This window comes from Phyllostomus discolor, chromosome X (assembly GCF_004126475.2).
Source record: "Phyllostomus discolor isolate MPI-MPIP mPhyDis1 chromosome X, mPhyDis1.pri.v3, whole genome shotgun sequence".
In the NCBI taxonomy this organism is placed as follows: domain Eukaryota; kingdom Metazoa; phylum Chordata; class Mammalia; order Chiroptera; family Phyllostomidae; genus Phyllostomus; species Phyllostomus discolor.
This window is the reverse complement of record NC_050198.1, coordinates 26,651,178-26,723,266: the sequence shown is the minus strand read 5'-3', so window position 1 is coordinate 26,723,266 and position 72,089 is coordinate 26,651,178. Positions and strand designations below refer to the sequence as shown.

General features: G+C 37.6%; 2 long non-coding RNA genes across 2 annotated transcripts in view; both read right to left on the bottom strand.

The window, feature by feature from the left end:
- Window positions 1–39,858: 39,858 nt before the first annotated feature.
- LOC118498459 lies at window positions 39,859–54,932 on the bottom strand. The gene is made up of 3 exons (XR_004900949.1): window positions 54,779–54,932; window positions 45,353–45,356; window positions 39,859–40,133 (listed from the first exon to the last, which is right to left on the bottom strand). It is a non-coding gene; the product is annotated as an uncharacterized LOC118498459 (long non-coding RNA).
- A 16,196-nt stretch (window positions 54,933–71,128) lies between these two features.
- Window positions 71,129–72,089, bottom strand: part of LOC118498514 — a 21,398-nt gene continuing 20,437 nt past the window's right edge. Inside the window, exon 3 of the long non-coding RNA XR_004900995.1 lies at window positions 71,129–71,140. This is a non-coding gene — a long non-coding RNA (uncharacterized LOC118498514). The remainder of the gene's footprint in view (window positions 71,141–72,089) is intronic.

Below are 72,089 nucleotides of genomic sequence, written 5' to 3'. Positions count from 1 at the left end.
ATGGGCACAAGAAGCAGTTAGTGACACAAGACATTCAATGTTTCAAGAGCACATTAAGTTCATGAAAAAATAAGCCCGCCATGTTATATATTATCTTTTTTTCTGAATTAATCCCTGTGGATTGATTAAGTGAAAATAGAATATTTTTAAAGGTACAATAAGTGTGAAAAAACTGCACAAAGCTGCTTATCTGTAGGATATCTCCAGTATATAGTTACATAGGAATAAAAATGTAAAAGTTTAACATGTAATAAATTCAGAAATGCTTCTCATAACAAACTTATTAGTGGACACAGGTGTCAAGGAATGGCTGTCAGCTTAAGAATCTCTTTTATAAGATGCAAAATCTTATATGATGAATTCATTTACCCTCTTCCACTGGGTCATGAAGGAAGAAGTGTGTTAACAGCAGTGCAAGCACCTTCAAGCCCCATCCACTCCAGGAATTCTGACTAGTAAGAGATAAGGACAAATTGATTCTCAGATTTCCAACAACACAAATGGCAGCCAATGAATCCTATTTTCTGACACCCCCACACACACCATGTTGTTTGTTTCAGCAACCAAATTAAGTTTTCAAAAGGAAACACCAATTCAAAAGAACCTATGCACCCCAATGTTCAGAGCAGCACAATTTACAATAGCCAAGTACTGGAAGCAACCTAAATGTCAATCAGTAAGTGAGCGAACCAAAAAACTGTGGTACATTTACACAATGGAATACTGTGCAGCAGAAAGAAAGAAGGAGCTCCTACCTTTCATGCAGCATGGATGGAGCTGGAGAGCATTATGCTATGTAAAATAAGCCAGGCAGTGAAAGACAAATACCATACAATCTCACCTATAAGTGGAACCTAATCAACAAAACAAACAAGCAAGCAAAATATAACCAGAGACATTGAAATAAAAAACAAATTGACAGTAAACTGAGGGGATAATGAGGGGAGGAGAAGGGTTGTCAAGGAACACGTATAAAGGACACATGGCCAAAGCCAAAAGGGGGTAGGATTGAGGTTGGGAGGTAGGAGTGGGTGGGGCAAGGGAAAGTGGTAGTGGAAAAATGGATACAATTGTACTTGAACAACAATAAAAAAGTTCCAAAAAAATGATGCATTCAAAATCTCAAAGTATTTCTTTCCTGAAATAGTCTTTACTCTGAATGAAGGTTCTCATATTTATTAGTCAGTTTTTTCAGTTTTTCATTTTCTCTCTCTCCCTTAACATACAACACCCACAAGGCAAACATCAGAGACTCATAAACTCCCAAACCAAGAATGGAGTTCTCAAAGGTCAAAAATAAAACATGATTTTAAAAGCCTTTGCTAGCTTAATCTAAAATAATACAAAATGATTGTAAGCCATGGAAACTCACATCCATGTCTTTATTTTGGTGTGCCTTGTTCTGTTTATGCTTGTATGTATGTCCATGTGGGTTTATGTGAATGTACCTTTCTCTTCTGTTACTATATGCAAAGTCTGCCCCAACCCATTTCTCTACCTCCCATTTCCTTGCTCCCTCTCTCTTTTAATCCTCTTTCTAATTCATATAACTATGAATAAGAGCAAATGAAAGTGCATGTGTATTTTATTTGCTCTATTTATTGAATTTTATGTTCTCTATTCCTTTCATATAACTCAGAAGAGTCTAATGTTTTACATCTATCTTTTTTGAAAAACAAAATCTCAAATTATCTTTTTTGTATTGATTATCAGTGGTTGTTGCCTCCTTTGAGCCACTAATTCTAAAAGGGAACAAGCCTCACCTTCATTCTTAACTTATTTTTATGAAGAATTCATTTTCAGAAAAAAAGGGGGTTGCTAATTTTATCTTGCAGTCAGAATTTTGGTTATCAGTACTTCTAGACTTCAACCTTTGACTTTCTATGTTAAAAATGAGAATTATTTTTCTGTCTTTCTATAGTTATATGCATACAACTTTGTATATGTCTGCCTTAATTTCCATTCTGCTTTTCCCACACTTTACCTCATCATTTAAAATTAAGGATTCTGTTTAGTAGAAATTATTTTCTCTCTTCTTAACATTCTCATCTAGCCAAACTTTTTTGTGCTTTAGAATATCATTGACTTCCTGATTTAGACAAAAACAACAGCATATTCTAAAACATATAGCATCTTGGGGTTAGCAGTGATTAGTTGATACCTCTAACTTAGTTGTCCCACAGTTGTAGTCTCTTTGGCTTAAGGGATAGCACAAGAAATAGGTATCATGACTTACTCAACTTTCCTAATATTTATAAAGCCAGGCACTGGAAACAGCAGGGATTCAGGATTGAATAATATGTGGTTCTTGTGAAGCTCATAATCTAGTGGGTAGAGATGATAAGTGAACAATTACCAAAATGGAAGTTGTTTTCATGAAAGAAAGATAATTTGGGAGCAGATAATGCAGGCTGTGGGGCATTCTCCTGAACAGGATGCCTGACCTGGGCCTTGAAGGATGAAGCCTCAGAAATCTTCATTCTCTGGAAAAAGTCTCTGTGTGAGGAGAACATGATGTTCAGAATGCAGTTGCAGTTGGAGAAGTTACCATAGGAATAACTGTAAAAATGTCACCTTTATACTCAAGATAGCACGGCATGGTGTCTGTGTGGTTTATTGGCAATGGCAAGCTTATTACTTTTAATGTTGTAATTCCCAGGTTTACTGTTCTACTTTCCCTGTTATATGTGTTAATAAAACTGTACTTCTTTGCCTCTACTGAATAAAGCAAAAATGCCAAGAGAGGAAGTTGCTTTTGATAATAGTATATTTTCAATGGAGAAAATTAAACCCTCACACATTCACTTCACTATGCTCTGCATGCTCCCTCATGGCTGTCATTCCAACACCATCTCCTTTCCTTCTCCCCAACAGTCCCTCCTTTTGTCCTATCGGTATGGTGATCTTAGTAGGATTAGGAGGACTTATCTGTGTTCTTGTTAAAGTTATTATGACCCAATATAGATAGGTAGTTTTCTACTTACCTTTCACTAATGAATATTTCAGTCCAAATAAATTTGTCTTCATCTAAGGCCCTAAGAAGTACCTGGAAAGCTAGGCTGCTTCTCACATCATCATAGAAAGCAGGGACTGCCCAGCTCTGATTACACATATGCTGTACTGGAATGTAAAGAAATATGAATCCCTTCCACAGGCTACACAAAAGAGATGAATAGAAAGATGGGGCAGGGAAATGAGTCATGGGAACAGGAGTTGAGTAGTGGAATAGTAACTAGAAAATTGAACTCGATTAACAAAGCTATAGTGTTTGCTGCAATGTAGATAAGGAACAAAGAAATTGACCAAGGTAAGGGATCAGAACCAGGCACTAGGGGTGCTCACCAACAGGAAGCAGCTCTCTGGCACAACTCAGATGCTTGTGCTGGCTGCAAAAGCCAACTTGCCCCAAACAGCACCAGTTTTACAGCCTTACACCCTCCTTCCTGGCAGGGCCATGCCTTGGCCCCCATTCAAGCATAATGAGGTTTCTATAATTATTGTCCCAGCATTGGCATTTGCACACAGCTGCATTATCACACACATATCTACCTAGTCCCTGACAAGAGGGACTAGGGTTCCAAAACAAGAGGACAACTGTGGCTTACTGATGCCTCTGCCTTCAGAGAAAAGCATGGTAAAGTGTATTTACAAAAATGTGAGCAGGGTTAAGTACATCTTAAGAGCACCCCAGAGCTAGCAAGAGTGAGATCTTAAGCCTGAAGGGTCAAGGGGAAGTAAAAGTTACCTGAGGCCAGAGAAAGTAGCTGAAGCTTTAAAAGCCACCCAGAAAGCCAGCAGGAAGGCAGCCAAGGGAACAATATCCACCTTACTCTTCCCTCTATCCTCCAATATACCCTTGGTGCCTCCCACTAGCAGATAAATGACAGGGAGCCTCCTAGGATACAAAACACAACAGAAACAGATAGAGAATTAATTACTAGGAAGAGATAAATGAAAAAAATTATCGACTACAATCATCCACTCTCAACAGCCACCTTAGTTCTAGTCTTGCCAGGCTAAACAGCTTGAGTTCTTTTTACTATTGCTCAAAAGTGGTGTCTGCTGGACTTCTTATTATCAAGGGCAATGCCATCTGGATAGGTTCTGGATTGCCATTCATTCCTGAAGCATGCTGCCAGAAGTATCTTAATTTTTTAGAAACTAAGGAAATAGATACCAATCTCTGCTACTCTGAACCCTACTCTTGTATTAGTGCAGCTATAAAATTGCAGTTCCTTGCTTATTAGAAACATTTCAATCATTTTTGTTGGGTTCATGATCAATTAAAACTTCCAGACTTCCTCACACAAACTACATGAAATCAAGCCTCCTCCTAAATTGTTCTCATGCCATTGATTTTTATTTTAACCTAACTGCAAGATTTCATATTTATCCTGGTCATATTTTATCTTATTTACTTCTGTCCATCATTCCAGATTATTAAATCTTTACTTTGTTATCTAGTGCAGCAGCTCTTCTTTGTCACTTTGACTCACTAGCTAATTTGATTTGGTTGTTCTCTTTTTTTTTTCATCTGTATTAATGGTGAGTGACCAAAATCTCAGACAACTAGGTACTGAAGACCTCATCCGATTAAGAGACTGACAGTATAGTATGGCATTTTACCAGCTGTATGAAAAAAAAAACAACAATATTTCTACAATCGATTAATGGTATAATGGGAAATAAAAGATCCATGATTAAACAATTTGGGGGAAATCCTGTGTTACATGATTTGAACAACTATCTTTTCTAAAGTGTCCCTTAGAGTTTTTCAATTTATGTTTTTAAATTTTTATTATATTTTTTCCATTTCTATGCTAATATCTATGGACTATCTCTGTAATCAGATATTCAAGACTCTACCAGATTGATTTGACTGTGGAATACACACATATGTTTGAGTGTGTGTGCATATTTATGCTAGTGTATACATGTAGTATTTTGGAATACTGTTTCACAGAGCACACCTTGGGAAGTGCTGCCTATAGTATCTAACAGATCCTAGTTTCAGTCCCATCGCCAACACTTACCAGCTTGGAGCAAGTCATTTAATTTCTCTAATTCTCAGTTTTCTTATCTATTAAATGAGCATTAAAGGTTTTTGATGAGAGTTAAATAAGAAAATACATAAATTAATATAATGCCTTTTACCATGTTAGGTAGTAAATACACAGTAGACGTTAGCCAACATTAAATAACATTTTAATCATCATAATCACCATCATTAATGATATTTTGACTTTGATCTACTAATTAGGTTCCTCACCATAAGTATATAAAAATATGATAATCTAACCTAATTTAAACTAAAAAATATACAAAAAATTAGAAACATGTTTCTAATTTATGTGACTTATATGACCTATAAATGATATTCTAAGTGTATAAAAACATTCTGTACAAACTAACAAGAAAATAACATCCTAATAAAAATAGGAAAAAGACATGAGCATGTAATTGCCAAAAGAAGAAATATAAGTGGTCTTAAATTGTTAATTTTTATTTTTAATGAAAATTTCCATGAGTGGCCCTGGCCAGTGTGGCTCAGTTGGTTGGAGTGTCATCCCATAACTGAAGGGTTGTAGGTTCAATTCCCAGTTAGGACATATACCTAGGTTGCAGGTGCAATACCCAGTCCAGGTGTATATGAGAAACAATTTAGGCTCCTCTTTTGCATCAATGTTTCTTTTTCTTCATTCCTCTCTCTCTTCTTTCCTTTCTATAAAGTAATGGGAAAAAAATGTCTTCAGCCCAGGCAAATCCTCCTAAGTGGCTATCATGCTGAGTAATAAACACTTTTATATAGTGTTGGTGCCAGTCCAAACTGACAACAACAATGGTAGCCAACAAGAATTTTTTATAGCCCTGGATGAGTGGTTCATTTGGTTGGAGCATTGCCCCATACACCAAAGGTTGTGGGTTCAATTCCAGATCAGGGCATATACCTAGATTGCTGGTTCAATCCTGGGTTGGGGCACATATGGGAGTCAACTGATCGATGTTTCTCTCACATCAATGTCTCTCTCTCTCTCCCCCTTCTTCTCTGTAAAACCAATAAGCAGGTCCTTGGGTGAAAATTAAAAAAATGAATTTAGTATAAACCAAACACACTTCTCAGCATTATTATAAATATTTACTGATTTAATTCACACATGAAAACTCAGTGAGATCGCTGTTTTTATTATTTCTTTTTTTTCTATTGTTGTTCAAGTGGAGTTGTCTCTATTTCCCCCCACCACTCCCCCATGCCCCTCCTCCCACTCTTGATCCTGCCTCCTTTGGCTTTGTCCATGGGTCCTTTATACATGTGTGTTGACAATCCTTTCCCCTTTCCCCCCCATTATCCTCTCCCACCTACCTGTAGTTGTCAGTTTGTTGTTTATTTAACTGTCTCTGGTTATATTTTGCTTGCGTGTTTGTTTTGTTGATTAGGTTCCACTTGTAGATGAGATCATATGGTATTTGTCTTTCACCTTCTGGTTCATTTCACTTAGCATAATGCTCTCCAGCTCCATCCATGCTGTCATGAAAAGTAGGATCTTTCTTTCTTTCTTTCTTTCTTTCTTTCTTTCTTTCTTTCTTTCTTTCTTTCTTTCTTTCTGCTGCACAGTATTCCATTGTGTAAATGTACCACCACTTTTTGATCCACTCATTTACTGATGGGCCCTTAGGTTGCTTACAATACTTGGCTATTATCAGTTGTGCTGCTATGAAAATTGGGGTGCATAGGTTCTTCTGAATTGGTGTTTCAGGAGTCTTAGGGTACAATTCCAGCAGTGGAATTGCCAGATCAAAAAGAAGTTCCATTTTTAGTTTTCTGAGGAAATTCTATACTGTTTTCCACAGTGGCTGCACCAGTCTGCATTCCCACCAACAGTGTACTAGGGTTCCCTTTTCTCCACAACCTCTCTAGCACTTATTGTTTGTTGATTTGGTTATGATGGCCATTCTGACTGGTGAGAAGTGATATCTCAGTGTGATTCTCTTGTACGTGAGTTTTCTCATCTGTAAAGTAGAAATAATAAAAACACAAAACAAACCTCAACAATGTTTTTATTATTTCTATTTTACAGATGAGAAAACCATGTACAAGAGATTAAGTATACCTTTTCTGAAGGCATAGGAAAGGAATTTCCAGGGACTCATGCATAGGAGGATTTAAGCAATAGTGGAAACACTATATATTTAACTATTTAATGGAAGAGTGTGCAGGGCATAGACACCCCTGAATAGGCTGCTGCACTGTCTCACCCATGACCAGGTGACTTAGCTCTGTCTCACTGTGGAAGAAGTCCAACCTCGGGGGCCAAAAACCTCAGCTTTTCCTTACCAAACCCAGGAGGAGGGCCAGGATGCAGAGAATTCTTGCCATTAGCCTGGCATATCAGGCTCTAGCAGTCCAACACAGTTTTTGTTCCCATCCAGCCTGCTGTCAAGGGTGCACTATGATCCGTGCAGCTGCCACACCCAGGCCCATGCAGTTGTTACAGAGAGTGCTCAAACAAACCTCAGGCCTGTGTTAAGCTTTGATAATATTTCCTCAGGCTTGGGAGACAGCAGACTTTCTTTCAAACTAACCAGTCTTCTGCCTAATTCTTTACAGGTTTGTGTTGCCCCACCCCCTGCCCATGCAATCCCTTTTCTGGATCTTCTAGGGTTTCATCCCCTTATCCTATTGATCCTTTCCCCAGATTTTCCCAGGCTAGACTCCTCCCCTGTATAGTCCCTAGATTTTGGCTTCTACTGAGTATACCTCATAGTTTTGCTTCCTCACCTGGCTTCTACTGTGCATACTTCAGCAGAGGAATTTCCCCCTTACTGTTTTATCCCTCTGCTGAACAAGCCAGTTGTTCCCTGGGGAAATTGGAAAGCAGTCTTCCCTGTGAACTCAGATGCCTAGAGTAATTGTGAAGCTGCCCCTTCCTAGTTAATCCAGCTTAATTAGATGTCTGGCTCCCTTCTCTTTTGATAATATCTAACTGCCTACAGTAACCATCAAAACTGAACTTCCTCTACCCAATCCCACATCTTCCCCTTCCCTGACAAAGGTTTTGATCCTGAGTTCTTTCTAACAAACTTCTGCAAGTTAATATCCATCTTAGAGCCTGCTTCCTGGAGAACACACACTGAAACACCCAGCATTTCAACGTCTAAAAATATATCCTAAGTAAAAGCCATGTCTGAACATAAACAACTATATATGAACCCTAGTGGACGGTACAACCACAAGATGAAGAAGTCTAAGTCTGAGAATCATGCATGAAAAATTGTATCCACCAGTTTCAGTTTGGATATATAAAGAGCTGGAGAAATCATTTCTCTCATACTTTCAACAACAATAAAAAAGTAAACAAACTTGAAAATAATGACTTTTTATTAAACACATGAGAGAATTGAGGTCACAAGGCAAACAGTTCACCTGAAATCTAGAGAAAAATTGGTGACTGCAGGGAAAAACAAGATGTTAGTATTTACTTACATATTGCAGAGAGACTGCTGAAAGCCATGTAAGCCAAAAAGAGAATTTAGCTTGAAACCTTTTCTTAATTACATGCTAAAGGCTGATTTGGGGCTAGTGTGAAAGTATAAAGCCCCTGGTGGCTGCAGACATAAAAAAAGTTCACACCTCCTTGCAGGATATTCCTATTGAAACACCACAGATGCTCACAGGGGTCATGGGAAGAATCCTAAGAAAGCTTTCCCTCCCTCTTTGGTACTGACTGATGGAGAGGAACAATAGCAACAACTGAAACTCCACCTAGACTCCACCTCTATCTCCCATAAAAACAAAAATAATATGCAGGAACAGCGTCAACAAAAAACTATAGTATGATGGTCCTGGTGGAAATGAGAGTTCAACTAGGAGAAGGGAACAGGAAAAAAAAAAAAACAAACTTCTGCTACTGCTATGCGAGAGGAATACTTGGTTCAGCATTTTGTTTGGAGGAATGGCAGAAATACTTCTTCAGGTCTCACCTCCCTATCCAGGTTCTTAGCATTTGCCTAAGCCTGAGGCTTAATCAGAACACCAGAGAATTACCCCCACCATATCCCTGTACCACCACAACCATGCTAACAGGTATCAAGTGAAAAACAACAGTGGAAAAAACTGGAGAGCTTCATAAGAAATTCTCTTTGGGGAGCATGACAAGGAGAAGACCCAAATCTAAGTGGAAAACAAGCTTCAAACTCAGCCCATCTTTTGATTAGGTTACTCCAAACTTTCACACTAAAGGCATCGAAGAAAGAATAGCAGGCTTATCTCCAAGCATTAAAAAATACATACCTTAGTTTCTACTGTCCTATATAGCATATTTAGATTTCAAGAAATAAATTTAGAGGCATATAAAAAGTCAAGGAAAAACACAATCTGAACAACAAAATAAAGAAACAATCCACTTATGACAGAGATACTGAAACTAATAGGAAATTCCTATCATTAATATATTAAAGGTTCTATTTAAAAGGTAGAAAACATGCAAGAAAATATAGTTAATTTCAGCAGAGAGATGGAAACAATAATACAAAACAAAATGAAAAACACAGTAACAGAAATAAAGAACGTCTTCAAAAGGTTTATCAGTAAACTGAACATAGCCAAGGATATAATCAGTGATCTTAATAATAAATCAGTAAAAATCAGCCCAACTGAAATACAAATTTAAAAAATAGTGAAAAGAAAAATATAAGACCTTAAAGCTATGGGACTATATTAGATGATCTAACAAACTTTTTCAATATTATTTGTGTTAGTTTCAGGTGTACGACATAGTGGTTAGACAATCATATAGTTTACAAAGTGTTTCTCTTGATATTTCCAGTACCCACCTGGCACAATTTATAATGACATTTCAGAAAAAAAAAGAGAAAGAGAAAATAGGGCAGAAGAAATATTTGAAAAAAACAAGGAAATAATGGCTGAGAATTTTCCAAAATTGGTGACAGAAACCAAATCACAGATCCAAGAGGTTCAGAGAACACTAAGAAAAAATAATAATAACCCAGTTTTATTAGCTTCTAGTGGCTGTTGTAAGAAATTACCACAAACTTGCTGGCTTTAAACAACACAGACTTAGTCTTTAGTTCTGGAAAAAAGAAGTCTAAAATCAGTATTATGGGCCAAAATCAAATCAGGACCACAGTCTCTCCTGATGCTATAAAGAAGAATCCATCCCTTGCTTCTTTCAGCCTCTGGTGGCCACCAACAATTTTTGGCTTGGGACTGAATCACTCCAGTCTTCAAATTTCTCTTTTCTGTCTTCACATAACTTTCTTCTCTGTATATGGGTCAAAAGCACAGAGATGGGGGGATGAATTGGTAATATACTGTTCTGTGGTTCTGACATTACACATGATGCAGTATAATAGTATTTGAAGGTACTCAGGTTGTAAACCAATAAACAATTTTTTAAAAGCATAAATAATAATTCAATATAAAAGATAAAATTAGAAAGCAAAAATGAGGAAATAAAAAAACAATTGAAACAAATTTTAAAAAGCTAGCAGTATACAGAGTTTAATCTAACCATATAGAATCCTATTCAATGTGAATAATCTAAACACATCAGCTGAAAGAGATTTTCATATTAACATTAAAAAAATCAAGATTCAGTTACATACTATTTTAAATTCTTTTATTTTATTTTTAATATATTTTATTGATTATGCTATTACAATTGTCACAATTTTTCCCCTTTGCCCCCTCCAACCAGTATCCTCCATTCCCTCTTAGTTCATGTCCATGGGTCATGCATATAGGTTCTTTGGCTTCTCCATTTCTTATACTATTCTTAACCTCCCCCTGTCTATTTTGTACCTACCATTTATGATTCTTATTCCCTCTACCTTTTTCCCCATTCCCCTCCTCTACCTCCCTGCTGATAACCCTTCATGTGATCTCAATATCTATGACTCTGTTTCTGTCCTACTTGTTTGCTTAGTTTGATTTTTAGATTCAACTGGATAGATATGTATTTGTATTTGCCATTTTATTGTTCGTAGGTTTTATCTTCTTTTTCTTATATAGATGCATCTAACATTGTATATAATAATGATTTGGTGATGGTGAACTCCTTCAGCTTTTTCTTGTCTAGAAAGCTCCTTATCTGCCCTTTGATTCTAAATGATAGCTTCACTGGGTAAACCAATCTTGTCTATAGGTCCATGCTTTTCATGGCTTTGAATATTTCTTGCCAATACTTTCTTGCTTGCAAAGTTTCTTTTGAAAAATCAGCTGATATTCTTATGGGAACTCGCCTGTAGATAACTTCTTTCTCTTTCTGCTTTTAAGACTCTACCTTTGGCATTTTAATTATGATGTGTCTTGGTGTAGTCCTCTTTGCATCCATCTTGTTTGGGGCTCTCTGGGCTTCCTGGACTTGTATGTCTATTTCCTTCACCTAATTAGGGATGTTTTCTTTCATTACTTATTCAAATAGATTTCTAATTTCTTGCTCTTTCTTTTATGTCACCCCTATGATATGAGTGTTGGAAGTTTAAAGTTGTCCCAGAGGTTCTTGAGCCTCTCCTCATTTTTTTGAATTCTTGTTCCTTCATTCTGTTCTGTTGAATGTTTACTTCTTCCTTCTATTCCAAATCATTGATTTGAGACCTGGTTTCCTTCTCTTCACTGTTGATTCTTGTATATTTTTCTTTATTTAACTTTGTATAGCCTTCACTTCTTCCTCTATTTTGTGTCCATACTCAACCAATTCTGCGAGCATGTTGATTACCAGTGTTTTTTAAAGGTTTTATTTATTCATTTTTAGAGAGAGGGGAAGAGAAGGAGAAAGAGAGGGAGAGAAACATCAATGTGTGGTTGCCTCTCACGTGCCCCCTACTGGGGATCTGGCCTGCAACCCAGGCATGTGCCCTGAACTGGGAATCAAACTGGCGACCCTTTGGTTCATAGCCCAATCTACTGAACTATACCAGCCAGGGCTGATTACCAGTGTTTTGAACTCTGCATCTGATAGGTTGGCTATCTCCTTGTTGCTTAGTTCTTTTTCTGGAGTTTTGACCTGTTCTTTCATTTGGGACATATTCCTTTGTCTGGGTGCACCTGTTACATTGTAAGGGGTGGAGCCTTAGGTATTCACCAGGGTAGGGCAACCCACATTGCTGCCTTGTGGTGCTGTGTGTGGGGGAGTGCTCAGAGAGGGAACAATGCCCACTTGCTTGGCTCTCACACACTTTTAGTCACTTCCCCTGCTACCCACAGCAAATTGGCCCCTTCTGATGCTGATTCCTGGGTGGGTTGGATTGCATACATTCTAGGACCCCATGGGTCTCTCCAGAGAACTCTCTTGTGAGGCTTGGAGTTTCTCCCACCCCTGAAACCTCTGTAGGGTTTTAAAGCCAGAGGTTTTATGCCTTTATCCCCCCTCTCCCAGAACCCTGGTTTGCACCATCTGTGTCACTCCCTAGTTGTTTCTTCTGGTTTATCTACTGGGGAATGTGGAACCACCCAGTCCACCAGCTGCCACTTCACCCACCTGGTCCTCCAGCCACTGATTTGCCACAAGTCCTCTGTGCCCTGGCCCATCTCCACTCCTCCTAACAATCTGGGTGGATGTTTCTTCTTTAACTTTTTGGTTGTTGGACTTCTATACAGTTCAATTTTCTGTCAGTTCTAGTTGTTTTTTGTTTTTAAATTGGTTGTTGTCCTTCTTTTGGTTGTGTGAGGAAGCAAAGTGTATCTACCTATGCCTCTGTCTTGGCCAGAAGTCTTCTTGCTCTTCTGATTGAATGTTTTTTTTCTTCCTTATGCTCCAAATCATTGATTTTATTCTTGGTTTCATTTACTCCACTGTTGGTTCCCTGTAAATTTTTCTTTATTTCACTTAGTGTAATTGCATGGGCAGGGCAACCCATGTGAACCAGGTTGATGGCCTCTCTGATATGGTGTCTCCACTCTGTGGCTCTGTGTGGTGGAAGGCTCAGAAAGTGGGCAATGCCACTGTCTGGTCTCTGGAGTTTTGTCCAAGAAGAAAATGTCCTCCAGCTTACACCCTGATGCCATACCCTTCAGTTTTTACCTGTATATCACAGGTGCCCTTCCAGGTGCTGCCCCAGTGCTTGAGCCCAGAGGGTGTGAATCTGCATAAGTCCTAAGTCCATTGTGGGCCCTTTAAGAAGAGACTCTTGAGAATCTTTAGTTTCCTCATCTGCCTCAACCCTTACTGGTTTTATAGCCAGAAGTTATAAGGACTTATCTTCCTGGCACTGGAACTCTGGGTGGGTGGTCTGGTGTGGGGCTGGGATCCCTCACTCTAAAGATATCCCTCCCTATTTTTATCCACCATACATAAGTATGGATTGCCTGCATCTCCAGGCCTCTCCACATGTCTCTGCATCTCCACTCTTCCTACCTCTCTGGAGAAATGTGACTTCTTTAAATTCTTGGTTGTTGGACTTCCATACAGCTTAATTTTCTGACATTTTTGGGTGATAGTTGTTTTGTAGTCTAGATGTAATTTTTTGTTGTGGTTGTGCAAGGTGAGCCATGTTTACCTATGCCTCCATCTTGACTGGAAGTCAATTACATATACTTTATAAGAAACACACTTTCAGTATAAAATCATGGGTAGGTTAAAAATAAAAGTATGGAGAAATATATACCATGCAAACACTAAACAAAAGAGAGTTGACATACTGTATTAATTATAGCAAAGGTAAATTTTAGAATAAGAAATATCAAAATCAAAAGAGACATTACTTAATAAATAGGTCAGTTCTCCAAATAATCCTAAATGTGCGTGTGCCTAATAAAAGAACTTCAAAATACAGGGTGGAGAAAAATGAACTTTATGGTTTTGTGAATGAAAAATAATACAATATTTAATAAGTAATAATACAAGAACAAACTGTTTTGCATACTGACAACTGTAAACATACTTTTGCCCCACCCTGTACATGAGGAGAAAAATATAGATCTGAAAGGGTAAATAGACAAATACACAATTCTAGTTGAAATATATTGATTGATATTTTACCTGGAAAATATCAGTGAAGGTATAGATGATCTTTACAAGACTATTAACCACCTTCACCTAGTTAACATTTTCAGAATGCTCCAAACAGCAACAGTAGAATTCAGTTATGAGCTGCTTAACTAAGGGGGTAGGTTCTGCAAAATGCATCCTTAGGTGCTTTTGTCTTTGTGAAAACATCTAAGAGTGCACTTATGAAAACTTAGATGGCACAGTCTATTATACATCTAGACTATATGATACAGCCTATTGTTCTGCAGGGGAGAAAAAATAATTTTCCCTCAAGTCTTCTGAGTTCTTGGCTAAGACATTACTGTTATAAAATACATTTTAACATGAGAGAAACAAACAAAAGTTTAATGACATATTTACCTCCTGTATACATGGGAGAGACCCAGAAAAACTGAGTAACTTGCCAAAGTGGTTGAAGCCACTACCTTAAATATCATCTTCAGCTAAAGAAAATAAGATGATGGACATTGGGGAGTCAATTATGAGAAGTTAACAGAGAAAAAAACATAATTAAAACGTGTAAGGTTGTTATGTAGATTTAAGTCTAGTTTTCTGCATTGATGAGTCTGTAGAAATAAGGTAATCCCCCTAGCCCTGGTACAGCCAGGGAGACAGACACCCTTACAAATGGAGATTTCCTTTATAGATGTAAATGTATTTCACAAAATATAACTTATACTTGGTGTCAGAGCTTCTCCCATGTCTGCTATTTCTTAAAGTTAACAAGGATAAAATAATGCTTATACCAAATAAACATATTTGGGGATGACTATTTCAGTTTTTCTACAGCTCCTAAGCTACAAAACCATACCATATGTCACTGCACTGGTTACTATAGGCAATTGTAACACAGTAGTAACTATTTGTGTAATGTATTGCACTACAATGTTAGGACAGCTAAGATATTCCCAAACAATAATCTATGGGACCACCTTCATCTACGTGGTCTGTTCTTGACCAAAATGTCATTATGTTATGACTAACAGTATACATTCTTTCTAAGTGTACATGGAACATTTACTAAGATAGACAACAGTCTGGTCTATAATGCAAACTTTATGAAATTTAATGTAGAAGTCATAAAAAAGTATGTTCTTGCATCATACCAAAATTAAACTGGAAATCAATAACAGAAAACCATTTATAACATCCTCAAATATTTGGAAATACAACAACACACTTTTAAAACAAGTTATGGGTCACACAAGAAATTTCAGTGGAAGTTAAGTACATTTTGACATAAATGAAAATGAAAATACAACATATCAAAGTTTGGCTGATTCTAGGGCTCAGGCAAAAAATGACTTTGGAGCATCTTGTAACAGAAAGTAAGGAAGTCCTCAAGAATAAATTAATTAATAAGAGTAAATAGAAAATAAATTTTAAGAAGGGGAAATAATGTCAAAAGACACAGGAGCCAATTTGAAAAAGTGTCAAATGACCAAAGTTAGAACAATTTAAGCAATAAAATAAATAACTTTAATTTTGTATTATAAACCCAAAGAACACATAAATATCTATGAATTTATGCTGATACAAATAATTAAATTTATAAATAAATGGGAGAAAGGAAAAATTTGTTATAATTCCAAATAATATATATAAAAAGAATGACAGAAATAGAAAAACAGGATTAAAACACCATGCTAATAATTACTGCAGGCAGACCTCTGATGAACACAAAAATTACTGGGAAAACTTTAAAGAGAAATAAAATTTTTAAATAGCCTCAAAGTGTCTTTCATTAAATATTTACTAGTTATTGTGGTAGTTTTAGCATATGTCCACTGAGTCCTTGCCACTCTTTTGTCCAGAAAGTGGAATTTAATTTTCCTCCCCTTGAATGTTATTGGACTTGAGTTACTTTAAAAAAATAAAGTATGCAATGGGAAAAATTAACAAATCAACAGTGACAAAACCTGGCAGACACTGCCTTAACCAAGGAGATGGAGGCTAACATGATCACTGATAAATTATGTAAATAACCTGTACCCCCTAACATAATGTGATGAAGAAAAAGTATTCCCCATAATCTATATCCCCAATCTAATAAAAAAATTGTACAAACCTAAATTGCTGGACATTCTCCAAACCACCGGTCTTCAAAAGTGACAAACTTATGAAAAGCAAGACTGAAAAATTGTCACAGTTTGGAAGAGACTAAAGAAACATGACAACTGAATGCAATGTGGTATTCTGGGTAGACACTGGAAAAGGAAAAGGGTATTAGTATAAAAACTGGGAAATATGATTAAAGTATGTAATTAAGTTAATAGGGTTGTATCAATGTTAATTCCATAGTATTAATAAATGCACATGATTATATAAGATTTTAACATTAGAAAAAGCTGAGGAAAAAGTCTCTGAAAACCCTGTACTAGCTTTACAATTATTCTGTAGACCTAAAATTATTTTAAAATAAAAGATTTTGTAAAGTTATCCATATTCTAAGTATAACCACATTAGACTTGTATGTAAAAAATTAAATTCTATCAAGTTAAGCTTTGAAATTTTGAGAATTTTTATTAATTAAAATTAGCGTTATCTTAATACACTGATGGCCATGATTATTAAACAGAATCTTTTCAAATTAATTGTTTCATGAATACATATTTGACCATTCAATCAGCAAGAGAGTACATGATTGTTATACACTGTCATAACAGAACCAGAAGATGTTTACCAGCTGCTCTCTTTTTGTAATTAGTTCTCCAAAATTAATAAATCTAACTTATTCTCTACTTTGTTCCATTTTTATTTTTATTTTTACAATTACTATATTGTAAATACAACAAGACCATTGAGATTAGAGCAACTAGAGGAGTCTGAAAGCTAGATTTGTGCAGGACCTCCAATGACAGGGAAGACCTGGCATCATAAATCCATATGCCACCCTGGCTAGTGTGGCTCAGTGAATTGAGCACTAGCCTGCAAATCAAAGGGTCACTGATTCAATTCCCAGTCAGGGCACATGCCTGGGTTGCAGGCCAGGTCCCTAGTAGGGGATGCATGAGAGGCAACCACACATTGATGTTTCTCTCCCTTTCTTTCTCCCTCCCTTCCCTTCTGTCTAAAAACAAGTAAATAAATATTTTAAAATAAATAAATAAATAAATAAATAAATAAATAAATCCAGATACCTTTAGGGTCTAAGCAGGTAATATACATGTTTGACTTGGATAAGTGCAAGTAGTAGGAAGTAGTAGGGCTTACTAGGAACTGGAGAATGAATGTTCTGTTTACACACACACACACACACACACACACACAGCAGAAGTAAGGTCTGCTTGAGTGTGACTGGTAATAATATGGGTGTAATAATTTATAGTTTTAATTTTAACATTTCATCTAAAATGGCATATGATGTACTTGAGTGTGATATTGTTATGTTACAGAACCCCATGCTTATGATTTTGTAATAAAAAATTTTGTATAAAAAGGTGCATTATTTGTGCAGGATCCTGTATGGAACATTACATATACAATGTTAAAAGTCAACCATTTCAAATACCATAAGGGTGAAAGACTATAACTATTGTTGTAGATCCTATGAAGAGTAGAAACCAGAATTCCTTTCAAGTATGAGGAATCTCAAGATGAAAGATAAGAATAAGTAGAGCAGGTTTGGAGGATGATAGAAATCTAGCTTAAGAAGTTAATATAACAATCTTAAAAGCAGCAAGAGAAAAGGAAACAGTTACCTACAAAGGAGTTCCCATAAGACTATCAGCTGATTTCTCAAAAGAAATCTTACAGGCAAGAAGGAGCTGAAAAGAAGTATTCAAAGTCATGAAAGGCAAGGGCCTACATGCAAGATTGCTCTATCCATTTAGAATGGAAGGGCAGATAAAGTGCTTTTCGGATAAGGTCAAGTTAAAGGAGTTCATCATCACCAAGTCCTTATTATACGAAATGTTAAAGGGAATTATCTAAGGAAAAGAAGATCAAAACTATGGGACTTATCTATGAAAAAGAAGATCAAAGTTATGAACACTAAAATGAAAACAAATTCATAACTATCAACAACCAAATCTAAAAAAACAAAACCTTGGGAGTGATCGGGAGTAAAAGGGAGAAAACTGTACTTGAACAATGATTAAAATAAAATTAAAAACAAAAACAAAAACAAAAACAAACTAAGCAAACAACTAGAACAGGAACAAAATCACAGAACTGGAGATTATATGGAGGGTTATTAGAGGGGAGAGGGAGGGGGAAGAATGGGTGGAAGGTATAGGAAATATGAAGAAGAAATGGTAGGTACAAAATGGACAGGGGACAGTTAAGAATAATATGGAAAATGTAGAAGCCAAAGAACTTATATATATATATATGACCCATGGACATGAACTAAGGTGAGGAAATGCTAGTGGGAGGGCAGGTGCAGGGCAGAGAGGAATAAAGGGGAGAAAAAAATGGACAATTGTAATAGTATAATCAATAAAATATATCAGAAAAGAAGTTAACATGCTTAGGGCATTAGACACAGAAGAGATTTTGCTGATTATGTAACTGATTGGAATACAGTGTGGCTCTGTGCTGACTAGAGTTCACATAATCCTTCCAAGGTCTGGGGAGAGGGACTCCCAGAGTTATTTACCTCTCAAATCTATTTAATTTGATTTACATATGGTGTTCCCCTATGAGAATTTATTTGAATAAATATTTCCATGTCAGAAAAATAAGTTTGAAAAACACTGATCTAAGATCACTTGTCTTTTCATCTGACACAAAGAGGCTCAAGATGTTGAAGTAACTTTTTCATGGTTCCACAGTTATCTGGGTTTCCTTAGGTCTGATCTGCAAGTATGGCCCCAAAGCCAGTGACCTTTCTGTTGTTCTACCTCATTGTAGAGGCCTGCAAAGGCCTAGAACATGTGTGCTTTCTGGGTGGAATTTGTATTTTATTTTTCCTTGCCCTGAGCTTCATGTTCAGTGCAGATTTGTGATTAAGAATTTAGAAAGGTAAGTCTTTGAATTATTTTTATTTATTCACAAGGTAAATAAAACATTCTGCAAGAAGGTTTTAATAAACAGCACTGATATTTGACAGACAGGGAATAATAACGACAACAATGATAACTTACATTTATTGAATATTTTTAATGTGGCCAGCAATGTCTCAAGTATCCTACAAATATTTTATCAATGAATCTTCACAAAAATCCTATTAGGTAACTAGTGTTTTCCCCATTTATTAGTAAGGAAGGTAACACCAAATTAGAGAGATTAGGTAATTTTTCCAAAGTCAAAGTACAATATATTATTATTAATTATATAATTCTTTTTTAATATTTACTTATTTTCAGGGGTAGGGGAAGGAAGGGTGAAAGAGAGGGATAGAAACATCAATGTGAGAGAGAAATATCAATCAATTGCTTCTTATACATGCCCCAACCAGAGACAAAACCTGCAACCCAGTCATGTGCCCTGACCAGGAATCGAATTGGTGACCTTTTGCTTTTGCAAACTGATGTCCAACTGACTGAGCCACAACAGTCACAGTTAATTATATAATTCTTAATATATTATTGGAACCTCTTTGATATCAGCTCAGGGCCATTAATAAGCATATTCTTTATTGTTTTGTCCAGAACTGTATTTGCTGCTATGAAAACACTAGCCTTCTGTTGTTGGAGCAGTTGATCCCAGCCACCCCCAACTCATCCTCTTCCAGATAGGCTTTGGAAAATGGACTCTTTCAGATTCCAGTAAAAAAGGGTTAGCAGATGTAGGTGAAAATGTTCCTGTAGAGATAGCATCTCAATGTCAACACAATATGTCACAATAACACTAACAATGAGGGAGCCCAGCTGTAGTTTGCCTTTATCAAATGACTCCAATAGTTTTCAGATGTGATGGGTGGAATGAAACTCAAAGCTTGTTGGACTTCAAACATTTTCTGCTCTGTGTAATACATCCTGTGTGTTCTTCAGCAGAAATGCAATCCGTTATGCTTCTGTGATTCAACACAGTTGTTGCTTTTAAGTATATCTTAAATCCCAGAGGCCCTTTGGGCAAATCCTTTTAAGTGAGAAAGCTTCAATTTATGGAGTCAGATAACTCAGTTTTGAGTTCCAAGGAGCTTGGAATGTGCTTTGAAACTTCCAGCCATTAAAGTATGAGCTGGCGCAACAGGTGGAAAAGTGCATCTCATCTTTGCTTATCTGACCTCAGAAGCTGAAAATGTTCCCTAGGCACCCACCATTTCAGTGTATAGGAAAGAGGGTGGGAACATAATATAAAGCAAGAAAGGCAAATCTCCACCTATCCAGGGCAGGAGATTTAGTTTCTCCTCATTTTCTCTCATCCATTGGAGTAGAAAGTCATAGGAGTAGGACTCCTGGGTCACAGTTTGATTGTATCTGGACTACAACTTCCCATGGTACATTGACAGCAGTTACTGTTTGAGTTTGAATTCAGTCTTTGTCACTTTAAAACTATATGACTTCCAGTGCTACTTAATGTCTCTGTGATTCAATTTTCTCACATCTGAAATGAGGATAATGTCTGACCTTATTTGGTTGTTGAGAGGATTCAATGAGTTAATCATATTAAGTACATAGAGTCATACTGGTACATTGTTAGAAGTGAGTAAAGGTTCATAGTAAAGCTATAATAATCTGTTTGTAAGAGGTCCTAGACATCCAAAGTAATCCTAAGGTTCTAGACCTCTGGCCATGATTTGATCTCCCAGCAGCTCTCAAAATGATGGAGATTGCTTCACAATTAGAAGACTGGCCTTTTAGAAGTCATTTGAAAATAGTCCAATCCATCATGACTGTTGGTGTGATCTCAACTCTGTTCCCCCTGGACCACTGTAGAGTCTCCTAGTACTATTTCAGACCTTAAATATGGATACTAAAAAACAAATGCTATAACATAAAATGTCACTGTAACCCCAACCACATGGTAAGTGTAGGTAGAATGATAGCTGTATGTCAACAGGAGAATGGTGACATAACCCAGTGAATACTAATGGAAGTTGCATTTGAGGAAGGATATAGAAGCTGAATGCAGGTAACTGTCCTTGGTACAAACTAAGATTCTGGGGACAGGAGATGTACTGCATTGAATTTCTGGCCAGTGAAGAGAAATCACACAATATTCAATAAACACTTTCTAAGAACCTACTATGCACTGGGTATGTTAAAAGATAACTGTGTCCACAAATTTTTATTGAGCACTGACTACATACCAGTATATGTCCAGCCTCTATGTTTAACAAGTGGAAAAATAGGCCTCTACCTAGAGGCAAGTTATAGTTTAGTGAAAGAGACAGACTATCAATGAGTAAACAACTAAAATATCTGGTATGATGGATAGTAGTAAGTGCTGAGGTGAAAAATAAAGCAGGGAATAAAGATAGAGAATGTGAAAGATGGAGTGATGACTGGCCCTTTAAATAGACCTGAAGGTGATGAGGGAGTATGCCAGGTGAATACTTACAGAAGGACTATTATATGCAGAGGTAGGGGCAGATTCAAAGGCTCTAAACAAGAAGTATTCTGGAATAGACACAAAATTACAAGAAAGTGTTGGGGCCTGCAGTGGTAGAAGATAAAATTAATGTGATGACTTTTACACTTTGTGAGCTAGGAAGTCATTGTAGGGTTATAAGCAAAATAATATGTCTTGCTTATTTTGACAGGATTATGTTGGCTTCCATGTTTAGAATAAAAACAAAGGAGGCAAGGACAAAAGTAGACAGACCAGTCACGAAGCTATTACAGCGATCTAAATGAGATAACAATGATTGGGCCAGAGCTGTATAGCAAAGCTGGTAAGAACTGTTCAGATTTCAGTTTCTTAAGTATCCATCAGAATTTTCTTTGCTTTCTTTTTTAAAAATTATTTTATTGTTGTTCAATTACACTTGCCTGCATGTTCCCCCAACCATTCCCCCCACACCCCAGGCAAACCCACCTCCCTCCATTGCTTCCACACTCCCCCTTGGTTTTGTCCATGTGTCCTTTACTACTGTTCCTGAAAACCTTTCCCCCTGTTGTCCCCTCCCCTTTCCCATCTGATTATTGTTAGACTGTTCTTAATTTCAATGTCTCCTTTTATATTTTATTTGCTTTTTTCCTTTCTTGATTATGTTCCAGTTAAAGATAAGATCATATAGTATTTGTCCCTCACTGCCAGGCTTATTTCACTTAGCGTAATGCTCTCCAGTTCCATCTATGCTGTCACAAAGGGTAGGAGCTTCTTCTTTCTTTCTGCTGTGTAGTATTCTGTTTGTAAATGTACCACATTTTTTTTTGATCCATTCATTTACTGATGCACACTTAGGTTGCTTTCAGTACTTGGCTATTGTAAATTGTGCTACTATGAACATTGGGTGCATAAGTTCTTTTGGATTGCTGTTTCAGGGCTCTTAGGATATAATCCCAGCAGTGGAATTGCTGGGTAAAAAGGCAGATCTATTTTTAATTTTCTGAGGAACTTCCATACTGTTTTCTATAGTGGCTGCACCAGTCTGCATTCCCACCAACAGTGCACTAGGGTTCCCTTTACTCCACATCCTCTCCAACAATTCTTGTTTGTTGATTTGTTTACGATGGGCATTCTGACCTGTGTGAAGTGGTATCTCATTGTGGTTTTAATTTGAAGCTCTCTGATGGCTATTGATGCTGAGCATCCTTTCATATGACTCTGGGCCCTCTGTATGTCCTCCCTGGGGAAGTGTCTGTTCAAGTCTTTTGTCTATTTTTTTAATTGCCTTGTTTGTCTTCCTGGAGTGGAGCCATGTGAGTTCTTTATATATTTTGGAGATCAAACCCTTGTCCAAGTTATCGTTGGCAAATATGTTTTCCCATATAGTTGATTCTCTTTTCATTTAAATGCTGTTTTCTATAGCCATGCAGAAGCTTTTTTAATTTGATGAGGTCCCTTTTGTTTATTCTTTCCTTTATGTCCCTTGCTTTAGAGGACATATCAGTGAAGATGTTGCTGCATGGAACGTCTGAGAGATTCCTGCTGATGTTTTCCTCTAGGATTTTTATGGTGTCACAACTTTTATTTTCTGATGAATTTTATGTGCAGTGTGAAAGGTGGAGAGGTCAAGGATGGCCTTCAAGGTTTCTGGCCTGAACAAAGGTTGGAATTGTCCTGGCTGGCATAGCTCAGTGGATTGAGCGTGGGCTCTGAACCAAAGTGTCGCAGGTTCAATTCCCAGTCAGGGCACATGCCGGGTTGCAGGCCACAGCCCCCAGCAACCGCACATTGATGTTTCTCTCTCTCTCTTTCTTCCTCCATTCCCTCTCTAAAAATAAATAAATAAAATCTTAAAAAAAAAAGGTTGGAGTTGTCATTAACTGAGTTTGGTGATGGGAGGGAGACTTCAAGAGGAAGAGGTTTGGAGAAAAAGATCAGAAACTCACCTAAATGCCCACCAGTAAATGAGTGGATAAAAAAAACTATCATTTACTATGCATCAGAAAGAAAGAGGGAGCTCCCAACTTTCCTGACAGCATGGATGGAGCTGGAGAGCATTATGCTAAGTGAAATAAACCAGGCAGTGAAAGAAAAATTCCATATGATCTCACTTATAAGTGGAACCTAATCAACAAAACAAACAAGCAAGCAAAATGTAACCAGAAACATTGAAATAAAGAACAAACTGACAGTAATCAGAGGGGATGGGGAGAGGGATAATGGGGGAAAATCGGGGAAGGTCCATCAAGGAACATGTATGAAGGACACATGGACAAAGCCAAAGGGGTAGGTCTGAGGGTGGGAGATGGGGATGGGTGGGGCAGGGGGTCATGGTAGGGTGAAAATGGTGATAACTGTACTCGAACAACAATTAAAAAAGAAAAAAAAAAGAAACTCAACTAATTTTCAAGTGAAATCCAAACATCCAGATGGACATGTCAAGCCCTTGGATTTATAAATCTGAAGTTCAGAGGAAGCTCTGAGCTAGAGTTATAACTTAGGGAGTTATAAAAACATACAAGGTATAGAAAATTGATATTGAATGAGCCCATCAGGGCAGCAACAATATTCAGAAAAGAGAATCACCTTAAAAATTAAGGCCTGGATCCTCATTTAGAGGTCAGTGGAATGAAGAAGAAGCAATAAAGGGATTCAGAATAACCAACTAATACAGTAGAAAACAAGAAGGGGAGTGTGGTGTGTTGGAATGCAAGTGAATTAACAGTCTCAGTTGGAAGACAGTAATCAACTGGGTAGAATGCTGCTGATCTATCATTTAAAATACAGAATGGATCACTGGGTCTAGAAATATAGAGGTAATCCATGTTGTGCAGTTTTAGGAAGGAGTGAGGAAGAATGATATGGAAGAGATCATGAGGAGGAGGGAAAATACTACCTCACATCTAAAGATAGTGATAGGAGGGGTTTGGGAGAGAAAAGAGCTACCACTTGAGGAGACTGCAAGGGATGTAGAGGCCTTGAGAAGAGGTAAGTTTCAGTTAGAGGGAAAAATGAAGGGAGTGGTCAAGGAATTGTGAAGGGATATGTGGAATTTGACTGATAATTGATAGATGCTTGACAGAAAATTCCAGTATTTGCAGGAGATGGGGCAGAAGGAGAGTAGATGGTGACAGAACAGACAATACTTAGAGCCATAAAAAAAGATTAGAGGTCAGGAGATAGGGGAGAACCGGAAGCTCTAGATTTGTTCTGGTGACCAACATGAACAGGAATAGAAGACATGATGCTCCAAAGCAGCTAGTGCTAGCAAGTGGCAGCAGTTTGAGAGGGGTGATGGGAACACATAGAACAGGGGAAGACATAGAATACTGATTGACTCCTACTGGTGGAAGATGGAGCCTGCATAAAGGAAAACCTGTGCCCAGCGTGTAGGTTTCTTTTTTTCTGATGAGGGACTGGGGACTAAAGGAGAAATGATCTTACACTGAAGTTACAGGAAATCTCTTGGCCTCTGGTGATGGTTGCTTTCCCAGCCAGCACAAAAAAATATTCTTTCAGCAGTGAGTGTAGCCATTGAAGTCTGGTGCATATAGCTTTCAACATCACCTGGTGAGATGTTTTCATTACTATTGGCACACTGGGCAGCCATTTTTGCCCAATCACCACTCTGAGGCTTCTGACCAAATGTAAACACAGAGCCATTACCTCAATCACCAGATTTTATTCATCTTCTGAAAACATTCTTTGCCATTGTTCTCTGCCAGCTTTGTTACAGACATATCCAAATGTATTTTCATGTGGCTGAAAGTGTTTAAAAACTCTGACATTTCAATCATGTAATATGGATGAATAAAATTCCATAATATTTGGCACAGCTGTGTTGCTTCTTTTCTGACTCCAATCACCAAATAGGAACCTAAAATGTGGCAGGTACTCCCTAGGGAGATACTGAAGGCATATGTTTGCTTGTGATTGCAAAACACAGTTGTTGCAAACACGTTCTCTTGAGTCCAATGGCAAATACTGAGCATTATTTTGCCTGGAAATGTGTAGAGATTCAGAATTTGGAGAGGTCTAAATTCTTGAGGACACCCATACAGCTTTTTAAAAATTTCTCCCAGATCGTTCAAAAGTGTTTCACAGATGATTCTGCTTCCTTGACCTTCAACCCAATTATCAACATACTGCCAATAAAATACCAAAAGGTAAAGTAAACTATCCAAATTATATTAGAAAGCTTACATGTGTCTAGCACTTAGTTGAGAAGTTAACGTTCTGGAAGTGTGTTTTCTGATTTGATAATAGGACCAAGACATTATAATCTTCATTTTACAGATGAGCAAATTTCTCCATAACTCTCCAAGTGGGACTACTTTCTATCAAACAGTATTGCTTATTAACTCATTCATTCATTTATTCAGTACACCTTCATTTAGACAAATAAGGGCTCTTCAATCTTTACACAGCCAATACTTCTGTTTAAGGCTTGAACATTTGAGCAATTTTCAATAAATAGCTATTGAAATCCTACTATATGTGATACTCTTTCAAGAACTATGAGTATTATTAGAAAGATACAAAGATAATTAGAGTATGAACTTTGTTCAAAAGGAGCTCAAAGCCATACTTACAATATTTATTCTAAACTTCTCAATTGAAACCTAAGCTGAGATGTATATTAGTCAAACAACTTTTCTCAGGATATCTGTGTTGCTTAAGCTAATCTTAGATGCTACAACATACAACTCCAAACATATATGTTTCAAACACAATATAAATTTATTTCTTGCTCATGTTAAGTCCAAAATGGATGTTCCAGTTGGTGGGCAGGAAACCTTCAAGTAGTGATTCCGGGACTCAGGCTCCTTTCATGATGCTAGACACATCTTCAACTTCCAAAATTGCTGGGCTTATTTGCATCAAGTTTGTAGAAAAGAAATCTGCATGAGGATAGCATATCGGAGGTTTTCATGGGCCAGATATGAAAGTAGCACATAGCAGTTCCCAATTACATTCTATTAGCTAAGACTCAGTCACATGGTCAAACCTCATCTTAAGAGATTCTATATTTTGCCAATTATTTTAAATCTTTATTTTTAAAATAAATGTATATTCACATTATTAAAATGTCACTCATCTTTTTTAAAAAAATATTAAATATATTGGGGTAACTTTGGTTAATAAGGTCATAGAGGTTTTAAGTGCACATTTCTATGATACCAGATCTGTATATTGCACTGTATGCCCACCACATATATTCAAACTATCCTTTGTCACCATATAATAGGCCTCCCTCTACTCCCACCCTCAAACCCTTCCCTGGCAACCACCACATTGCTGTGTCCATGAGTTTCAGTTTTATATCCCATAAATGAATGAAACTGCATGGTTCTTAGCTTTATCTGACTTACTTATTTCACTTAGCATAATATTCTCAGGGTCCATCCATGTTGTTGCAAATAGTAGTATTCATCTTTTCTTATGTCTGAGTAGTAGTCCACTGTGTATGTGTACCACATCTTCTTTACCTAATCTTCTATTGAAGGACACTTTGGTTGTCTCCATGTTTTGGCCACCATGAATAATGCAATGAACATAGGGGTGCATATATCTTTATCAATACATGTTTTTGAGTTTTTCAGGCACATACCCAGGAGAGGGATTGCTGGGTCATATGGTAAATCTATTCTTAAGTTTTTGAGGAACTGCCAGGCTGTTTTCTATTACCAGCAGCAGTAAATGAGGATTCCCTTTTCTCCACAGCCTCTTGAACACTTGTCATTACTTGTGTTGTTGATAATAGCCATTCTAAAAGGTGTCAGATGGTTATCTTGTGGTAATTTTGATTTGTATCTGCATAATAGCTAGTGAGGTTGAGTACCTTCTCATATACCTATTTGCCATTTATATGTCTTCTGGGGAGAGGTGTCTGTTTAGGTCTTCTACCTGTTTCTTAATTGGATTGTTTGTTTGTTTGGTGTTGAGTTTTATGAGTTCTTTATATATTTTGGATATTAAACATTTGTTGAAGCTGTTGTTTGTAAATATTAACTCACATTTGGTCAGTTGCCTCTCTGTTTTGTTGTTAGTTTCCTTGCTGTGTGGAAGCTTTTTAGTTTGGTATAATCTTATTTATTGATTTTTGCCTTTACTTCCCATGACTTTGGGGTCAAATTTTAAAAATGTTCTCCATAACCAAAGTCCATAAGCTTAGTATCTCTGTTTTCTTCTGTGTAATTCATTGTTTCAGATATTACAGTTTTTTAAGATATTTTATTTATTAATTTTTAGACAGAGGGGAAGGGAAGGAGAAAGAGAGGGAAAGAAACATCAATGTGTGGTTGCCTCTCACATATCCCCTACTGGGGACCTGGCCTGCAAACCAGGCATGTGCCCTGACTGGGAGTCAAACCAATGACCCTTTGACTTACAGGGTGTTGCTCAGTCCACTGAACCACACCAACCAGGGCTGTCTCAGGTCTTATATTCAGGTCCACTTTGAATAAACTTTTGTACATGGGAACAAACTGTAATCTAGTTTCATCTGTTTGCATGTGTCTTTCCAATTTTTCAGGCACCATTTATTGAAGAGGGTTTCTTTTATTCATTGTTTCTGGCTTCTTTGTCAAAAATCATCTGCCCATATACATGTCATCTTATATCAGGGCTCGCAATTCTGTTGCATTGATCTGTGTGTCTGTTTTTCTGCCAGTGCCATGATGTTTTGATTATCATGGCTCTGTAATATAATTTGAAGTCAAGTAGTGTGATACTTCCAACTTTTTTTATTTTTTTATTTTAATCGTTGTTCAACTACAGTTTTCTCCTTTTTACTCCCAATCCAGTCCCCCCTCACACCCCTCCCTACTTCCCTCCCCTTACCACCCTCCCCTTAGTTTATGACCATGTGTCCTTTAAGTTTGTTCCTGTGAACCCTTCCCACTGTCCCCTTAAATTCCTTCTACTCTCTTCTGTGGGCACTGTCAGCCTGGCCTCTATTTCAGTGTCTTTGATTATATTTTGCTTGTTTCTTTGTTTTGTTATTTAGGTTCCTGTTAAAGGTGAGATCATATGGTATTGGTCTTTCACTGCCTGGCTTGTTTCGCTTAGCATAATGTTTTCCAGCTCCATCCACACTGTTGCAAAGGGTAGGAGCTCCTTCTTTCTTTCTGCTGCATAGAATTCCATTGTGTGAGTGTACCATAGTTTTTTGATCCATTCATTTACTGATGGGCATCTTGGTTGCTTCCAGCATCTAGCTATTGTAAATTGTGCTGCTATGAACATTGGGATGCATAGGTTCTTTTGAATTGGTGTTTTAGTATTCTTAGCATAGAGTCCCAGCAGTGGAATTGCAGGGTCAAAAGGCAGATCCATTTTTAGTTTTCTGAGGAAGTTCCATACTGCTTTCCATAGTGGTTGTACCAGTCTGCAGTCCCACCAGCAGTGCACTAGGGTCCCATTTTCTCCACAACCTCTCCAACACTTGTTGTCTGTTGCTTTATTTTTTTTATTTTTTTTAATTTTATTTTTCAATTTACTAGTTTTTTTAAGATTTTATTTATTTATTTTTAGAGAGGGAAGGGAGAGAGATAGAGAGAGAGAGAGAGAAACATCAATGTGTGGTTGCTGGGGGTTATGGCCTGCAACCCAGGCATGTACCCTGGCTGGGAATCGAACCTGGGACACTTTGGTTCCCAGCCCGCTCTCCATCCACTGAGCTACACCAGCCAGGGCTTTGTTGCTTTGTTTATGATGGACATTCTGTCTGGTGTGAAGTGGTATCTCATTGTGGTTTTAATTTACATCTCTCTGATAGCTAGCAACATTGAACATTGTTTCATGTGTCTTTGGATTTTCTGTATGTCCTCCTTGGAGAAGTGTCTGTTCAAGACCTTTGCCTAATTTTTAATTGGATTCCTTGTCTTCTTAGAATACAGTCTTGTAAGTTCTTTATATATTTTGGAGATTAAACCCCTGTCTGACGTATCATTGGCAAATATGTTTTCCCATGAAGTTGGTTCTCTTTTAATTTTGATACTGTTTTCTTTAGCTGTGCAGAAGCTTTTAATTTTGATGAGGTCCCATTTGTTTATTCTTTCCTTTATGTCCCTTGCTCTAGGAGACATGTCAGTAAGAAAGTTTCTGCGTGAAATATCTGAGATTTTCCTGCCTACGTTCTCCTCTAGGACTTTAATGGTGTCACGTTTTATATTTAAGTCTTTTATCCACCTTGAATTTACTTTTGTATATGGTGTAAGTTGGTGCTCAAGTCTCATTTTTTTGCATGTGGCTGTACAGTTCTCCCAACACTATTTGTTGAAGAGGCTATTTTTACTCCATTTTTTGTTGCTGCCTCCTTTGTTAAATATTAATTGACCATAGAGACTTGGACTTATTTCTGGGCTCTCTGTTCTGTTCCATTGGTCTATGTGCCTGTTTTTATGCCAGTACCAGACTGTTTTGATTACAGTGGCCTTGTAGTATAGTTTAGTGTCGGGTATTGTGATCCTTCCTACTTTCCTCTTCTTTCTCAAAATTGCAGCAGCTATTTGGGGTCATTTATGGTTCCATATAAATTTTTGAAGTGTTTGTTCTATGTCTGTGAAATATGCCATTGGTACTTTAATAAGAATTGCATTGAATGTGTACATTGCTTTGAGTAGTATGGACATTTTGATGACATTAATTCTTTCAATCCATGAACACGGTATATGTTTCCATTTGTTTCTGTCTTCCTTGATTTCTTTCTTCAGTGTTGTGTAGTTTTCTGAATACAGGTCTTTTACCACTTTGGTTAGGTTTATTCCTAGATATTTTATTTTTCTTTTTGCTATTTAAAATGGGATTTTTTCCTTGATCTCTGCTTCTGCTGTTTCATTGTCGGTGTACAGAAATGCCTTTGATTTCTGCATATTAACTTTGTATCCTGCTGTTTTGCCAAATTCATTTATTAGGTCAAGCAGTTTTTTGGTAGAGTCTATAGGATTTTCTATGTATACTATCATGTCATCTGCAAACAGTGACAGTTTTGTTTCCTCCTTTCCAATTTGGATGCCTTTTATTTTTTTTTTCTTGTGTGATTGCTGTGGCTAAAACTTCCAGTACTATACTGAATAGAAGTGGTGAAAGTGGAGAGCGTTGTCTTGTTCCTGATCTCAGTGGAAAAGATTTTAATTTTTGCCCATTGAGTATGATGTTGGCTGTAGGTCTCTCATATATGGCCTTTATTATGTTGAGGAATGCTCCCTCTATTCCCACTTTGCCGAGTGTTTTTATCATGAATGGGTGCTGTACCTTATAAAATGCTTTTTCTGCATCAGTTGATATGATCATGTGGTTTTTGTCTTTGCTTTTGTTTATGTGATGTATTACATTTACTGACTTGCGAATATTGAACCATCCTTACATCCCTGGAATGAATCCCATTTGGTCATGGTATATGATCTTTTTAATGTATTGTTGGATGCAGTTTGCCAGTATTTTGTTGAGGATTTTAGCGTCAGTGTTCATCAGTGATATTGGCCTGAAGTTGTCTTTCTTTGTTGTGTCTTTATTTGGTTTTGGAATTAGGATGATGTTGGCCTCATAAAAAGAGTTTGGGAGCCTCCCATCTTTTTGGAGTTTTTGGAATATTCTATGAAGGATAGGGGTTAGCTCTTCCTTAAATGCTTTGTAGAATTCTCCTGTGAAACCATCTGGTCCTGGCCTTTTGTGTGTTGGGAGTTTTTTGATTACTGCTTCAATTTCTTTTGTTGTTATTGGTCTGTTCAGGCTTTCTGCTTCTTTTTCACTGAGTTTTGGAAGATTTTCAAATTTCTTGGCATACAGCTCTTTGTAGTAATTTCTTACAATCCTTTGTATTTCTGTGGTATCTGTTGTAATCTCTCCTCTTTCATTTCTGATTGTGTTTATTTGGGTCTTATCTCTTTTTTTCTTGATGAGTCTGCTTAAAGGCTTGTCGATTTTGTTTATCTTTTCAAAGAACTAGCTCTTATATTCATTGATCCTTAGAATTGTGCTTTTAGTCTCTATGTCATTTAATTCTGCTCTGATCGTGGTTATTTCCTTCCTTCTGCTTGCTCTGGGCTGCCTTTGTTGTTGTTCCTCGAGTTCTTGTAGAAGTAGGATTAGGTGGTTTGTTTGGAATGTTTCTAACCTTTTTAGGTGGGACTGTATCGCTATGAACTTCCCTCTCAGGACTGCATTGGCTGTGTCCCATAAGTTTTGGATTGTTGTGAGTTCATTTTCATTTGTTTCCAGAAACCTTTTGATTTCTTCCCTAATATCATTCTTGACCCATTCATTGTTTAATAGCATGCTATTTAATCTCCATTATTTTGAGTGTTTTGGTTTTTTTCCTTGGGGTTGGTTTCTAGCTTCAGTCCCTTGTGGTCTGAGAAAATGCTTGGTATGATTTCAATTTTCTTGAAATTCTTGAGGCTTGTTTTGTGTCCTATCATGTGGTCTATCTTTGAGAATGTTCCGTGTACATTTGAAAAGAATGTATATTTAGCTTCTTTTGGATGGAGGTCTCTGTATATATCAGCAAACTCCATTTCATCTAGGGTATTGTTCAATGCCACAATATCTTTGTTGATATTTTGTTTCGAAGATCTGTCCATTTTTGATAGTGGGGTGTTAAAATCTCCCCATAATTTTCCATAATCTCCACAAAATCTATAATTGTGTTGCTGTCCATATCTTTCTTGAAGTCCTCTAAGATTTTCTTTATGTATTTCGGTGCTCCTACGGTGGGTGCATATATATTTACAATATTTATGTCTTCTTGATGGATTTTTCCTTGAGTATTATGAAGTTACTTTCTGGGTCTCTCTTTATGGACCTTTTTTGGAAGTCTATATTGTCTGATATGAGTATTGCTACCCCACCATTTTTTTCCTGTCCATTTGCTTGGAAGATTTGTTTCCAGCCCTTCACTTTCAGCCTGTGTAGGTCTTTTATCCTGAGGTGGGTCTCTTGTAGACAGCAGATATGTGGGCAATTTTTTCTTATCCATTCAGCTATTCTATGTCTTTTGATTGGAACATTTAATCCATTTACATTTAAGGTTATTATTGATAGGTACTTATTCATTGTCTTTTATGTACATGTGTACCTCTCTCTCTCCCTCCCTCTCTCTCTCTCTCTCTCTCTCTCTCTCTCTCTCTCTCTCTCTCTTTTCCTTCCCTTCCTTAGAGCAGTCCCTTTAGAATCTCTTGCAGAGCTGGTTTGGTGGAGGTGTATTCTTTTAGACTTCTTTTGTCTGGGAAGCTTCTTATTTGGCCTTCTATCTTGATTGAGAGCCTTGCTGGATATAGTAGCCTCGGTTGCAGACCTCTGGTTCTCATTACCTGGAGTATTTCTTGCCATTCTCTTCTGGCTTGAAGTGTTTCCATTGAGAATTCAGCTGTTAGCCTTATTGGGGCTCCCTTGTATGTTACTTCCTTTTTCTCCCTTGCTGCCTTTAAGATTCCCTCTTTGTCCTGAAATTTTGCCATTTTAATTATGATGTGTCTTGAGGTAGGCCTCTTTGGGTTCCTCTTGATTGGGACTCTCTGTGTTTCCTGGATTTGTGTGACTTTTTCTCTCATCAAATTAGGGAAGTTCTCCTTCATTCCTTGTTCAACTAGGTTTTCGATCCCTCGCTCTTCTTCTCCTTCTGTTACCCCTATTATACGGATATTATTATGTTTCATATTGTCTTGCATTTCTCTTAATCCGTCTTCCTTCTTTCTGAGCCTCTTTTCCTTTTCTTGCTCTTACTGGATGTTGTTTTCTACTTTGTCCTCCAGCTCACTAATCTGATCTTCTGCTTCCTCAATCCTGCTTTTCATTCCTTCTACTGTGTTGGTCAGTTCAGCAATTGTATTCTTCATTTCCTCTTGACCTTTGTTGACAGTTTCTATTTCCTTTTTCATGTTTATATAGTTTGCAGTGAGATTGATGTAGTTTCCCTCTAGTTTCTGAAAGCTCATTGTGAGTTCATTGAACTTCCTGATAATCATTGTTTTGAACTCACTATGTGGTAGTTGAGTTGCCTCTATTTCATTTAGCATTTTTCCTGAGGCTTCCTCCTTTCCCTTTAATTGGGGGGTGTTTCTTTGTTTTCTCACACTTCATGGGTTTCTTCTTTTTTCTTCTTGTTTGTTAAATTGATCTGTTCTGATTCCCTGTAATTATGGTGTGAACTTCTGTGGTAGAATATTTGTGAGATTCAGTGGTGCAATCTCCTTCATGTATCCTGGTGTTCACAGCTTCCCCCTGCTCTTTTTTGTGGTCAGTTGGAGTAGTAAGGCAAAATGGTTTAAGTCAGCAAGACAGTGTACTATGATATGTACATTAGCAGCCAGTAGAGAAGAGATGGATTATCCTTTGGCTCCTTATAGTGTTAACCGTGATCCTCCACCCCACTATCCACGTTTTAGAAAGGATGGAAAGAGGGTAAGACTCTCATTGGGGATGAGAGGATTGTTAGTTGGATCTAGAAAGCTGTGAGGCTGTGGGAGGTCAGATTCTAAGGTAGGGTTGGATTAAAGATTAGTATATAGGAGTAGTGTGTAAAAGAATAGAGACAACCCCCACAATAGTATAGTTCAGGAAATTGCAAAGTGGGCTGAGATCAGGTAGGGGTATTGAGTAGTATTTACAATTGTATAGACTAGGTCTTACTAACAGTAATAGTAAAGTGACAGTCTTGTGGCAGAATCGATGAGGTCTAGATAACAAGAATAAAGAGTATAGAACCTTAAGAGGTGTATTAATGGAACACAGATGAAGGATAGTAACTTATCAACACATTGTGACTGAGATACCGGGGGGAACTATCAAATGACAGTATAACCAGCCAAGCAAAGAAGATTATACAGAAAGAAAAAGAATACCAAAATATTATTAAAATAAAAAATGTCAGAAAAGTGAGAAAAAGATAATACAAATTTACAGTAACTTGCAAGATTAAAAAAAAGGAAAGAAAAGCAGAAGATGTAGTGCAGGAGAGATAAATTTGGAGTGGAAAGAATAATATTAGGATGAATGGAAGAGAAACATAAGGGATTGCGAGATAAAAATAATAAGATTTCAAAAATAAAATGTCACATAAAACACAAGATAAAATCAATCAACCAACAACAGCCACAAAAACCAAACAAAACCAAACAAAATAATAAAAAAAAAAAAAACCCTCTTGGTCTCTAACTAGCCAGACCAGTTTTTCTGATCTTGCTGGCTTCAGCTGGCTGAGGGACCTTTGAAATGCTTCTCTCTCTCCCAGACAGATTGTTACAGGGTTCAGCCAAGAGGGGGCCCCAAATAGGCATTTGAAATGCGGTCCAGAACTTAAGGTGTCCAGGAGATTTTGGGATGTCTCCATCCCCCCCCCACATCCCAGGGTGTGGGTTGGGGGAAGGGACAAATGGAGCAGGGCCATTGAGAGCTGTTTAGCATAGCAACAGCCTTGCAGCTAAGCTCTGACATGGTCGTTTGGCATATCTATAACCTTTGACTGATTGCATAGATATGTTAAGTAGCTGTGATCAGCTCTAAGCCAGGGGAATGGAAGTAACTTCCCCACCCAGATGTAACTGGGGGGGGGCGGGTCCCCTGAGTTACAGCGCCTGCGTGGTAGCTTAGAGAGGATTGGCTCCAGGACATGGGGCCACACCTGCCCAGACTCATGATGGCAGCCCAGTAAAGCTGGAAGGATACGAGTTCTGCCATGTGAAGCCGAGTGTGGGAGGAGTCGGAAATGAGGCTGCAGAGGAAGATTGGCCGCGGGGATTTAAAACCCAGACTTGGCGGCCTTTGGGAAGGAGAAGCACGAGGACTTGACGGAGTGTAGACTCCTGCAGCCCTGAGAGAGGGAGAACCACGTGGCAGCCCTGAGGGAGAGAACCACGTGTCTTTAGCAGAGTGGAGACTCCTGCATCCCAGAGAGAGAGGGAACCATGTGGCCTGGCAGAGTGGGGACCCCCACAGCTTTAGAAGGGGGAACCACCACCTGGTTTTAGCAGAGATCCCGGTGACTCAGCCGAGGGTGCCGGGAACCCAGGGAGGTCTCCCAGTCGAGAGGGAGTACTAACTGGGAAGAACCAGAGGACTGCCTAAGCCATGGACTTCTATTTCCTTTCCTGAGATACGGTACTCTGGACTGGGCAAAGGGGGAAGGAAGGACTGTGTGTGTTTGTGGGTGTTTTAAGGGACTTTGGGATTTTGGTGAAGACATTAGGTCACTACTTGAAGTTTGTATAGCATTAAATGAACATTTCCTTTCCTTTTCACGAATCTCTGGCATTGAGAGACGTCTTTCCTCTGGCGGCGGACATACAGACCCGGGGCCTTCTTTCAATAATAGTATATCATCCCAGGCCCCCCTTGTTTGTTCTGTAACAAGATCTCAGCAAGTCTGTCAGGTACCCTGGGCACTCCCAAACACACTGGCTCTCTGGATCTCACTTCCATGTTCTTCCGGACTCCAGGGTCCTGCAGGGTTCCAGGTCTATGATCTCAGGAGGCACCCGTGACGTTTTGGGATTCACTGCGCCCTCCCTGGGAATTGTAAAAGGGCACGCCCCTCCCCCAGACTTTTGAGATTCGGGGTCTAGGATTGCCCTAAGTGCCTGGCCTTGGCCGCGACCCTTCCGGGTTCAAAGCACGCAAGGGTCAGTCTTCCTGAAGGTGCGCGAGCCAAGCCCTTTCCAGCTCCGTGTTCCCAGTGAACCGCACTGCGACAGGGTGTTGGCGCCTTTCCCGGCTCCCCCAGTCAGGCTGGCTGGAAATTTCTGAGCCACTCCTGTAGGAACGCACCAAGTCCCTCCTGGGATCGCAGCGCGGGATTCAGGCCTCCCTATGGGGCGCGAGCCAAGCACGGCCCAGCTCTGTGCTCTCCACCAATTTGCACTTCCACCAGGCTAGGGGTGCGGGCGCTCTTCCAGGCTTCCCCTGGTCCCGTCGGCTAGAGGCCCTCACTTGTCCCAGGTCTCTGGGTGGGTGTTCATAGTCCCTGGGTGATTTTTTCCCAGTCCAACTGGCCAATCTGTTCCTTCTAGCAACACGTTCTCCCCTGGAGTTGCTCACCTCCCATATTGGGGGGAGGGAGCAGCGACTTCCCTCTCCTGGGAGCCCTGAGGCAGACCCCAGAGCCCTGGGTGGGCCTGGGGTCTGCATACCCCTAGACCCCACGCTGATCCCTGGGCCCCTTTTGTCCTGAAGCAGTCTCCTTACTGTCTGGTTTTTCAGTGAGTGCAATAATTTTTGATGTCCTGCTTTCAAAAGTGATTTGGTAACCTAGTCCACTTGCTCTGTTTCTCCACCGATCCGCAAGTTTCCCCCCTCTTTACAGAAGCCGAGAAAAACGCTGCCTAGACTAAAGCCACCATCTTCCCAAGCTGATACTTCCAACTTCATTCGTTTTTCTCAGAATTGCTTTGTCTATTCAGGGTCTTTTGTAGTTTCATATAAATCTAATGATTTTTGTTATATTTCTTTAAATATGTATATTGCTTTGGGTAATATGCCAACTTTAACTATGTTGATTCTTCCAATCTATGAACACAGAATATCTTTCCATTTCATTGTATCTTTTTCCATTTCTTTTAATAATGCTCTGTAGTTTGCAATATATAGGTCTTTCACATCCTTTGTTAAGTTTATTCCTAGGTATTTTATTATTTTCATTGCAATTGCAAATTAATTTTTTTATTTCTTTTTCAGAAGTTTCATTGTTAGTATACATGAAAACAGTGGATTTTTGAACATTAATTTTGTATCCTGCAACTTTACTGAATCCATTTATTGTTTCAAATACTTTTTTGGTGGAGTCTTTAGGGTTTTCTATGTACAGAATCATGTCATCTGCAAAAAAGTGACACTTTTACTGCTTTCTTCCTAATGTGGATGCCCTTTATTTTTTCTCTTGCATTATTGCTCTGGCTAGGACTTCCAGAACTATGTTGAATAAGAGTGGTGAGAGTGGGCATCCTTGTCTTATTCTTGATTTTGTTCATTTTTTATTTTTTTAAATTTATTTAAAAGATTTCATTTATTTATTTCTAGAGAAAGGAGAAGGGAAGGAGATAGAGAGAGAGAGAAGCATTGATTGGTTGCCTCTCACATGTGCCCTGACTGGGAATTGAACCTGCAACCTAGAATGTGCCCTGATCAGGAATCAAACCGGTGATCTTTCATTTTGGGGGGCAACACCCAACCCACTGAGCTACAGTGGCCAGGGTTTGTTCCTGATATTAGAGGATAAGTTTTCAGTTTTTTGCCATTGAGTATGATAATTGGCTGAGGGTTTGTCATATATGGCCTTTATTTTGTGGAGGTACTTGCCTCCTATTCCTACTTTGTTGAGTGTTTTAATCATAAATGGATGTTGTACCTTATCAAATGCTTTTTTGGCATCTATTGATAAGATCACATGATCTTTAACCTTTGTTTTGTTAATGTGGTATAGTACACTGGCTGATTTGTGTGTGTTGAACCAACCTTGTGCCCCTGGAATGAATCCCACTTGATCATAGTGTATTATTTTTTTAATGCATTGTTGTATTCTATTTGCTAGGATTTTGTTTAGGATTTTTGCATCTGTATTCATTGAAGATATTTGTCTATAGTTTTCTTTTTTTGTATAATCCTTTCCGGGTTTTGCTATCAGAGTTACGTTTGGCTCATAAAATGTGTTAGGAAGCATTGCTTCCTCTCTAATTTTTTGGAAGAGTTCGAGAAAGCTAGATTTTAAATTTTGAATGTTTCATAGTATTCACTGGTGAAGTTCTCTGGTCCTGGACTTTTATTTTTGGGGAGGTTTTTGATGGTTGCTTCAATATTCTCACTGCTGATTGGTTTATTTAGATTTACCAATTCTTCATGATTTAGTCTAAGAAGGTTATATATCTCTAGGAACTTATCCATTTCTTCTAGGTTATTGAATTTCATGGTACATAGTCTTATATAGTGTTCTAGTATGATCCGTTGTATCTCTGTGGTGTCTGTGATAGCTTCTTTCCTTTCATTTCTGATTTTCTTTATATGTTTTTTCCCTCTTTTTTCCTTAGTGAATCTAGCCAAGGGTTTGTCAATTTTATTGATCCTTTCAAAGAACAAGTTCTTCATTGTATTAATTTTTTGTAGTCTTTTTGTTTTCTATTCCATTCAATGCTGCTCTACTTTTTTTTTCTTCTGCTGACTTTTGGTTGCTTCTGTTCTTCTTTTTCTAGATATTTTAAGATGTAATATCAGGTTTTTTACTTGGGATGTCTCCTGTTTCTTGATATAGGCTTGTAATGATATAAACTTCCCTCTTATTACTGCTTTTGTTGCATTCCAGAAATTGTGATATGTCATATTGTGATTCTCATTTGTTTCTACATATCTTTTGATCTTACCTTTTATTTCTTCTTTGATCCAGTGATGTTTTAGTAGTATGTTGCTTAATCTTTACATATTTACAGGGATTCCTACTTCCTTTTTGGAGTTGATTTTAGTTTCAAAGCACTGTGGCCAAAGAATATGCTTGATATAATTTCAATCTTTTTATATTTGTTGAAGTTAGTTTTGTGACCCCAAATAAGGTCTATTCATTTTTTTACATTTTTAAAATCAGTTTTATTGAGAATGTTCTATGTGCACTGTAGAAGAATATAGAATCTGGTATTCTGGGATGAAAGGCTCTGTATGTGCCAATTATGATCTTTTGGTCTAATATGGCATTTAAGCTGATATTTATTGATTTTCTCTTTGTATGATATAGCTAGAGCTGTCAATAAAGTATTAAGATCCCCAACTCTAATTGTGTTTTGGCCTGTTTCTCCCTTTAGTTCTGTAAGTAGTTGCTTTATATATTTCAGAGTTCCCTGGTTGGGTGCATATATATTAAACAGTGTTATATCTTCTTGATGTAGTGTCCTTTATCATTATAAAATGTCCATATTTTTCTCTTGTTACCTTTGTTATCTTGAAATCTCTTTTGTCAGATATAAGTATGAGTACACCTGCTTCTCTGTGTATATTATTTATTTAGAGAATTATTTTCCACACTTTTACTTTGAGTTTATGTTTGTCTTTGCAGGTTAGATGTGTCTCTTGAAGGCAGCATATGGTTGGGTTTGTTTTTTGATCCAATTCACTTCTCTGTGCCTCTTTATTAGTGAATTACATCCATTTACATTTAGGGTAATTATTTTTTATTGTTGTTCAAATACCATTGTCTTCATTTTCTCCCATACACAAAAATAAACTCTAGGTGGATAAAATATTTAAACATAAGTTATAACACCATAAAAGTCCTAGAGGAGAACATAGGGATGATAGTCTCAGATATTCCATGAGGCAAATATTTTCACCAATATGTTTCCTAGAGCAAGGGATCTAAAGGAAAGAATAAACAAATGGGTCTTCAAAAAATAAAAAGTTTCTGCATGGCTAAAGAACACATCAGGAAAATGAAAAGGAAACCAACCATATGGGAAAATATATTTGCAAATGATACCTCAGACAAGGGTTTGATCTCTAACATGTCTAAAGAGCTCATATGAGTGCAAGAAGACAAACAGCCCCCGCAAAATGGGCAAAGGACCTGAACAGATACTTCTCCAAGGAAGACATACAGAGGGCCCAGAGACATATGAAAGGATGCTTAGCATCACTAGCTATCAGAGAGATGAAAATTAAAACCACAATGAAATACCACTTCATGCCAGTCAGAATGCCATCATAAATCAACACCTAGGGTAATTATTGATGTATGAAGATTTCCTATAGTCATTTTGTCCTTTGTTTTCTGGTAGCTCTGTGCTTACATTAGTTCTTTTCCTTTGTGTTTCTGTCTATTGATTTTGTTCGGTGGTATTCCATGTTTCTTCCTTCTGTTTCCTCCTTTTTAAGCTATGTGTCTCAGTTTCAGTTGTGTGTGTGTGTGTGTGTGTGTGTGTGTGTGTGTGTGGTTGCCCTTAGGTTTATGAAAAAGAAAACTGCATATATACTGTGACCTATCTTTTTTTGACTGCATCTGATCTCCATCCTCCTTTGCCAGTTCAAACCTTTGCCCCCTCTCCTTTTATAATTTTTTGTCACAGGTTATCTCTCTTGATGCTGTAATTTCTGGGGGCGGGGGTTGATCTTGCTCATAGTGTTGTGGCCTTTTGTTCTTTTTTATTTTCAGGCAGAATTATCCCCTTGAGTATTTCCTGCACTGAAAGTTTTCTGGTACTAGATTCTCTCAGCTTCCATATGTCTGAAAAAGTCTTTATTTCTCCTTCATATTTACAGGATAACTTTTCTTGGTGATTTCTTTCAGTACTTTGAATATTTGGTTCCACTCTCCTCTGGCTTATACAGTTTCTGCTGAGAAGTTCAGTGATAAGATGATAGGTTGTCCTTTGTAGATCACTATCTCCCCCACCCGTACTTTTTCCCCTATCTTTTTTTTTTTTTTTTGGCTGCTTTGAGAATCTTTTTTGTCATTACTTTTTGACAGTTTTAATGCAATGTGCCTTAGAAAGGGCCTCTTTGGATTAAGGTGACTAGGTGTTCTGTTCACTTCTTAAATTCAGTGATTTAGTTCTTTCCAAATCTGCAATGATAGAGTGGTTTGGCAAGTTCTCACCCATTATTTGTTTGAATAGGCTCTCCATTCCCTTCTCCCTCTCTTTTTCTGGTATACCTATAATTCTTATATTGCTCTTTCTTATGGAGTCAGATAGTTTTCATAAAGTTTTTTTCATTTTTTTATGCTCAAGTATCTCTCTTTTTCCCTCTGCATCATTTCTAGATTCTTATCTTCAATATCATTAATTATATTCTACCTCTGGCTGGCTCTGTCTCCTTTGGTCAGTAGTTCATTACTGATTTCTAGGATTTCTGTATGATTATTTTTTAAAGTTTCAATCTCTTTCATACAGTGCCCATTGTGGTTACTTTGTTTTCTGAATATATTGAATTGTCTGTCTGTATTTTCTTGCATCTTGTGGAGTATTTTCAGAACTGAGATCCTGGATTCTCTGTTATTTATATAACATATTTCAATGTGTTCCAGTTTGCTTTCTGGAAAATTTTAATTTTCTTTCTGAGCTGCTTTGCTACCTTGGTTATTTGTGGTATTTGATGGGCTCCTTCTTTGTCTAGGCATCTATGTATTTGCACTTCACTAGCAGATTTCAATGAAGAAATCTTCTACTATTTTCTACTAGATGCCACTGAATTGCAAGTTTTTAATCTCTGAAATACCAAAGCTGACCTCTCCAGCTGTCCTTGGTATAGCTGGGAGCTTTGGGAGTGGGATTTGTTTTGCTTTCTCAATAATGGTGACCTCAGATTTCTGTAGGATTTCCTGCCATGTGCCCCAACTAGGAATCAGTCACAGAGGGAAATAGCTATTCTGACATAATAGTTCTTGGGTTTGGAGGTAATGTGCTCTGAAACTTGATACCAAAGACCACAGGTGGCAAATTTGGAGAATCTAAAAGGCTGTCAGAGCTCTGTGGCTTCATTTCTTTGTTTGGAACACCAAATGCCTGATAGCCAATAGTTGAGGCAGATGTCCTACACTTTGTCCTTGCCCAAGTGTCTCAGCTGGCTCAGCCTCAGTTCACACCACTCACTCCATTCCTCCTGGCTGAAGAAAGTCCTAGCTATAGCCACATTCCTCCTTTCCCTGTGCTGAGCCCACCGTGGGCTCAGGGCTTCAGGGATGTGACTGTGGCCTGTTTGAGCTTTCCTCCTTTTGCACCTCCCCTCGTTGTTCTTGTTTGCTCACCTTTAAGTGCTTCAATGAGTGGATCTCTCAGACATACCTGTGTGTTGAGTTATAGCTTATCAACTTGTTGAAATTTTGGGGAGAGACTTAGAGAATCTTTCATGCTGCCATTCCTCTGGTGTCACCCAAGAGATTCTTATAAATGTAGTCTAGCCACATCCTCAGGAAGGTAATGAAAAAAGTTCAATAAGTAGCTGTTATTTTCTGCCATAGTCTGTGAGTGCATGTGTGTTTGTGCAGCTTTACGCATGGGAGGGTTCATCTGGAGCAAGATAGATACAAGTAGAGAAGAAGAAAACTAGGCAGGTGGGCTCCCCATTAGGCTTCTAAGGTCAGCTGAGAGGGATGAATTATTATCATCTCCAAGGTGGATCTCCCCTTTATGAGGTGGCTCATGGTTGAGCAAGGGGTATGAAAGAATTCTCCAAGATAAGGGATCTTTACTATAACTTCAAGTTCTTTTTGTCCCTGGTATGCATTCATTCTTAAGTTTTGTCTATCAGTATAATGTAATCTAACCATCTCTTGTCCTCCAGCTTTGGTACTACTTCTGACTCTTGAAGGCTTTTACTTTCTGCTCCAAGGATGAAATTCTCAGACTTTTCTTGATTCTTCTGATCCTGGATCACAAGTAGTCCTGTCTTTCAATTCAACCTCAGGCTATGGGTCTGTGGGACAGAAAGAAGTTATTAAATTGAATTCTTTCACATTTGAAAACAGACTAAGTCAGTTGGCTGATTGCACCATAATAGAGTTCTTTCTCAACTTCTAATAACTCATAAAATCCATTTGATTTTTCTATATCCCTAGTTTATTTTCTGGGGGAAAAAGAGAAATGACAGATATTTTGAAACACATGGTAGTTTCCTAATAAATGCTGTTGACATACTAGCCTTTGGTAACAAGCGACTCTAAAGCCCTCTGCAAATCCAAAAATACCATCCAAAGGCTCCTTTTTGCTGACTTTGTGGGAAAAGAAATAGCCTACTAACAATTTTCATTTTGTAATTGGATGTTAAAGTAGAAATTTCTTCCAAGACACTAATGGATAACAGACAACAAAATGATTTGTGAGATAGTCTTTTATATAGGATTTGCAGAAAGAAACGGCTAAAAACAAATTTTATGAGTTTTATGTCTCTAACCCACAGCATAGGGGAAAAGTTTGGAGGGTCAGAGTTTAGAAAACAAGTTTTTAGACATTATTTAAGAAAGGTCTGTTGAAAAGGCTGAGAAATGCTTCCCTCTTCATTTCAAGTCAAGAGAGAGGGGCTTGAAGGAGACTATTTGGAAGGTTAATGCAGGGTCCAGCATAAGTAAGGCCTATTTGAGTGTCATTTATAGGGCAATAATATGGACGTAATGATTTATAGCTTTAGCTTGAACATTTCACCTAAAATGTCATGTGGTGTGCTTGAGTGTGATATTGTTATATTACAGAATCACATGCTTATGATTTTGTAATAAAAGATTTTATAATAAAAAGGGTGTTATTTGTGCTAGACCCTGTATATGTTGTCCAGTGTTTGAGGGAGAAACACAGTGGATTAACGTCTACCTCCCACCTAAAATGAATTGACGGTGAGTAGCTGCATTGAGATTGACCAACACTTCTGGAGACAATGATTCATAAGTGTTTCCTGCAGAAGAGATTTGGACCTGTGTGTATATGTGAGTGAGATAGAGAATATGAATGAGAGAGACAAAGACAGAGAACAAGCAAGAAGCATAGGATCAATTTAGAAAATATCCAGGAGGGCCCACTTGGAATGAAAAGATCTCTGAATGATAAAGCTAACAATAAACCCAAGGGGACAACCATCAACTGAGAAAACAGCAAAGTGATGAGGCAGGAGATAGTCTATTACTTAGGGTGAGAGAACTGCAGCTGAGAAATTCCCAGACTGGTGGAGGAAGGGATCCCCAAAAACCCCATAACAGCATACAAGAGGAAAAGAGTCAGCATTTCATGTGACAGGCCCCTTGTGGAAATGGATCATACATGTTTCATTTACAAGAGAACTGCCTTTCTCTGTGTACCATTTCTCCTTCCCCACACACCAATACAGGAAGGGTAACAAACAGAGGTAAACATCTGGAGGAAGTAAACAAAGTACTATTTTTGTCTCCTTCAAAGAAAAAGCTGACCATCTCTCTCTGTCCACCCTATCCTGCTCCAGGCTTCCTATCAGCATCTAATCATGTTCAAAGTTTTGATCATTATACGGACCTGGAAATTATAGTTACTGATAATTACTAAAAAGAGAATGTATTTTAGATTTAAAATGACCATAGGAATTTTTATTGTCTAAACACCTCAGAAAAGAAATGGGGCTTTTGTGTAGAAGCAGGAAAGGACTTAACCCTTCTGAATAAATGTAAAGGAGTAGGGGGAGACAAAAAATAGTTACTTCATGTTTATGTGATTATGATTACAGCCTTTTTAGAATACATGGGGAATATTCATGGCAACCCTCTGTGACACACATCCTAAAAACAGACAAATTGCTCTTTTTTATGGTCATATGAATAAATACCTCCCAACCTATATTATATCCTTTTCCTCACCCTAATCTCAGAAAAAAAATGGAGACACTCTTATTTCTATTACCTGTAGTCATTATTATTTTGCATATGATGTTTAAAGACCTTTTGTGGTCAATTTATAAATATTTTAATATTAATTAAATAATTTTTTTTGCAAATTTTAGGTTCATTTGTTTTCTATTTAAACAAATAACCACAAATAATTGCTGCAAAATTGTGCTTTGCTCCAGCATTTAGCCATAGTTGTGAACATATTAGTATTGCATTCTAAAATGACACAATTATTTCAGCATCAGGCTCCATTTCAAAAGATGCTTCATATGACAGTAGGTATCCAAGGGATTTATTTCTTCTTTCTCTTTATTTATTTATTTTATTTATTTGTATTACAGTAAAATTCCAGGCTAAGGAAGAACTAGCTCTTTGAATCCCAGGCTGAGAATAAATAATTCAGCACAGTGTGGCACAGAAAATGCTTCCCTATGCTTCATTTTTTAAAAACTTGTGTATGTGTGGATTCAAAATTATGGTGAGTGTTCTGGTGTAGAGCAGAGCAGACATTTTGCCTGAATTGGGAGATACAAACTCAGTGAGGTATAAATCATGAGACCATTGGCTGTTCTGAAAGTTGAAGGAAATTGACAGCACTTCAAAGCTTTTGTCTTTCAATGGAGTAAGAGCTACTATGTATATTTTGTAGCCAGGTCAGAAGAATAAACAGACATACTACACAAAGCAGGGCGAGTTCTTTATGGCTACTTTCCTTGCTTATTGTGTTCCTCTTGCTTTTGGATTGACAGCTCAAAATCCTGGGTATAAATTATTTGTTAACCACCAACCAAAATGTTAGCTACATTGATCCCCCACCTATTTAGAAATAGGTATCCCTCTACCCCAGAACTTAAAAAATATCAAAGTTTACCTTCTGTTTTTAACTATAAATTCCACTACCCAATAGGGTATTTGTCCAACAGTGATATAACCTTCAGAAAAAGCCCATGCTGGCTTGGTTTTGTGCATTATCAAGTAGAATTCCATTTGGGCATTGCAGTTTAGGGCATTGCATTAAGTGGGTATAGGTCATGGAGCTGATACATACCATCCTACAAATGACAATGTAGCAGGTGTTGTCGATATCACTCCCATATCCAGTTCATTGTGCTCACAATGACTCCTGACTGCCAACATCTGCCTCTCTGGATTGGGAGGTTATTTCCAGAACATGGATGGTCACTCTGCCTATACATGTGGCAGGCTGGAAGCATCGGAAATTAATACTCCTCAAGAACAACTCTTAACCAGTGATCCTCAGGAATTGGTATACAAACATTCTGAGATCTTTACCTCTCAAGTGGATGCTTCTGAGATATGTATATTATACTAATTCCCAGAATTTACCCATGGAACTAACTGCAAGTCACTAACTTTGACAGCTGGATTGATAATACTTCCTTTCTTTGTTTCCCTCCCTCACTTCACTATTTCCCTGCTGGTATTCTCTGGAACTTTCGAATAAAGTATTTACATTCAAATCCTTACCTCTCTGCTTTTCAAGAATCCAAACCAAGACCAAATGGCCAGTCATATTATATCTAAAATCTGAAAAGGACTTTAAGCCCCATCTGAAATATCCCGGTATAGTAAGATAAACCTTTTAAAAAAAAATCATGTTCTAGGGTTGGAGAAGTGACACAACTCTACAACTCTCATGCATCTTTCCTTACCTACTCTGTTCAGGACCAGTGCAGTGTGGAGAGAAATAGAAGATGTTCTAAGTTCTATAGCATTCTTTTAACTGATCTCTGTGCATCCAAATTCTCCTCCCTCCCATCTGCCCTGTACCACGCTGCCAGGACAATTCTTCTAGAATTCTATTTACATCTATCTCTCCCTTTTCAGAAATCTGCAATGAGACAGTGTTGAGACAAAATATCTCTTCCTCATAAGAAGCTTCCTTCATAATCTGGGGAAAGAAGTTAGGCTGTTTATTGCCCAAGGCCCCTTACCGTTGATCTGGTGGTCGGCAGTGGCTACATTCCTGCCCTAAAGGCCACAGCTCCTATTGGATATTCTTCTCCTATAGCTGCAGCTGTAGCTCCATCTCTATTTCCAGGTGAAGTTAACCACCTTCTCTCTTCTTGACCCTCCAAGTACTTAATTAACACTTGTTAGTTCTCTTTGTTAGGCTCTCTTCAGCTATATTTTTGACTATGCCATTTGTTTATTGCCAGCATCCTGGGCAATACCAGCACTAATGTAGAATTCAGGAATTCTGGGTTTCAGACTTGCCTCTGTCACTTTCTACCTTGTGTGACTTTGGATCTTAGTTATCTCCAAGGGCCTTTGAACATTATATTCATTATCTGTTAACAAGAATAATAAGGCCTATGCACCATGCTTCATAGGAATGTTGTGTTAATAAAATTTAGTTTTATGCTTGAAAATATACTGATTATTATATAAATATGAAAAACAACATAAATCTAAATTTTTAAATTATCTTTTAGAGAAGAATCTTGGGTGAGACTCAAAAAAAAAAAAAAACATTACCAAAAAAGGAAAAGATCAGGAATTAGGCCACAGAAGGAAATAGACAACTTGGGAGAAATGTCTGTGCCACTTACAAGTCACTTATGCCAGTGATTCATCTGGTGCCATCCTCACACAGGGCCTCAAGCACAGAGCAAAGCTTCTGTGTGTTTCCATAGCAACAGCCAGCCAGAACCTGGAAACTCCAGCAGCTTATAATATCAATCATCATGAGAAAAGGGGTCAGAGCAAATTGCAAGAAATGTATACCATGGAAGCCATAGGAAAAAAGAACTATAAAAGAAAACTATAGTAAAATGGTATACAAAAGTTCTCAAAATTCTGGCCCTGGACCAGCAGCATCAACATCACTGGGAACTTATTAGACATGCAGATTCCTGAGTCCCATGCAAGGCCCACTGAATCAGGAACTTTGTATTTTAACAAGGCCTCCTGGCAATGCACACTAAAATTTGAGAAGCACCACACTCAGAGTCATGAAATTTGGGCTCAACTACCAACCTCCAAATATGTAGAATATGAGTACTAAAAATCTAAAATAAAAGTTTAAAAAACATAGGCAAATATGATCTCATAATTTCCCTCTGGTTTGCCTGAATGGTAATGGTGACTAAAATACTGCATTGTAAGTTTAACTGTACTATATATTTTTATTTCTGCATGACAAAATGCTATAATTTTAGTGACTTAAAACAATACTAATATATTATCTCTCAGTTTCTGTGGGTCACAAGTCTCATACATTTGTAATCAAGGTGTTGACCAGGACTGGGTTTTAATGAGAAGCTCAATTGGAAAAGGATTTGCTTTCAAGCTCTCCCAAGTTGTTGGCAGAATTAATTTCCTTGTGGCATACAATCCATGGAAGCTTGCTTTTTCAAAGCAATAGAAGAGAGAGTGGGATTGCTAGCTAAATTAAGTCTTATGCAATGTAACACAATCTCAAGAGTGACAATCTGTCATTGTGCTATATTTTATTGGTTAGAAGTAAGTCAGGTTTCACCCACACTCAAGGAGAAGGGAGGAGATAATATAAGGATGGGAACATAAGGAGTTTTGAATAATGGGACCCACATTTAAGTCTTTCATAGTCTGCCCATTGGCCCACAATAATTATTCATGTTTATCTCACATGAAAAACCAGTTTACCCACGTACAAAGGTTCCCAAAAGTCTCATCCCATTACAGAATCAGCTCAAGGTCAAAAATTTCATAATCTAAAATATGTCCAGGTGTGGAGGAGGCTCCTAGTATAACCTTTTAAGTGCAGCTCTTGAGCCACAGTTGCTCTCCATCTGTGCACCTGTGAAACTAAAGAGACACATTATCAGCTCCCAACACATCCAACATATAATGGTGAGACAATCACAGCATAACAACTGTAGATATTCTGATTCAAAGGGGAAAAATGGAATCCAAAAGTAATCAATGGTCCATAGCAGTTCTAAAATCCAGCCAGGCAAATAATGGGAGTTATTTGATTAGTTTTCAAAGTCTGGAAATCATTCTTCATGGCTCTCAGCTGGACTCTCAGCTGGATTCTTGGTTCAGTGTTAACCATCCATTTCTTTTCATGAAAGGCAGCATGTGCTTACATCTAAATAGTTTTATCAGCTTATTTACTGCCAGTAAAACTCTGGAGATTCAACATCCTACATTCTTTGTCCCCTTCAGGTCAAGCTGGCAGTGTTTTGGATGGGAAGGAATTCTGGGGGCAGCCTAGAATTGGGTTGGCCTGGCAGAAGGTGGCAGGGTTATTCTTTGGGTGTTCTAGAGGGAACGACCTCTGAGGCAGAAGTCTGCCATTCCTCCAAAATTGTATAGTTTTTGTATCTTACATTGTTTTAGTTTCTAAGTTAATCCTATAGAAATAAGAGAATCAAAAACTAACAGGGGGAATGATAGGGAACTCCGGAGTTAAAGAGTTTAGTCTTAATTGATAAGCTCAAGTAGTTAAAGCTGTAACTAAAGAGTTACTATTTTAGCCTTAATCGATAGGTTTAAGTGATTAAAACAGTAACTAAAGAGAGACTTTAGCCTTAATTGATAGGCTTAAGTTACTAATGCACATGGGAAGCTGTTATTCCAAAATTGTGTAGCTTTTGAATAAAGACTCCTTTCCTTTATCACCAAACCTTTGCCTCCAGAATTTTGCCTAGAGGGTGGCAGCAGGCAGCAGGACTCTACTTGCTATTCCAAAACACTTCTACTCAGTTCCAAAGCCACTTCCAGATTTGTAGGTATTTGTTACAGCAGTATGTAATTTCTAGGGCCAAAATATATGTTCTGTTACTGCATAACAAGTTACCACAATATTAGCAGCTTTAAACAACATATTTCTGTTTTCTCAGTTTCTGTATGTAAGCAGTTAGAGTCTTCTATTTAGAGTCTCGCAAGGCTGGAATTAAAGTATCAGCCAGGACTCAGAGGCTTGAGTGAAGAATCATTTACGTCCAAGCTCCTTCAGATTGTTCAAAGAATTAATTTTCTTGTTGCTTTAGAATTCATGAAGCTTGCTTCTTCAATGTTACGGGGGGGGGGGGGAGAGGAAGGGAGGGAGGGAGGGAGACTACTAGCAAGATGGCAAGATGCAGTCTTATATAATGTAATATAATCATAGGAATGACCTCCAACATGTTTGCCATATTTTACTGATCAGAAGCAAATCACAGGTTTCACACACTTACTAATGAAGAGGGTTTAAATGTAAGAATGGGGAAATTATTGGACCCACCTTAAAATCTGTTTGCAACCCTGACCTTTTGGTAAAATAAACAGAACAAACAGAATTTTCAGGGGAAGAATCCCTTTATGTTAACAACAGGGCAAATTAAACCCCAGGAACTCAAGGGTGGGAATAATGAGAAAAGCAATTAAGTGTGGAAAGAAATTTTAGAAAGGGTTTCTCTATAGACTGCAAAGAGAGATGTGGAAGATTCTTTGCTAATACAAATGGAGTCAAAGAAGGGAAAGATCATGAAGAATAAAATAGTTAGGTAATGATATGTAGGTGAAGTAGGACATAAAATGTACTTTGAATAATGAATAATTTTTAGACATGAAGAAAGCATTCCACTTCCCAGGGTAGGCATTAATACTATTTGGAGTTTACAACAAGCATGGACCATACATGGGACAGCCAGGAGACTAAAGTGACTCAGTGTTTCTCCGCCTTGGCTACAAATTAGAATCACCTAAAAACTTAAAAAATACTGAGTCCCAGGCCCATCTCAGGTGTTCTGCTTTAATTGTTGGGAGCAGAAGCCCAGAAGTCAATGTAGATGTAGTCTACAACAGGGATGAGTGCCAAAGGAGTAATTAAAAGAGCATACTCATATGAAACAAAGCAGTATTTTACATATGTCAAGAAGGATTATCTGTAGGTTACATGTATCACCTAGGAATTAGAAAAAATGTATTTAATTGTTCTTTTCTTTTTTTTAAAGATTTTATTTATTTATTTTTACAGAGGGAAAGGAGAGAGAAACATCAATGTGCGGCTGCTGGGGGTCATGGACTACAACCCAGGCATGTACCCTGACTGGGAATCGAACCTGTGACACTTTGGTTCGCAGTCCGCACTCAATCCACTGAGCTACGCCAGCCAGGGCAGAAATTGTTCTTTTTGATATATTTAAAATTTGTACTGAATTCTTTTTGGTTACATTGGTTAATAAAATTATATAGGTTTACAGCATACAACTCTATAATACATTATCTTTATATTGTGTTCAATATATATCTTTATATCCTGTTCACCATCCAAAATCAAGTCTCCTTACATCACCATTTATCCTCCCTTTATCTTTTTCTATCTGCCCCCACCTCCCTTTCCCTCTGGTAATCACCATACTGTTGTTTGTGTCTGAGTTGTTTTTTTTTTCTTAATCCCTTCACTGATTTCACCTAGTGTCCCCAATACCACTTTCCTCTTACAGTTAGTCTGTTCTCTGTATCTGAGTCTGTTTCTACTTTGTTTATTTTTCTCATTTGAATCCATATATAAGTGAAATCATATGGTATTTGTTCTTTCTCTGGCTGGCTTATTTCACTTGGCATAATACTCTAATAACCATAGAACAGATGAGTCAAACATTTCTGATGCACAATTTCAGGTCCACTTGGCTTCATTCATTTAATTTGTTTTGTTCTATTTTTAGTTGTTATGGTGACAGACAGCTCCATGAGGGTTTTTCTTCCTACAATCCCAACCACAGACTGCTTTGTCTCTTGCCTGCCCCTAAAGCCTCTCTTCTAGATACTCTGTCCTGCACCCTCACTCTGGCCTGCAAAAACTATAAATGTAGGCAAGTTAATATCTTGTGGAGTAAACCTTTGGCCAATGGGAAACAGGAACCAGTGAATGCATCTTTTCATTTTTATCCACACACTGCCCTCAATGGAGTCCTTCAGTACATTTTACAGAGATAGTTTCTTGCAGGCTGAGTGGCATAAATCTAGCATTCTGTTGCACATAGCAACAGCAAGCTCAACAACACAACTAATATTTGTTCCCCTTTAGCTGCTTCATTCTTTTTGTTCCTTTCCTGCTCCCTGGAATAGTGTCGCTGATAAAATACAAACAAATAAGCTTCAATAGCCTCAGGCCCTGCTTTCTGCTGAATCCAAGTTACAAATGCAACAGATCATTATTTTTGCTTATATTTCTAAAGTAAAATTATATTTAAAACATTGTTTAACATTTAAACACTTTTGTGATATCTTAAAACAAATAATGTGTGGAAGAAGTCTTAAGTAACATTTCAAATACAATTGGTAGAATTACAATATATGAAGAAAACATTTTAAAAAAGGGAAAACAAAGGGGATGTGAAGCTAGCAAGCTACTGGTGCTAAGAAAAACTAAGTAACTGCAAATAAACATTGCTTTTTAATCAGTTTTATTGAGGTGTCATTGACATAAATAAACTGTTTATATTTGAACAATGTTATTTATAATTTTTTAAATTTTATTATTGTTCAAGTACAGTTGTCTGCATTTTTCCCCCACCACTCCCCCCACCCTAGTCATCCCCACCTCCCTCCCCTGCTTCCACCCTCCCACTTGGTTTTGTCCATGTGTCCTTTATAGTTCTTACTGAAAACCCCCTCCCCTCCTCCCCCATCATCCCCTCTCACCTCCCCTTTGGTTATTGTCAGATTGTTCTTAATTTCAATGCATCTGGTTTTATTTTGCTTGCTTGATTGTTTTGCTGATTAGGTTTCACTTACAGTAGAGATCCTATGGTATTTGTCCCTCACCACCTGGTTTATTTCACTTAGCATAATGGTCTCCAGTTCCATTCATACTGTTGCAAAGGGTAGGAGCTCCTTCTTTCTTTCTGCTCTGTAGTTTTCCATCCTGTAAACGTACCAGGGTTTTTTGATCCATTCATTTACTGATGGGCACTTAGATTCCTTCCAATACTTGGCTATTGTAAATTGTGCTGCTATGGATATTAGGGTGCATAGGTTCTTATGGATTGGTGTTTCAGAGCTCTTAAAATATAATCCCAGCAGTGGAATTGCTGGGTCAAAAGGCAGATCCATTTTAAGTTTTCTGAGGAAATTCCATACTGTTTTCTACAGTAGCTGCACCAGTATTCATTCCCACCAACAGTGCTCTAGGGTTCCCTTTACTCCAAATCTTTTCCAACAGTTGTTGTTTGTTGATTTGTTTATGATGACCATTCTGACCACCGTGAAGTGGTATCTCATTGTGGTTTTAATTTGCATCTCTCTGATGGCTAGTGATGTTGAGCATCCTTTCATATGTCTCTGGGCCCTCTGTATGTCCTCCTTGGAGAAGTGTCTGTTCAGGTCCTTTGCTTATTTTTTCATTGGATTGTTTGTCTTCCTGGAGTGGATTCGTGTGCATTTTTTATATATTTTGAAGATCAAACCCTTGTCCGAGGTATCATTGGCAAATACATTTTCCCATAAAAATGGTTCTCTTTTCATTTTAATGCTGTTTTCTTTAGCCATGCAGAAGCTTTTTATTTTGATGAGATCCCATTTGTTTGTTCTTTCTTTTATGTCCCTGGCTCTAGGGGACATATTGGTGAAAATATTGGTGCATGGAATATCTGAGATTTTCCTGCCAATGTTATCCTCTAGGACTTTTATGTCCTAGAGGAAATATGGTGCCAGGACTTACTGTATTTTTTGGACTATAAGACACACCTTTTTACCACATTTTTTGCTTCAAAATTCTTCTCCCTATTTTTCTCCTCTAAAACCTAGGTGCACCATGCACCTAGGTTTTAGAGGAGGAAAATAGGGAAAACAGTTCTGAAGCAAAAAATGTGGTTAAGCCCTGTCTGGCATAGCTCAGTGGATTAAGCGCGGGCTGCGAACCAAAGTGTCACAGGTTCGATTACCAGTCAGGGTATATGCCTGGGTTGCAGGCCATGACCCCCAGCAACCACACATTGATGTTTCTCTCTCTCTCTCTCTCTCTCTCTCTCTCACACACACACACACACACTCTCTCTCTCTTTCTCCTTCCCTTCCCTCTCTAAAAATAAATAAATAAAATCTTTAAAAAATGTGGTTAAAAAGTGTGTCTTATAGTCTGAAAAATATGGTATGTTTAAGTCTTTTATCCACCTTGAATTTATTTCTGTGTATGGTGTAATTTGGTGATCAAGTTTCATTTTTTATATGTAGTTTTCCAGATCTCCCAACACCATTTGTTGTAGGGTTATTTTTACTCCATTTTACTCCATGCTCCTGTCCCCTTTATCAAATATTAATTGACTATAGAGACTTGGATTTATTTCTGGGCTCTCTATTCTGTTTCATTGGTCTATGTGCCTGTTCTTATGCAAGTACCAGGTTGTTTTGATTACAATTGCCTTGTAATACAGTTTGATACCAGGTGTTGTGATCCCTCCTACTTTGTTTTTCTTTCTCAAAATTGCTGCAGCTATTCAGGGTCATTTATGGTTCCATATAAATTTTTGAAGTGTTTGTTCTATATCTGTGAAATATGTTATTGGTACATTAATAGGGATTGCATTGAATACATAATTTGCTTTACATAGTATGGATATTTTTATGATATTTTTTTCCAATCAATGAACACAGTACATGCTTCCATTTGTTTGTGTTTTCCTTAATTTCTTTCTTTGGTGCTGTGTAGTTTTCTGAGTACAAGTCTTTTTCCTCCTTAGTTAGGTTTATTGCTAGGTACTTTGTTTTTCTTGTTGCCATATCGAATGGAATTTTTCCTGATTTCTGTTTCTGATATTAAATTTCCCAGTGATATCTTGGACAAAGGTTTAATCTCCAAATGTATAAAGAACTCACGTGACTCCACTCCAGGAAGGCAAACAATCCAATTGAAAAATGGGCAAAGTACCAGAACAGACGCTGCTCCTAGAAGGATATACAGAGGGTCCAGAGACATTTGAAAAGATGCTCAACATCACTAGCCATCAGAGAGATGCAAGTTAAAAACACAATGAGATACCACTTCACAGTGGTCAGAATGGCCATCATAAACAAATAAACAAACAACAAGTGTTGGAAAACATGTGGAGAAAAGGGAACCCTAGTACATGGTTGGTGAGATGGCAGACAGGTGCAACCACTGCAGAAAACAACATGGAATATCCTATAAAAAACTGAAAATGGAGCTACCTTTTGACCCAGCAATCCCACTTCTGGGATTATACACCAATCCATAAGAACCTATGCACCTTAATGTTCATAGCAGTACAATTTACAGTAGCCAAATGTTGGAAGGAAACTAAGTACCCATTAGTAAATGAATGGATCAAAAAACTCTGGTACATTTACAGGATGGAAAACTACAGAGCAGAAAGAAAGAAGGAGCTCCTACTTTTAACAACAGCATGGGTGGAACTGGAGAGCATAATGCTAAATGAAGTAAACCAGATGGTGAGGGACAAATACCATATGATCTCTACTACAAGTGGAACCTAATCAGCAAAACAATCAATCAAGCAAAATAGAACCAGAGAAATTGAAATCAAGAACAAATTGACAGTAACCAGAGGGGAGGGGGAGGGTGGTAATGAAGTGAAGAAGGTAAAGTGTCATCAAGGAACATGTATAAAGGACCCTTTGACAAAGCCAAAGGGGCTATGATTTTGCATGAGTAGTGGGGGTGGGTGAGGCAGGGAAAATGTCAGTGGGAAAATGGAGACACTATATTCAAAAAACAATAAAATGATAAAAAAAGAAAATGGGAAAAATAATACTTATTGTCAATGCTAAGGACTAAATTTAAGAGCTCTGTAAAACCTGGAATCAAAGAAAGTAAAATCAATTCTAACAAGCTCACACATAAACACAATGATTTATTGTGCAATAACTTTAAAAAAGTCAGAACTACTGTAAGACCTGACTGCAACTATAATCAGAATAGAGGTTGAAGTTAGCCATGGAAACAACAAAGCATCACAAACATAATTGCCCAAATATTGGGAAAAGGAAACTGAGTGTAAGCTAATGAACTTTGAGTGTTTCCTGTCCAACAGAATAGATTATTTCTAATATGAACATACAAGTTTGGTAGATTGAAAGTTCTTTTTATCAAGAGTTAGCCTGTCTTTCTATTCTTGAATCTGGGTTTGTTTGGGTAACTTGCTTTGGCCAATGGAACATTGGTAAATGTGACACAAACAGAGGTTTGAACAGTGGTTACATAGTGGGGTTCTTCTTTCCTTGCTGCTAGAAGCTCTTCTCCATCATATAAAAAGTCTTGGTTAACCTCCTGGAGGATAGGAGCCTACATGTAGAGAGGAGTCAGCTGCCTAGCCATTTCAGCCACAGCCCTATACATGTGAGTGAGGCCATCCTAGACCATCCAGTCCCAAACAAGTTACCAGCTCAGGAACACTACCTAACTAAACCAAAAAAAAAAAAAAGTGATAAATAACTGTTTGTTGTGTTAAGTCACTAAGTGGTTTGTTATACAGCAGTTGACACCAGGGGGTTGTAACATGGATGTATCAGGTAATCTTTGGTTGAAATCATCAATTATTCCATTTTCCTGGCTTCTTTTACTGTGAGTCCATATTCACCAACCAATTTCTAATCATGATCTGGCCTCTCACATAACCTGAATACAGTGGGCAATAGCTGATCATATGAACTCCAAGGATTCCTACCCCCTGGTATGTTAATTATTCATGATAAATTAATAATGTGTTTTATAACCAAGGTCTGATTTAGGAGAAGATATTCTATGGTTCTAAACATTTACTCTTTACTTTTCTTTACCCTGCTCTTTACTCCAGGAAATTGGTCTGTATAGATCATCTCAAGGAGCAGTCTTCCTGTATGGCTTCTCATTGGGCTTCACAAATTGGGAGCTTACCTGGAAACGAGAGAATATTACAATAATTTGAGAGAATTATTTTTTACAGCTCTTTCTCTGTAGGATTAGTTTGGGCAGTTCAAGTCCTTTGACTGAAGATTGCAACACTTTGTCAAGGGGTTCCTTCTCCAAAACTCTTTCATCCTTTCAGGTCTAGAGGTGGAAATAAAACAATTTTTACTAGCCCCCAGATCTGTACTCTTTTGTATAGGTTCTCTACTCCTGCCCACACTTTTGTTAATAACTCCTTGATTAAACTCTCCCCCAATTATTATTTCAGCATGCCATCCATCTCTTGTTGAGCCCCTGACTGATGCATATCCTAAGCATACGAGTTTCAGTATTTGATTTGTATGGTGGTAATTTCTTTTCAGGTTATGATTTACTCCTGAGAGATGGCTCCACATTCACTGAATAAATATAATCAAGCTTTTAGGCCCATGAATCTGAGATTCAGTCTGAAATTCACAAAGGTAGCAAATTCCTTTAAGAACCAGCCACCTGGCCTTTTCCCTTCTGGAGTGGACAACAAGACCTGTACTTTTCCATATTTCTACCATATCCACTTTTTAGTGTTGCTATTAGTATTAGCTAACCTATATTCAAATGGCTTTTTACCTTTGTATGTGCCTAGCACATTGTAAATTCTCAACATGTTAAGCATTGCTATTGTTTTGTTAATTTAACTTTGTATAATACAGTCTTTATTGACTAAATGATGTGAAATATTTTTCTTGTACCCCTTTTTGGGATACTTTTGTTAATGTGGTGCATTGGGACTATGGGAGTTGGTGTAAAGAAAGAAAATGCAGGTACAGCATGATTTACATATAACGCAAATAGCTTCAGAAGCCCAATGACAGAGCCACCATATAGAAAGGATTCTGATTTAGCAACTGTTATGCAAACACATTTAAGGAATCAAATGTGGAGTAGAGAAGACACTCTAAGTAAAACATATAGTCTTGCCAGTTCATTGAAATTAAATGTTCATGGATCATTTGACTCACTTGTAATCAGAAAGATTGATATAAAACAGCAAGGGGCAGGTGGGCCCCTCTGGGACATGGCAAGATATGTAGGGGTTCTTTGATACATACTAACAAGTAAGGGGTGTCAAGTAAAAGGACTCTCCAGCATTCTCTCCTTTTCAGAAAAAGCCAGCATTGGTGCCAAGTGGGTATATGCTGTGGCACAGGAATCATGCCTGCAACTCCCAGACAGCTGAAATAAATAGGGCCCTGGTCACATCACTCACATTTCTTCCCACTGGGGGTTCAGGTCAGCCTCTAGACTGTGAGGTCCTGCCTCTGTTCCTTTTTAAACAGCCAACAAATAGTCTCCTATCTACCTATATACATGCATATACACCCCACCATGTGTAGAGAGCCATTCAAAACTCAATCTTAACCATTTTTATTCTCTACAAATGCCATTCCTCTCTAATGGATGATTTGGTTTACATTTGCTTGTTTATTTTAGATGGTTTGTGCTGGGTCCTCAATGTCATATCTCTATCATTCAAAATACGATGTGACCTGAGAAGAGCTCTAAGAAAGCTCAAGAAGAAGCGGACAAGGAGCCATCACAAATAGACATGAAGTGGGCAGAGATAGTCACCAAAATGACACTAATTTGCACAGGGTCACAAGGCAAACATTGATCTGAAGTGTTGTTGTGAATGGCCAGGGAACTGGACATAGAAACAGACAGTAAGTCATGAGGTGGCAGGTGGTGTATAAGGTGGAATGTGAACCTAGAGGAAGTAAATAAAGGAATGCTATGTCAAGGTCATAAGAAAATTGACTGTCAAGGAGATATAGAATAGAAACTTGATTCGTAAATTCTGAGATAAAACTTAATTACTTGGACATGAAATCACATAGGCACCAGGTCAAAAATAAATAATGAGGAATCTAATTTAGACATACAGTTAAAACTTGACCATATTGAGGGGGCAAGAGATTTTAGTAAGAATAGTAATAAAAAAATCTCCAAATTACATCCTAGTTGAAAATATGAAGAGTTAACTAGAGGCTCTGTTAATTAGGGCTGGAAAAATCTGAAGAAAAAAGACTATCAGAATTAATATAGATTTATACAGCTTGTATCACTTAATCAACAAGTAACCAGAAGAACTAATCTTTAGAAAATAAGAAGATAAGAGGAATCAGCCCTAGGTAGGTAAAGCAACCTTGCCTAGATCTCTTGAGTATCTCTTTAGCCTGAGAGGTATTATCCCACTTAAGAGTTTAGTGTCAAAATTAGGTTAAATAGGGTTGTAGGGAGAGTTTTTTTTTCATTCCCTCGAATCTCCCTAGCCCCCCCTTTCTAAACCACATTAACAACACAACTGTTCTGCCATCTATAGAGCAGGACTCCTTTCCAAATTTAAAATATGGGTCGTGTTTTTTTTCTCTCTCCATGCTTATTATTTCTAGCAGTCTGAATTGGGACCCACAGCTCTGAATGAGCCAAGTGCTGACTCAGGAAAGGGAAAAAACACAAGACCAGTTCTCCCAGGAGCAGAAAGCACTGCAGATTAGGAAGGCCTTTGTCATCTCTGTCATGTGTAATTTGACTAAACCTACATGAATAAGACAGAACTGAAGGCCTCAGAGAACATTTTGTACTCTTAAATGAACAATAATCATAGTGCAAAAGGGAAAAAGTAAGAGGGAAGACAAAGAAGCTGCTTTTTTTCTCAGTTGAGAACCTTTAAGTTTTCATTAATGAAATGTGGAATCCTTTCTCACTAAATAAGTTTCTGACTTACTGGCAAAGGGCCTGTGCAGATATATCATATAATTAATAATGTCTTGAAGGCAAATGTGCTTTAGGTGTTTTATTATTTTCTCAATCACTTATCATGGTTTTTAAGTTATTTATGCCCACATTGTTGCAGACTGATTTTAGGATGGCTTACATAAATATACTTTAAAAATGACATATAAAGCTATTAATTAGAAGCAAATAAGAAAATCAGAGTAAAGGGAAAAATTAAAATTCTTAAGATAAGATGGGGCAAAGGTTAGTATTGGTACCTGAAATGGATGTTCTAAGTCCCCATAGTTCTACTAGAGACAGGAGATGTGAGACATAATACTGGACAAAAGATTTATAATGTCCATGAGATAAAACTTAACTGTGATGCTCAGGAGAACCAGAGAAAAATGTCTTCCTTGGGTCCTTATAAACAGGAACATAATGGACAACTTCCTCAACAGCATAGCTACAGTAAATACAGCAACGAGCTTCATAAGACAGTTTCTTATACTTCCCTTGGTATCACCATATAAACATTATCAATGAAGAGAGCAATTCAACAGGGAGATCATATACATCTCTGGTGGTCTGGCTTCCTCCAGGGAAGAATATGAGTGGAAAGAATAGATGGACAGGTCCTGGCTGGTATGGCTCAGTTAGCTGGGTGTTGTCATACAAACTGAAAGGTTGTGGGTTTGATTCCTCATCAGGGCACATGCCTGGGTTGCAGGTTTGGTCACTGCCAGAGTGTATGAAAGAGGCAATTAATTGATGTTTCTCTCCATCTCTTTCTCCCTCCATTTACCTCTCTCTAGAATTCATAAAAGGAAACAAAAGAATAGATGGATGCACTACACACAACTTATTCAGCCAACACCCATAAATATTTGGGTTTTTTTTCATCCAAGGTTGAGAGAAGCACTGAGTTCAGGTTGGCATCCCAGACAAGAAGCTGAAGAGCAATTGCTCCAGGTGGCCAGATTTGCCAAGGTGGAAATAAAAATTACTTCTTATGAATGTTCAGGAACTCCAATTCGCCATGCAACTTGCCTTCATGTATACAAAAATCATTCACTCACTCTAGAACAAAACCTGAACCATAGAGCAGTCTTGAAGAAGGTCTCCCAGTTAGCAGATCATCTAAGTTTTACTGGACTTAAAACCTATATAGTTCTGAAAATTACTTTAGGAGATAAATATAAAATCAACTAAAAAAGTTTCTTTTTATTTAATGTGAGAAAATACCATATTAACACTTTTTAAAAAACTGGCAGATATCATAAAAATCTCTCAAAATTAAAATAAAATGCTTTATGGATTAACCATCTGACATATATCTATAATAAAATCTTCCTACATTTTGGCCACATATTCCTCACATTCCTTTATCTTTTATAAAATCATTTTCTATACAAAGAATAGAAATATAATTCAGTCTTTCTTATAGCATAGATAATAGAAATTTGTTTTTTTTCTTATTGATAGCTTAGGAAAAGTTTCCTTTCACTTTATGACATGTTATGGACAGTGCCAAATACATTTATTACTATTGTTATTGATTTTAGTAAAATCCATGTCAAATTTTATTCATAAAATTTATTCAAATTTTATTTATTATATCCTTTGATTTTTAGAATAGTTTTTCACAGATTAGTTTGAAGCACCCTACATTTGTCTTTTCTCTACTACTTATGTACATACATCTGGTTCCAGGCCCCACAGGGTAGGTTCATATCAAGATATGGCCCTCTACATTCAGGTTACATACAATATGAAGTAATACAGCACCTTGAAAAGTAGAATTATTCTTTACTTTTATTTTTTTATTTTGTATTCTTATTTATCCAATTTCAGTTGGCCCAATTTTCCCCCTTTGCTTTCCTCTCCCCAGCCCACCCCCTGCTCCCATAGTTATTCCCCACAAGGTTGTCTAAGTCCACAAGTTATTCATATGTGTCCTTTGACTAATCCCTTCCTTTTCTTTCCACCATTCCCCCTCCCCTCTGGCAGTTGTCAGTATATTTCATGTTTCCATGTCTTTGGTTCTGTTTTGCTTGTTAATTCATTTTTTTAATTAGATTCCTCTTGTAAGTAACATCATATGACATTTGTCTTTTACCAACTGGCTTATTTTACTTAGTATAATAGTCTCCAGTTTTAGCCATGACATCAGAAAAGGTAAGAATTCTAAGTAGGATTATTCTATCAGGCTGGCTAGCAAGTATTAACTGTACAAGAAAATGATGGTAAAGTCACATAGATATATCCAACTAAGCATAATTGAAACAATTCTGTAGTAGGTTGGAAAATGTCCACCCAAAGAATCAGAACTTAATCCCCAAAACATGTAGATGTGATTTTGTAAGAAAAGGATCTGGAGGATCTGAAACATACAGATTATCTTGAATTATCTGAGTGGACCCTAAATGCAAACACAAGTGTCCTTGTAAGAGGTGAATTACACACACAGAAGAAAATGTGATATGAAGCCAAAAGTAGAGATTAGAATGATATAGTCACAAGCCAAAAAACACCATAGAATATTGACAGCTACCAGAAGCTAGAAGAGACAAGAATGGATACTCTCCCAAAGCTTCCCCTGGGAGCCATGCTGACACCTTGATTTTGGACTTCTACACTGCAGAACTGTGAGAAAATAAATTTCTGTTGTTTATGATAATTTATTACAGTGTCTCTAGGGAACAAATACAGAACCTTACTTCAACTTCCTTGTAGCCAGATCCAACATTGAGCCAAAGCTCTTCCACAACCACTTCAACTAGGGAAGGCAAGAAAGAGAATTTGGAGTTATTGGTTAAATTGCTGTTGAAATATTTATTTTTGTAAACTGTATAAAATTATATGACAATGTGAGCATATCATTTGGGTCTCTCCCAGAGCATTAGAAGGGGCCTAGATATGAGGGGCCCTGAAACTTAAGACTCATTTGCTTCACAATAAATCTTCCTCTGCCTCAAAGCAACCAGAGTGGTTATGTTGAGAAAGAACTGAAGATCTAAAAATAAATGTGCTTATGCCATTGTGGAAGAGAATGACCAATTTGAAAAAAAAATCAGAATCTGCAGAGCAGGAGTAGAGTGGAAAACAGTTTATGGTAGGGGTAGAGTGTCAGAGAATGTAGAAAGAATAGAGATAGAACCATAATAATATTTTTAAAATGCTACATGATTTCTGTCCTCTTCATCCCAGTAGAATTAGAAAAGTTGAAGCTATCTTTTTCTCTCTGCACAAACTCTGAAAGTTGAAGCTTTCTTCTTGTCTCTAATCCCCACAGAGACATTGGTTTTCTCTTTTCTCCCACAATGATTGCACTTCTTGTATTTGAATTTTTAGCCAAATGTTCTATAACTATTTCTTTACATATTTATTCCCTCCTCCAAGATTTTGAGCTCTGTGAATAAAGGAACCATGCCTGATTTGCTTCTGTAAACTGGTTGAGTTAAAAAGAACTATAAGAGATCAACGAAACCTGGGGAGGAAGCCTATGGTACAGACTCAGACCACTCCACCTTCAATTTGCATGCCCTCTTCTCTTTCCAACCCTGGCAATAGAATTTGTATCAAATTTAGAGAACTGACCTTCTCAGCATGTATTGTCACCAATCTACTGTATATGGCATAAATATTGATTTTTCAATACTCAAAACACCAGGTTATTCAGACTCAAAACCCATTATTTTAACCTACTGTTTCTGCTAAGAATATCGATCATCTATTTTGAAATCCCCTACCAACCCTCACCCCAACTGAGGATGTGTTCAGTCACTCTGCAGTACACTTCCTTTATTGATTAGTAAGCCTTGGGTGCCCAAGGAGATGGGGTGAGAGAAGAGTCTTGGGACAAAGGACTTCATGTCAATGACCCCTGCAAGTCAGAGACTCCAAATCATGGTTGTCCTGCTAAGTGTTGCTCACATGAATATGACGAAGAGTATTTAGCAAAGCAAGTCAGAAACTTTGTTCCTTGGCCAAGAAATAGAGAAGAATAATAGGATGCCTAATGATTGCTTCTCCTTGATTAGAAAAGTATTAGAGGGTGAGGGGAAGTGGGTAGGCAGGTTTAGGGGTGGAGATTCCCAAGAGAGTGCAGAGTTCTTAGATTTCCAAGGGAACTTGTGCAGTTCCCAAACATACTTGGAACATGCCTAGCCATATATCACATGTCTCATTTTAATGTTAAACCTCCACCCTGGGGTGGGACTTTTAGTATGCTATGAGGGAAAATTCATCAAAAGATTGCCTTGGAAGGTGTCTCAGGTTCCATCTTGGAATTTTCTGGTGCAAACAGGTTTCTAGGAGGTGGTCCTTGGGTTTCTTTACAAGTTCAGCCTGCTTTTGCCAGGGCTTATGTTAGAGAAAATACAAGAAAGTCAGTAGAAGTTTAAAGATTAACTAATGATGTGGTGACATAACCAAGTGACACTTTCAAAGAATGAAAAAATATATCAGTTAATACTAAAATATTATCCCACTACAATTATGTTTCTATATTGGATCATCGTCCCAGAGTCTCACAGGTCTGGCTGGTAGGAAATGCCATCTTAGTCATATTTTGGAAGCCATGCAATAGATTGTGCAGAAGTCCAGGTAGTTTGTGTATAAAGGACACATGGACAAAGCCAAAGGGGATAGGTTTGAGGGTGGAAGGCAGGAATGGGTGGGGTAAGGGGGCATGGTGGAGTGAAAATGCAATGGCTGCACTTGAACAACAATTAAAAAATGTTCACATAGTTTTTGATAGTTATTAATGCTCCTCACACATATTCCAGGTCTTTCTCCTTTCAGTGTACTTTGCAGGACTTACTTTCTTCCCACTTGAAATTAGTTGTGTCCATTTGGCTTGCATTGCCCAGTGAAATGTAAGTACATATAATGTATATCCTCAAGTAAAGAGTTCTGAGAGCCATGGTATGATTTACTATGCTCTCTTTTCTGTCAGCTTAAGTACCAAAGTTAGGAAACATGGAATTGAGCTCTCAGTTGACCCTTAATGGATGCATAGCACTAGTGAGAGATTAGACTTTTATTTGTTAAATCACTGTAATTTTGTATTTTTTGTTAATGCAGTATAAACTAACCTGTCTTTAGTATACAAACATGTAAGAACATAGCTCTCCCACCAAAAAATAACAGCCTCAAAATCTCATTTAAGCTATAAAAGAGACATCTAGAAAATAAATGTATGTGTATAGCTACTGGAATTAGATAAACCCTAACTTTTTGAGGGAGATGTAATACTAAATAAACCATAGCACTATGCAAAGAAAACCTGTGATAATTTGACTTGACTGACCAAGAGCAAATTAAGAAAGCTGTTTAGCTCTGAAGGAGGGCATATTCTTACATACCTTTGTACTAGAAAATGACTAAGGGCTAAGAAGCAGAATTGGGGCTGGGTAATTAAATATCCCCCACTCCACTGACAGAGGGTCTTCTAATGTCTGCCTAGTAGAATCTCTATAGACCAAACACTTTAATTTTTCTAATTTTAGAATAGGAGTTTGGTATTAGCCTACCTGTATTCTACCATATATGTTGTACATGTGTAGATAATTTCAAGTTTTAGTCTGTATGACTCTGGATCAAGAGAAGCCCCCTCCAGACCTGATGCAGTCATCATTGCACATCACTCATAGATGTGGAGACTACCATAATTATCCAGAGATGTTGGACTTTGTACTTGATGCCAAGACCAAACAAGACTTCTGTACTGATCCTTTGAGATGAATGTTTTCTACAAAAGGTAACAGGGGTAAAATGAATATTCAGAGATGAGAAAGACAGACTATTAAAGGCATTAGGATTGTTCACATTATTATATTCTCTCTCTTTTCAGGCACAAGGTAGGATTGTATTTCTACCCATGTGAAATTAGGTGCAGTCATGTGACTTACTTTGGCCAGTGAAATGTGAGCTGAATAATGTGTGTCACTCCAAGTAGAATCTCTGAGAACCACTATAATCTTTATAATGTTTTCATAGAATGTTCACCTCCTTAATCTAGGTTCCAGAGTATGGATATCAATAGTGTGGAGCAGGATCCCCAGTCAACCATGAAGACTGTGAGCAATAAATAAACCTCTTACTTGAAGTCACTGAGATTCAAGCAAGTTCAAATATACTTATTTCCACATTATAGCCTTATAGATCCTGATATAGGCTCTCATATAATCCAGGACATTCTGGCAGGGTCCTTGTAGTGTTGGCTGATGCTTACTGTCCAAACCTGAAAGTGGCCCAAAGATCTGTATCTGAACGCAAGTTCATGTCTTTTAACCTTCATTCCTCTGGTAATCTCTTATCTATTCATATGTAAAAGGTAATGTATATCCACCATACTTCTTGGAACAATTTATGGGATATTTCGTAACTAAAACAAACTCCTCTGGTCTTGAGGAACAGTTTCCTCCAGACACTGATATCTTCATTTTCCCATCTCTGCCTCACAGAACTTAGAATTTCTGAAAAAATAAAAGCCTAGATGGAAAGGCTTTTTGGTGACTCAAAAGCTGTATCTTTAACTCTACAGTACACAAGCCAATAACAATTCCATCAGTAAAAACCTTTGAACACAGAAACCAAAACTTGGACTGCTATTTTGGGTTTAGAGTAGAGATAAGAATATCTCACATACCTTTTACAGTAATAGGAAGAGAACAAAACACAAGTCAATATCTCAATAGATTATTCTGATATACATTTCATTGATAACACAAGGGATTCAACTCAGGGATTCAAACTCATATTGGGAAACTGGACTTGTTCCCCTGTAACAACTTAATATAAATCCCTTTAATCAAAGGTAAGTCTGAGAGTGGACAGAAGAAAAGAAAAAAGAACTAGCATTTTGGGGATCCTACTATGTGCCAGGTACTTTGGCACATTTAACCCTCTAAGTAGCCATATCAATGAAGTGGTATCATTTTCTGAGTGAAAACATTAAGGTTCAGTGAACTTAAGTCACTTGCCTAAGGTGATAGTAACTGGCAGAGCTGAAATTCCAACCAGATATCCCCAACTGCAAAGGATTCACAGTTAGAGTCTTCCTTCTCTATATGATGCCATATCCAAATGAAGTTAAAACAGAGAAAATATTTAGCATAGTAGAGTAAGAGAAATATGATGTAGACTTAAATTATTTTTCTTAATATGAGTAAAATTTACATTTTTAAGCATTGAAATATTTATGTTACAAAAGGTCTCTAATTAAACTGATACTTAAATAGTCATATTTATGTCCTTTATTTAGGAAATCTTATACAGCTAATTTTGGGGATGGAAATAGAATCACTATAATAATCCTCAAAATACCATGTTTAGAGGACAATGAGACATTACTTACCTTTGCTTTCTGGAAAATGGACTGTGTCCTTTGTTGATCAAATTTGTAGCTGTGCCAGTGTCCATGTAGCTTTCTCCTAAAAGAAAATTGAGGAGAGCAATTTCACAGAATTTTAAAATTTATAATAGAACATTTCTTGGTTAAGACCAGTGTTTAATGTGTATAAAAATATAGCTTTAATTTTTACTGGGTGGCCAAAGGAAAAGAGGCTGATCTAGAAGGATGTTTAATAAAGTTACAGCAGAGTCCATTGTGCCCATAAGATTATGAGTCCTTGGAGAGTAGTGACCATGTTTGATTCCTATTGTCTCCTCAGAACATAACACAGAATATGACACTCAAAAAAGTTTAACTAAACTAAGGGAAAAGCATGGAATTTTGAGCCATCACAAGGATTCAAGGTTGAGTGGATTATCCTACCCCTATTTAGACAGAGGTTAAGTTACTTACCCTTGTTAATATGGAGCTGCATCATCCCTAAAATAGAGAAAATAGTACCTCTCTTACAAGATTCCTATGATTATTTTTCAGAAGATTTTTGAGCAAACTCTGCTTCAGAAGCTTAAAGCCCCTGATACCTGTCATGGATTTATTAATCCTCTGTCTCTGAAGAAAGGATAGGAATAAAAAATTATGTCTATTAACTCTTCTTAAATTATTTCAATGAAATTGTCAGTGCTATTTTCTCAAAAACAGAAATTTCATGCTGTTGTAACAAATAGAACATGTAATGCTTACATAGTGGCTGACAGGTGTCTTTGTCCAAAGCTTTTTGCCAACTTGACGTTCAGTGTTTGTTGGAAAGAGCATGGAAGGACCTGCTTATTTATCCACCTAAATAAAGCTGTAGGGTTTTGGTTGGATCTCACCACAGCCAATTATTTCTGCCCTAGAAAAAAATGATAAAAGTGTCATGAATCCTGGTTCTGAAGCAGATGCCCAGTATGAGGTGAAATTTTCTATGCCTGCCCACTCACTTCACTTCTACACCATAACTAAAGGAAGGAAGATGCTGATTTGCTTAGACATTTAAAAACTAAGATAAATCACACATGCAAAAGGCTAACACCAGTATGGGTCAGAGCTGACTGCTGTGAATTACTGTTATGAATAGATAACAAAAGATAATAAAGCATCTATTGCCTATTACTTAGATTTTTGTTATTCTAAAATAAACACCTCTTTGCTTATCTTAAAAATAAGCCCAGACATCCAATGTAGACAAGATTCCATAGATTCCCTTTCACCCTGTTCCTACTGACTAAATACAACTATAAACCCCAGAAATTATGAAAAAAAACAACAAAAGACATTTGAAATATAGTAAGAAGATGAACTCTTTTTGAAACCCCAAGAGTGGAGAAACAACCCAACACCACAGTGTTATATGTGTTCCACCCAATGGAAGGAGACAACCTAGAAGAAGGCCTAAGCTTTCCTACCCCTATCTAGAAATAGGAGGCATCCCATTTAGGCCTTTTCCACCCCAAAACTGAACAAGAGTGTATCTGATAACATCAAGTGAGACATCACTCACAGGAGGAACTAATAGGGATCCTTACCAAAAATAAGTAGCCAAAAATGCTCTCCATCTTTCTCATAGCTTAGATTCCCTTAACCCACTGAGAGATGGCTGAGCAGAATAAGCAAGAAGTAACTCCAGGCCATAGCCAGGTAGCTCACTTGGTTAGAGCATTGTCCCAATATGCCAAGAGTATAAGTTCAATCTCGGGTTAGGGCACATAAAAGAAGTAACCAATGAATCCATAAATAAGTGGAGCAACAAAATCAATACTTCTCTCTCTCTCTCTCTTTCTGTCTTTCTGTCTCTCTGGCTATCCAACTGTCTATCACTCTATCTTAAATCAATAAAAAAGAGAAGTAACTCTACTACAGCATCTGGCTCCAACCAGGAAGCTTCTTTGTCCCCTTAAACTCTCTTCTCTCACCCAGAGCAACCCCACAATCACACTTTCAGGCATTGACAACTTATATCCACACAATAACCTGTACATAAATGTCACTAGTGGCTTTAATAATGATAGGTAAATATAGGGAACCAGTCCGCATGGCAGTGGCAAATGTAGCCTAGCCCCTGATACAGAAAACCAACAGGAGCAAGTCGGCATACAGGATCTGGGCCCATAGATTGGTTTTCCCATGGGGAATCAGGCCTGCATTGTACCTAGGCTGCTTTGAGGCTTGCTTTTTGCTAAAACTCCCTCACCCTGAATTGAGGCAACAAATGTTTGCTGCATATCTTTAAAGTAACTTCCTAAAATCTGTGCTAAACCTCCCAAGCATAGAGTATAACCAGTTCAACCACTTTCCCCCTTGCATTTGCAAACATCCTTTTCATTGTAGTAATTAGCAATATCCTTCCCTTTGTGATCTGTACAAAGTAATCACCTATAGTGAACCTGTGCATGGTAAGTGAGGGCCATCTGCAATGTAATATGCCCAGAAAAGCAATAAAATCCTGCCCGGGCAGGGGTCAGGGTGCTCTCTCACTCAGAGAGTGGCCATGCCATCCCTTTTTCTCCACAGGACTTCTGCAATCCATGTGAATTTGTTCATCACATCCATAACACACAGACCACACTGGCCAGAGTCTGCATCAGGTAAAGACTGGAATCAACCTAGATAACTTACAACAGGAGAATGGCTAAACAAACTGATATATATACAAGGTCTGGCCAGAAGGTATCCAGACATGTAATATGAAAACTAGAGACATTTATTAAAGAAGATATAAGAAACATTTGACATAGGATAATGATGCCTTAGTCCCCCTCAAAACTTGGGATGTCACACAGTTCTCCCAATTGCCATCAGCTGCCCTATTGTATTTTCTTGAATCTCATTGATGGTCTGAAATCTCTTCCCTTTAAAAGGTGACTCTAGCTTTAGGAAAAAAGAAGGCACGGGTGCCAAATCTGGGATGTAGGGGGATTAAGTAACCTAGGTGATTTGATGTGTTGCCAACAAACTCTGCATGAGTGTAGTAAGTGATGAATGAGCAGAAACATTGTTGTGATGAAGCTGCCAATAACCAGTTACCCATAGCTGCAGCCTTCTGAATCATCCAGATAGTTTCCGTGGAGGAATGTACTAGCTTAACACAAAATTTGTTGCAGATTTGTTGCTCTACTCACTCAGTTATTTTGAATGTGATGGCCACATAGTACACATGCTCACTCAATGGCATCTACTACTCTCACTGACTAGTACAGTGAAGTTGTCATTGTTCACCCATGTGCATTCCAGTCCACTGTCCTTGGCTGCCAGGTTACATCAATGTTGCACGAACTCTTCTGTTATATTAGCAATGGCTGTATTTTTTCTGGACAGACTTTGTATACATGGAACACTACCCAGCAAATTTATAAAAATAAATGAACCAATGATGCATACAAAAATTTGGATAAACCTCTGGAACTATGCTGAAACTTTAAAAAATCTGAAAAATTTACATACTAGATGCCATCATTATAACATTTTTGAAATGAAGCTCAGATTAGTAGTTGCAAGGGACAAAGCATAGGGAGTATCTGGGCATGTTATAAAAGGGGAACATGAGGTATCCTTGTATTTATGGAACTGTTTGTTTTAGGTCTTCACTGAATTGGTAGATACACAAACCAATGTATACAAGGGGGACCCAAAAAAACATAGAATTATTTTCTGGATGGTGGGCCCCTCATAGTACAGGCTTCCCCTGCTAAGTGTGTGTTCAAGGAACCCAGCTGTGCCAATGTGCCAGCCAATGTTGTTGTGAGAGTCTGTATTCATCTTCAGTGAATTTTTTTGAAGACTCTTCCAACACATTTGCCCATTTCATGGTTGGTGAGGTATAAGTTCACTTGCCCACACTGCACTGAGTGTTCAGTAGTTTTTGATCAAAAACATGACCCCCATGCTCCATCCTCCCTATTCACCCCAAGCAACTTGTTTTGTTTCCCTGGATGAAAAAAGTCCTCAAAGCAAAGCATTTTGCCAATGTGGAGGAAGTGAACAAAAAAACAGCAGGAGCACTAAAAAGCATAAACATTTACAAGTTCAAAAACTGTTTTGAACAGTAGAAAAAACATCTCGACAGGTGTATTGCACTAAATGGAGAATACTTGGAAGGTGACCGAAGTTTCAACATGTAAGAATAAATACACAGTTATTTTTATAAATTTCTTCTTTTGGGCTACCCCCTCATATATTAAAATCATACAGAACTAAGTACATACATACTTACAGACATATTCACACATTTTTATTCTCACTGAAAATCAAGGAAGCTTGTCAAATTATTTTTCCTCTCAGTATGCTATGAAAGCAGACCATAGAGCCCTGCACAAACTATAGCAAGATTAACACCCTTGCATTGGATGGACTTCCACAGCCTCCCAGAACTCTTCCACAAAAAGCCAGGGTCAATACAGGCTTGCAATTGAACAGATCATTGTGGGCTACAAAGGCCTTGCTAAAATAGCCTTAGAGGTCACCAAGGAACTTACAGCTAATGGAAGAAAAAGACCCATATGCAATTGACTACAGTAACCTGATGTAAATCCTATGAAAGAGGTAAATAATTCTTGAGAGTATATAAACAAAAGAGATTTTAAATATAAGCTATAGATTCACTTAGACCTGGGATTCAGTACTACATCTGCCTGAAATCACCAGAAGTTAATCTTGTGCTCAGTAAATCTCAGTTTCCACATATGTAAAATGTATATGGTAAGAGCACCTATTATCCTTCTGGAGTTGCTGAGAGAATTAAATGAGATTTTATCTATAAACTGCTATGCACTAAATTATGTCCCCTCAAAATTCATGTTGAACTTATTTTAAGCAAATAACAAATATTGAAAAGTTAAAAAAAATTATGTTAAAACTCTAACCCCAATGTGACTATATTTTGAGACAGGCCTTTTAAGGAGGTAATTAAGGTTAAATGAGGTTATAGGTAGGGCCTTAATGCAATAGGACTGGCAGATTTATAAGGAAAGGTAGAGACACCAGGGATATACATGCACAGAATGAAGACCATGTGAGGACACAATGAGTAGGCAGCCATCTACAAGCCAAGGAGAGAAACTCCAGGAGAAACCAAACTGCCTGTGCCTTGATCTTGAACTTCTATCATCTAGAACTGTGAATAATAATTTTTTTGTTGTTTAAGGCACTCGGCCTGTGGTACTTTGTTATGACAACCTGAGCTGATATATACACCATCAGATCCAGAATTATGTGCTCGGTAAATATGACCTGTAATAACGATGTTTATTGTTATAATTATATAAGTAAATTTATAGGCCCTGTAGTGAGCAAAATATGTTAATTTATGCATTCTTAGAG